Source organism: Leucopleurus acutus (genome assembly GCF_964270905.1).
Source record: "Leucopleurus acutus genome assembly, chromosome: 4".
NCBI classification, from domain to species: domain Eukaryota; kingdom Metazoa; phylum Chordata; class Mammalia; order Artiodactyla; family Delphinidae; genus Leucopleurus; species Leucopleurus acutus.
Window position 1 is genome coordinate 2,422,831 of NC_139146.1, and position 68,311 is coordinate 2,491,141.

Here is a 68,311-nt window from a genome sequence, read left to right on the forward strand (position 1 = left end):
ACATCAGCTCCCTTGGAGTGGGGCCTCGCGTAGGGTACACTGCTTCTCCTCGCTCTTCGAGGGAGCTGCCCCATCTCTGCCACTGGCCCCGCGCCTTGTTGGTTGCTCCTGAAGGGGTGACTGTCAGAGGTTGTCTTAGAGATAGATGGGGGCTGAAGTCTGAGATGTCGACCTGCCAGGTCCCCCAACCGCCTGGGTTCCCAAAGAACAGCGGGCAGCTGGGCTGGAGCTACAGGGTGGAGGAGGGGAAATCCGGGAGGTCAGCGCTCCCCCACTGCAAAGGGGACTCTCGGGGGCCTTTATAGAGCAGCAGAGAACCTCTGTGCCATCCTTGCCCGGAGGGATAGCTCTCAACCCCGGGGCCGGGGGAACCAGACATGGAGACCGCGGCACTGTGGTCCCACTCACTACTGGGCAGCAACCTGCCCTGGGATTCCTGCTGCCAGGGGACGTGAATGAACCCCCCTCCATCACCCTGCCTGGGGAGCGGGGGTGGTCTGGGGGGAGCAGAGAGGGGGCTTGGAGGGCTGGGGGGCGGGGCAATGTCTCGGCCAGGGTCGACCCACGGTCATTCTGTGGTCAGCGGTGTCTGGTGACAGCTCGGGGTGGTGGGAGGGACAGGTGCCGGAGGGCGAAGCCAGCTCGGTTGAGGCGCACTTTAAAATTGGGCCAAGCGCTTGGACGCGCGGACGCCCCCTTCCCGTCCGGCGTTTCCTTTGCTTTTGGAGGGGAGCCCGCTCCCCCCGCCCCCCGCCCCGGGGTGAGCAGTGCCGGAGCGCCAGCGGCCGAGCCCCGCAATGTGCCTGGCTCCGGAGGGCGCTCAGGTGGCCTCAGGTGCCGCGGGGCGCAGCGCCGGGGCGGGGCGCCGGTAGGGCAGGGCCGGCTGGGCGCGCACCTCGCCCCGCCCGCGCGCAGCCCCGCCCGCCCCGCCGGCCGGCGCAGGGCCCTCCCGGAGCTATTTTGAAAGTGACCCTGGGCTGGGCGGCCGCGGGGCGGCGGGCAGAGGCGCGGCGGGCGCGCGGGAACCATGACAGAAGATGACCGAGGCGGCGCTGGTGGAGGGCCACGTCAAGCTGCGGGACGGCAAGAAGGTCGGGGCGCGCGGCGGGCGCGGGACGCGGGGCGCGGGGCTCGGGGCGGGCGGCGGGCGCGGGGCGCGGGGCTGGCGCTCACGCTCCCTCTGTCCCCGCAGTGGAAGAGTAGGTGGCTGGTGCTGCGCAAGCCGTCGCCGGTGGCAGGTGAGCGGGCGCGGGGCGCGGGCACGGGGCGCGGGGCGCGGGGCGGGCGGCGGCGGCCTCCTGCGCCCGGCCGGCCCGGAGCGCGGCCAGCTCGCCCGAAATAGCCGGCGGCGCCGGGGCCGAGGGCTGTAACCGGAGAGCGCTCCGGCCTCGCCTCGGCCTGCGCCTGCCGTGGACGCCGGGACGCGGGACCCTTCCGCGACCGCACTGGGCCCGGGAGCCGTCATCTCAGACTCCAGGCCCGGGGCGGGGACCCCCTTGGCAGAAGGGCGGATTGAGGCTCGGAGGGGCCTGCGGGAGCCGATGGAGGCCCGAGGGGCGAAAGGGCAGGAGCCTGTCCTGGCCCCCTCCCCCATCACGCGGCAGGGAGCATCCCAGAAAGTTCTGCCCCAGTTGGGGATTGAGTCGTGTCTTTGAATCCAAACGCGGATGGGTGTTCCGGGCAGCGCTGACCCCAGGCGGCCCTTCCAGCCTCCCCAGGTGGAGCCGAGGCGGGGCCGCCAGGTAGGAACGGAGAAGAGTGAAATCTACCTTGTGTGTGGGATCCGTCCCGTGAGGAGAGGACGGCCCCCTCCCAGCCCCCTGAGCGGAGCCGGCACCCCAGCCGGGAGGAGCCGGCTGGGAGCCCCGGAGCCGGGCATCTCCAGCTCAGCGGCCGGAGGCTCTGAGCTGTGCAGCTGCAGCTGTTTCCGGAGACAGGTGCCTTGGAGCCGGCCCAGGCTCCCGGGGGTCTGTGTGGGATGCTGGGGGTGTGAGCGCACGCTGCCTCACACGTGCCAGGCTGCCCGAGAGTCTTCCGGGACGCCTGGGGTGTCTGCCATTTCCTAGGCAGGGTGTGGAGGGCCCCCTCCCTGTGCCCCTCCCGGGTCCTCTCCTCCATCCCTTCTGCTGAGCTGGCTCTGGGAGCCTCGTGGTTGTGATAGAAGGGTCTGCTTTCGGCCGCGGACACACTCACCTCCTGCCTGGGCCTCAGCTTCCCCTCCAAGGGGGCCTGGGCGCCGTGCACCCTTCGTTCAGCCGATCAGTCTTTCATGCCCAGGCCCTGCATCTGGAGCTGTGGGGTCCTAGTCCTGGGGAGCTCAGGGACGCCTGGCAGGGGTGGGGGAGGGTAAGAGCTGGGGAGGGGGTGCCCAGCCGGCAGGGAATGGGGGCACCGGCCAGCTGAGGGTGGCAGAGGCGGGGGTGAAGGCCGTGCTGATCCGGGAGGCTGTGGCCCGAGGCAGGGGGCTGGCTGTTGGGTGGGGGTTGCTTGCCGGGACGGTGGTGAGCCAGGGCCTGTGCGGCCTCTGGGACAGGTGGCCCACCCGAAGAGCAGTCCCGGGGTGGGCCTTGTCCCTCTTGGTAGGGGGGGTAGTGATCTGCAGCCCCTGGTGGTGGATTTTATGCCAGTATCCGAGAGCGCTAGTTGAGAGGTGAGCTCTGGCTGGCCCTGGAGGACACCTGTGGAGGGGGCCCTCGAGCACTGCCGGGGAGTCTGCAGTGGGTCCTCAACACCGTAGACTCTGAGCCTATAAGTGGGCTTGTGGTCATCGGGCCTTTCCTGGGTCTCACCACGTGCAGCCCAGCGGTAGAGAGCCGGGGGCGTCGGGGAACCAGGACTGGACTGGAGGGGAAATCGCGGAGAAGAGGGGGAAGGCGCTCGGGCAGGACTGGGCCGGGGACTGGGGGCAGGGAGGGGATTAGGGGTGGTGGACGCGGCCCCTCTGGGCTGCTGTCCACTCTGAGCCCTGCGTCTCACGTCCTGGTCCCCAGGGTCTCAGAACCCCCGCGGTCGCTGCCGGTTATCTTAGCAGCGCCCCCTTTATCCTCACGCTGCATGAGGGCCGCGGTCATCCTCTTGCGGGTGCTTGGCCTGAGGCGGAGTTGCCAAGCTGACCCACTGCCCGGCTCTCGCCAGCCCTCCCCCTCTCTCCCTCCCGGTCAGTGCCAGTGGCCATGGTTCCCCGACGGGTCAGAGGCTCCGGACCCTCCTCGCTCTCCCCTCCCTGGCCCCTAGCTGATGAGCTGGCCCCTCTCTAGTGTGTTGGGGGGCCTGGCTGGGAGAGGTGCAGCCGCCTGGCCCCCCTTATCCTGAAGACCAGCTCCCTCTGGTGGCCTTGGGTGTTGGGGGCAGGTCCTCGTACTTGGGGTCCCCACAGCTAAGACTCCCCAGATCCTGGCTGCAGCCAAGGGGGAGCCTGGGAAGGAGAGAGGAGGGGCCGCCCTGCCTTCTCGTCATGGAAACGCAGGACTCTTGTTTTTGAAAAGTATTTCCTTCCCAGGAGGGCCCACGAGGAGAGGTTAGGAGGGAATCGGGGGCTGCAGGCGGGCGGGGGTAGGAGGGCCCCTCTCCGCTTTGGGTCTTTTCTCCTGTTTTTGCTTTTCTTAACCAGGACCACTTGTTCTTCTTACAATAAAGTTTAGTTAGTGGAAGGAAGGAAAAGCTCTGATTTTTTTTTTTGGCAGTACGCGGGCCTGTCACTGCTGTGGCCTCTCCCGTTGCGGAGCACAGGCTCCGGACGCACAGGCTCAGCGGCCATGGCTCACGGGCGCAGCCGCTCCGTGGCATGTGGGATCCTCCCGGACCGGGGCACGAACCTGCGTCCCCTGCATCGGCAGGCGGACTCCCAACCACTGTGCCACCAGGGAAGCCCTGATTTTTTTTTTTAATAGATCTTTATTGGAGTATAATTGCTTCACAATACTGGGTTAGTTTCTGTTGTATAGCAAAGTGAATCAGCTATACCTATACGTATATCCCCATCTCCCCTCCCTCTTGCGTCTCCCTCCCACCCTCCCTATCCCACCCCTCTAGGTGGTCCCAAAGCACCGAGCTGATCTCCCTGTGCTGTGGGGCTGCGTCCCACTAGCTGTCTATTTTACATTCGGTAGTGTACATATGTCCATGCCGCTCTCACTTCGCCCCAGCCTCCCCCTCCCCGCCCCCGTGTCCTCACTTAAAGTGAAAGGGAAAACCTCTCACTGACAGAAGTAACAATCTTTATAAAAGGGAGCAATACTTCAGCGGGACTGTGCTCCTTGGGGCCTCGACCTCTGTCCTGGCCAGAGGATTCATGCCTGGATCCTTTCCCTTGAGAGGAGGGGGGTCTGGGCGCCCCCCTGGTGACCCTGGGCAGCCCCTCTCTTCCTCCCCGGGTTGAGGCTTAGGATGGTGGGAGAGGTGTCTCTCGCGTGGCTGCCCTGTGGAGGGGGCGGCCCACCCACAGGTGTGGCACCCAGAGGGTTCCTGCGCAGCCAGGGCAGCTCCCCTGCCGTCCGCTCTGAGGGCCCTCAGAGCTCCGAGGGCTTCACCAACTCCTGTGCAAGCTGCGGGGGCCTTATTCAGCCCGGAAAAGCCCCCGGGAGGGACCCTGACTCCTGGAGTTGGCAGGGCCTCTGGGGGGTCATTATAGGCACAGGGGCTGAGACTGGCTGGCCCACAAATGACTGGGTGCTGCCTCCTGCCCACAAGCCCTTGGCCGGCTGGGAGGTCAGCACCTGCTCCTGCCACTGAAGGTGAGGTATTAGTCCAGTACCCCCTTCCTATCCCTGCCCTGAGACAGGCGCTGAGTTCCTGGAGGGCAGGATCCCTGACTCAGCGTCACCCCTCACAGGCAGCCTGGCGGGGGCTGGGGCCTGCCAGGTGAGGTGCCGTGAGCCCAGCCACTCTCGGCAACATCTGGCCCTGCAAGCTTGCCCGGGAACCGCGGCCTCGGGACACCTGCCCCTTAAGCCGCCTGAGCTGTTCCACTTGCCTGTGCCCGTGCCTCTCCTGTGCAGTGGCAGCTCTGCTAACTGAGGTGGGCGCATTCCGAGAGGTTGGGCGTCCCAGGTGGTGATGGTGGGGAGGGTCCCTTCTCCGGTCCCCCCTTCTGGCCTTGGATCTGCCGTGTCCCCCAGGAATGGGCGTGACTCCTCAGTCCTGGGCTGGGCAGGCACTCAAGGACAGGGTGTGGGTGGTGGCCAGGCATTCCGTCCCCACGGAGACCTCGAGAAGGGGGCCAGGGCTTCCTGCAGCCCCTGGTTCCAGACCGGGAATCGGAGCACCTGGGCTCAGGTCTCGCCTCTGCTTGGACCAACTGTGTGCCCTGGACGAGTCCTAGCCGGTCCCTGCGGAGGGTGGACGGGTGGTGGGCGCGCATTGGGCCTGGGGCACCGTCCGTTCCCACTGCTGCCGGCGAGGTCGGGGTAGCCTGCCTGTGGGAGCCCGTGAAGCCCCCTTGCGCCCTGCGTACACGGTGAACGTGCTTCTCCCGGAACTGGATCGGGAACAGGCCTGGACCAGCGGGTCAGCGGGGGTCCCTCGGCTTCAGCCTCAGGCTCCGGCTGGCGGCCCGGTCAGCAGCCCCCATCCCCAGTGCTCGGCTGCCCCTAGCCCACTGCCCAGCTGCTCTGCTGAAGGTGCTGCCCAAGGTCACTGTGACCTCTGAGGGCTAAAGCCAACAGCCGCTCCTCCGCTGTGTCCCGTGGGTGGGCGTCAACCTCTGTCTCCTCTCCCAGCTCCCCCTGCCCCCCACAAGGCCCGGAGGTTTGCGTCTTCCCGGCCACCCGCCCTCCCCAGGCTCTCAGCCCCGGGCTGCAAACGCCTCTGAGTGCCCGTGCCTGACTCCATGGTTATTTTTACATCTTCAGACGCGTGTGTCCAGCTGCCTGTGTGCACGCCGCCTGGCGTCTGATGGGCCTCTCAGGCTCACGTGTCCGGGACTGAACCCCAACCCGCCCCCTGCCCCCGGCCCTGCACCCCCTCCCCAGGTGCCCCCCTCCCCAGTCCAGCATCGCCCTCCTCTTCCTTCCCCTCACCCCATCATCCACCCACCAAGAGGTCCCATGAGTTAGCGCTCCTCCGCAGAGGGAAGGCCCCTCCCGCTGTCACCACGGTTACTGCAGAGCCTAGCTTTGGGCCCCCTTTCCTCTGCTCCGCCTAGGCCAGCAGCTCCTCTGGCCTGGACAGCTGCAGGGGCCTGGAGCTTTGCTGTCGCCCTGTGTCCCTTCGCCACACGCAGCCAGGCTGGGCCCTCTTTGCTCACAGCTCTCGGGGCCCCTGGTGTGCTGGGATGCGGCCTTGGCCTGGCTCAGCAGGCCCACCTGGCTGGAGCCCGCCTACACCTTGGACCACTCTTCCCCTCCCTTCATGCCAGCCCTGCCCATGGGGTCCCTGCCTCTGGGCTTCTGCACTGGCTGTTCCCTCTAGCACAGTGCTGTTCCCTGAGGTGCTGCCGGGCTGGCGCGTTATATCCCTTGGGAGTCCGTTGTCCCTTTGGGAGAGGCTCTGACCCTCGTGCTCAGGCCCCATGATGGCTGCTGTCATCAAATGCCGCCCACCCCCACATGCCGTCCACCCCCAATGCCGTCCACCCCCACATGCCGTCCACCCCCACATGCCGTCCACCCCCACATGCCGTCCACCCCCACATGCCGTCCACTCCCACATGCCGTCCACCCCCGCCATCACATGCCGGTCCCCTGAACAGCTCTTCCTCAGAGTTTTCTTCGTTATCGACCTTTTTCAGCGTTTGACTGTCTCCCCTCTTGGGTTTCAGCTCCGCAGAAGCCGGGCTGTGTTCCCTGGGTCCCCGGGCTGCTCGTGAGCAGAATGAACTGGGCTGAAGGCTATGGGGGAGGCCGCCCCACTGAGGGACGGAAAAAGAGGTGGGGTGGGCTCCGAGGGGCCCCACTGGGGGTCTTTCAGTGGCCCTTGTGGTTAGCAGGGCCCACAGAGGGCAGGGGTGGGCTGACCCCAGAGGCGGGCACGCGCCCCTGGGTGTCGTGGTGATGGGGAAGGTCCCAGGCCCCAGGCTGCGGCCCCTGCTCATCCCGCTCTGTGCTTGCTGGCGTGTGGCGTTCACCGAGGGCCTCTGTGTGCCAGGCTGGGGCTGTGCTGTTGCCTTGACTCCGCAGGGTGAGTGGCGTCCGTTTCTCAGATGGAAAATAGAGGCTCTAAGAGCTGAGGGACGGGTTCCCAAACACGGATGTGGGACGTGAACCGGGTCAGCTGGTCCCCACTGTGGCGCCCATGCACAGTGGTGGAGTATGTGCGTGTGTATGTGCAAGCGTGCAGGTATGCACGTGTAAGCACACGTGTGTGAGCACGCACGCGCGATCAAGTGTGTGGCTGGGCACGTGCACAGGAGTGTGTGTGCGTGTGCCTCCGCGTGCACCCCCTTGGTTTACTCTTTGACACTTTCATCATCGCCCCATCCGTGCCTCCTTTCACTACGATGACCCCGGCCCCCTCCACCCCTGGCCGAGAGCTGCCCCGGCCGCGAGCCGCCCAGGCCCTGCGGCGGCTTCATCTCCTGCCCCTGGAGTCTGGGCGCCCAGGGCCGGGTTGCAGCCTGGCTGTGCCCCTGCGGCTCCGCGCTTCAGCTGGTGGGTGCTGCGTGAGCAGGGTCCTCAGGCCCTCGTGGCCCGGCGTGGAGATCAAGCGGCCACGGGAGTGGGTGGCCCGGGGCGCAGGGCGGGAAGGCCAGTGAGCTTCCTCGACACCTCGCCGAGTGACCAGCTCGCTGGGCTTCCTGCGAGGGGCGCAGCCCTGGGTGCTCCCAGCGAGGGTCCCCTGTGGAGCTGGCCAGTCGGTGCAGGCTCCCGTGGCCCTTTGTGCGGCGCGTCTGCGGGAAGGGCTGGTGGTGTCACTGCTCCCGGGGGCACTGGTGCTGTCTCTCCCGGGCACGACCTGCTTTGTCTCAGGCCCAGACCCGAGAATTTCTGTTTCTCTGGTGCCCGGTACTGAACAGCTTTCCACTAAACAGCGCTCCTCACAGAACAGGTTTTAAAAATAAGATCAATTCACGGCCCGAAGTGATGGGGAGGGAAGGGGGTGGGGCAGCTGCCCATCAAAGGGCCCCACCCACGCCCCTCCCAGGAGCGGAGCTCCGCCTCAGCTAGAGGAGCCCAGTGCGGGGGGGGGGGGGGGGGGGGGGGGGCTGGAGGGTGCCGGGGGGTGCCGGGGGGCTGGAGGGTGCCGGCTGAGCGGCTGGACGGCAGCTGCGGCAGCCGTGGCCCGGCTGTGACTCTGGGCGGCTTCCACCAGGCGGAAGGTGGGGCTGTCACACAGCCCTGACCCTCGCCCTGTTCTGTCCATATGTAAAATGAAATCAGTGACGCTGAGGGTGTGTTAGCTTCCTGGGGCTGCAGTAATGAATTGCCACAAACTGGGGGGCTTAAAACAACAGAAATGTGCTCTGGAGGCTGGAAGCCCAAAATCCAGCAGCGTTCTTCCGCTGAAGGCGCTGGGGAGCACCCTTCCCACCTCCTCCGGCTCGGGCGACTCCAGGCCTCCTGGGCTTGTGGGCACGTCACTCTGTGACTTGGCTTCTCGTGGCCTCTCCTCTGTGCATTCGTCTTTCCTTTTTTGTTTCTTATAAAGACACTCGTCTTTGGTTTTTTAAATTTTATTTATTTATTTATTTATTTTTGGCTGCGTTGGGTCTTCGTTGCTGCGTGCGGGCTTCTCTCTAGTGGCAGCGAGCGGGGCCTACTCTTCCTTGCGGTGCGTGGGCTTCTCACTGCGGTGGCTTCTCTTGTTGCGGAGCATGGGCTCTAGGTGCGTGGGCTTCAGTAGTTGTGGCACGTGGGCTCAGTAGTTGTGGCGCACGGGCTTCGTTGCTCCGCGGCATGTGGGATCTTCCCGGACCAGGGCTCGAACCCGTGTCCCCTGCATTGGCAGGCGGATTCTTAACCACTGCGCCACCAGGGAAGTCCCAAGACACTCGTCTTTAGATTTAGGGCCACGCGGATAATCCTGGGTGACTCATTTTGAGATCCTTACCTTGTTCACGTCTGCAAAGACCCTTTCTCCAAATAAGGTCATGTTTGCAGATTTGGGGGGGGTCAGGACGTGGAAATGTCTTTTGGGGGCCCCCATTCACCCCAGTGCAGGCGGGCGAGTGTACGCATTGATTCTCACATCTCTGTAAGGAGTAGGATGTGAGCTGCATTTCGGTTAGAGCCAGGGAAAAGGGTCTCGGGGACACATGCTGGCTCTCACATGTAGGTCCCCAAGCCAGCCTGGCAAGTGCAGGCATCCAGGACGGCAACACCTGCTTGGCAGCAGGAGGCGTCTGAGGAGCGTGACGTATGGGGCGACACAGGGGCTCGTAGCAGACGAGGCTCTAGACCACGAGTCGGCAAACCAGGGCCCTGAGCCACATGCGGCCCGCGGCTTGTTTCTGTTGTAAAGTTTTATTGGAACACAGCCATTCACTTATGCGTGGTCTGCGGCTACTCTTGCAGTTCAGTAGTTGTGACAGAGACTGCGTGGTCCACGTGGCCGCAAACAGGTACTGTGTGACTCTTCACAGAAAGGGTTATGGACTTTGCTCTCGGCTGTATCACTGGGAGCATAACTCCTGGAACAAAGGGGTGACAGTCTGGCCCTGCCTTGCTGTTAAGGCCACAACTAAAGCGAATGGTGTGTCCTGTGACAGAAGGCCCTCACCCTCACCTGTGCCAGGTGATGGGGCTGTCACTGCTCCAGCAGAAGAGGGCCTGCCTTCGAGAGCTCATCTTCCAGGGTGGGAGTGGGGAGACTGGAAATATGGGACAGACAGCTACCTAGAAAAGCCACCGAGAGAGATGCCGGCCTTCCCTGGGGAGAGGTGTGGCAGGAGGGGTCGGCGTGTCCGGGGATGGGGCGGCCCGTGTGGCTGGCAGGCTGTCATCACGCCCGTGGTCCCTTCCCTAGCTGCCTCGGTGGCTTCCCTTTGTCCACACACATTTTTACTGGGAGTCTTTCTGTGCTCACCGCCTCCCCAGGCTTTTGCGTCTTGGGCCTCTGGTGACACATCCGGGAGCACTTCCATGACAACATATGCCCTTCATGCCACGTGTGTGACTAATGCCTCTCCGGGCCGGGCCACGAGTTTCCTAAGGGAGCCGTGCTCGGGAGGGAACACGCTGGAACCCTTGGGTGGGCAGATGGGTTTTTGTGGGTTCTGGGGTTTTGTTTGTTTCCCTCAAAATGAGAACACCTTTACTTTCTTCTGACATAAGCATTTCAAACCCTACAAGCAGGGTGTCAGATAGGAAGTGGAGCTCCCCCATCACAATCCCCGGATTTTGAAATACAGGCGTGTTGGAGTCCAGTCACCGAGGCTGGTCTATGTACTGCCTGGGGCTGCCTTCACGGGTGGCCGGAACAGACTGTCCACCCTCCGCCTTCATAAGGAAGGGGCTGTGGCTGTGGTTCGATGGCAAACAGGCAGGAAGCACCACCCTTGTTCTCCGCTGGCGGCAAAGATGAGTCTTGAGTCCAGCTCGTCGGGATCTGGTTGTCACTTGGGTCTGTGGGGCTGCTTTTCCAGCGTTCGGGGGTTGGGCCGGGGGAAGCCGTTCATCGCTTCATCCCGCGCCCGCCCCTCCGTCCCCTCCCGCCCGGACGACGGGGCTTGATCGTCGAGCGTGCGGGGCTCAGGGCTGTCCGACACTTCAGTGTTCACGTTAGGCCCCGGACCCCTCACCTTCATCAGAGACCGGGCGGCGGCCGCGCTGGGTGCGCTTAGCGGGGTCGCTCGTGCTCTGAGCTAGGGCGGTTCTCCAGGGCCACACAGGCGGCCAGGAGCGGCGGGGATACCAGCACAGCGATGAGGGTGTTGAGGGAAATGGGAACTTGAGACAGACTCCGGCGCGTCCCCTGCAGGCTCTCGGGGGCGGCTCGTGTCGCGTCTGGCAGAGGGACCCAAGCCCAGTGGCCCTCCTGCCCTCCCCGGCGCTGGAGTCCGGCTCACACCCTGGAAACGGAGAAATCCAGGAGGTGAAGTGGCTCTGGGTGTGGCAGGAAGCCACCCTTGCAGGGCCGAGGCGGGAGGCCTGAGTCCCCGGGCAGGCTCCGTGCTGTCCTGCCAGCAGCCTGAGTGTGGCCCCCGTGGCCCCAGGGTCTGCGGCAGGCTGGAGGCCCTGGCTGGGGGCCAGGGTCAGGTGGGCGGGCCAGCCAGGGCTTGTTCTGAGCCCTCTTCCGCTGTGTGGCCGGGGCCGTGTGGGTGGGGAGGTGGAGGTGCAGGGTGGCCGGGGCCAGACTCTCGGGCGGGCGGGGGCCGGGCCGGGGTGGCAGCTGCACTGCACTGCGTGCTGACGGCCCCCGCGCCCTCCGCAGACTGCCTGCTGATGCTGGCCTACAAGGACAGGTCGGAGCGAGCCCGCGGGATGCGGGAGCGCAGCAGCGTCGCGCTGGAGGACATCTGTGGCCTGGAGCCCGGCCTGCCCTACGAGGGCCTGGCCCACACGCTGGCCATCGTCTGCCTGTCGCAGGCCGTCATGCTGGGCTTCGACAGCCGGGAGGCCATGTGCGCCTGGGACGCCCGGATCCGCCACGCGCTGGGTGAGGGTGAGTGACACCGGTGCGGGGCTCCGGGGGCCCAGCCTCTGTCCTGAAGCGTCCCGCGGGCCCCACCGACGGGCTGCAGAGGCCAGGACGCGACTGCAGGCCACGGAGCCCAGTGCTTGCGGAGCGCCCTCCACTCAGCTGCAATTGGGGCGGGGGGCTGGGGGGCCGGCCCCTCTTGAGCTCCCTAACTTTTGACCCCATTCATCTGAACTAGAGCTTTTAGCCCCAGCGGGCGGCTGGCTGAGCAGTGATCTGCAAGTGCTGCCCTTGGCTTCTCACGGGGCCGCCTGGGCCCAGAGCCGGGCGGCAGGAGCCGCGCGGTGTCGGGAGTGCCGTCCCCCACGTGTCCCTCAAGGGGAGTAGCGGGGTGCGGGGAGCGCTCTCGGGAGATGGGGGGACCCAGCCCACCTCTCAGCCCTGCTGCCCACCCGGCTGTGTGAGCAGAGGCGGGCGGGCCCCCAGCTGAGCCATCAGAACCCATGATATTTTTTAAAAAATTTTAAAAAATTGAAGTAGAGTTAATTTACAATGTTGTGTTAGTTTCAGGCGTCCAGCAAAGTGGTTCAGTTACACACATATATTCTTTTTCATGTTCTTTTCCATTATAATTTCTTACAGATAATGAGTTCCCTGTGCTATACAGGAGGTCCTTCTTGTTTCCCCATTCTATATAGAGTAGTGTGTATATTTTCATCCCCACGTCCTAATTTATCTCGAAACCCGTGATATTTTAACACCGTATTTTAAAAATTCAAAACTAAAGCCAAAAGCCCGTGACGAACAAAGTGTCAGAATTCAGAGCGAAGCTGGGCTCCGAGCCACCCTCAGACATTCCCGTCCTCAGCCGCCCCAGCGCCACGGCCAGCCTGGTCCCGACTCACACATTTGCTGTCTCGCTCACTGTGGGCTTTTTGCATTAAGTTTTGTTGTTTGAATAATCACTAAAGTGTCAGTGACCTTGGCCGCTGCCTTGTGCCCAGGTGAGGGCCTTGCTCACCTCACACCAGCCCAGCCCGGCTAGCGGGCTGCGGCCCCCCCCACCTCCGGGTGCCCCCAGAGCAGTCCCCTAGTCTGGGGACGTGTGGACGGCTCAGTGAGGGGATGCAGTGGAAGAAGGGAAGAGCCGCGCCTTTCCAGAAAGTTCTGCGGTTGGCGGTTCCCGCCAGTTCAGCCTGGCTCAGGGCACGGCTCCTTTTCTGCTACGGGGCAGGCAGGGCCCTTGCACAGAGGCAGCTGGTGCCCTGTCTCGGCACCTTGCCAGAAATCACCAGGACACTGATGGGGTCGCTGACCCCCAGCCTCCTTGGGCCGGGCACGGCAGGCCCTCAGGGCTTCCTTGCCTAGGAGCCCCCTCGACGCCCCACTGCAGGGGCTTGGGTGGGTCTCAGGGAGGAGGAGGTGGGGCTGGGACTGGGCCCCTCTGGGTTGGAGATGAGGCTGGTGGGCACGGGCGGGTAGGCCGCCGTCCACTCCTGGGCCCGGCTACTCCGGGGTGCACCCTCTTCCGAGGTGGGAGCCATCTGGGGAGAGAAGACCATCCTTCAGAGGGGCTTCAGGGCAGAGCGCCGAGCTGGGGTAGTGGATGAGATCTCGGGGAGCAAGTTGTCCTGCTCGGCTCCAGGGAGAACCCCTAACTGGAGAGGGCAGGGGTCCACGGTTTCCCGAGCATCCCTGCGGTCAGGCTGGGCTGTGAGGCAGACCTTAGACTCTCCACGGACCAACGGGAGGCTGGGCCTCCTGGGCCTCTGTTTCCCCATCTGTGAAATGGGACCACAGCAGCTACCCTGGGCGGGGGTTCTCAGAGGACGTGCTGTGAACGGGAGTCCTGAGGCCGTGGGCCTACCAGGAGGCACGTGTGAGCTTTCACTGGAGCTCGCCGCGGTCAAGTTAGGGTGGGGAGGGGGCCCCCTGAGGATGGGAGAGGTGAGTGTAGCCACCTCGGGGCTGGACGCTGCGCTGGGAGGCGGGGTGGGGCAGACCTGCCCTCTGAGCTGACCCTGGGAAGCTGCGCCCCCCTCCCCCGCCTCTGCCCCAGCGACGCCCTCTCGCCCCTGCCCCGCCCTTAGTGCACAGGTTCCACGTGACCGTGGCTCCAGGCACCAAGCTGGAGAGCGGACCTGCCACCCTGCACCTCTGCAATGACATCCTCGTCGTGGCCAGGGACGTCCCTCCGGCCGTCACGGGGCAGTGGAAGCTGTCGGACCTCCGGCGCTATGGGGCCGTGCCCAGCGGGTTCATCTTTGAAGGAGGGACCAGGTGTGGGTACTGTAAGTATGTGGGCCGTGGGGACCCTGGGCCGTGGGCAGCCCCAGACCTCCCGGCTTCCTGGCCCGACCGTGGTTCAGAGCCGACCCTCCTGCTTGCAGCTGGCCTCTCGGGGACACGGCAGGGTTATGTCTTTTAACGTCGAGCCCAGACCCTCAGCCGTCTCTGTTCTTGCTGTTGGAGGCTGAGAGGAGGGCCCCTCCCGCAGGAAGCCCGTGCAGGGGCCACCCGGAGGCAGCTCATGGGCCTACGTCCCAGGTCACAGAGCATCAGAGCGGCTCAGGCTGGCTTTAAAAAAAAAGGGGGAAGAAGAAGAATAGATGCATTTATTGAGGATGTGCTGAGAAACTCCGTAGTGGACCCGCCAGCTCCCTTGGCCCTCCCAGGCCGGACGTCACAGGTGGGGGCCGAACACGACGGCCTAGCGTGAGGCAGGGGTCCCGAGGGCCGAGGTGGTGTCCGAGCTCCAGCAAGCTGTCCTCCAGGCCGGGAGGGGCGTGGTGGGAGTGGGGGATGTTCCAGTGCCCCCAGCCTGCTGTTCTCCGAGTTGGGGGCCTCTGTGGACCTGCCGTCACCCCGGGGAGCGAGAAGTCCCTTCCCTCCTCTCCAGCGGGGCCGAGCCTATCTGCGTGGCCTCCCCGGGCTTGCGGCTGGCCGAGGGCCTCCTGCTGACCAGCTGGGCGGCCTCGAGGGCCACGGTCAGTGTGCTGGGCTGTGGGCTGTGCATCCCCACCTCCGTTCAGCCTGGGACCCTGGTCGGGGGATCATCGGCCTCTCCCTCGTGTGCAGGGTGGATGGAGGCTCTAAGCCGGGGGCGACCTCTCTCCACCTCTCCACCCCCGTAAAGGGGCATTAACCGCCCCCCTCTCTGCCACCCGCAGCCTCATGAGAGCATGCAGATGGCCAGGGCCTACCGCAGGGCCTGGCACACGCTCGGTATGGCCAGGATGGGGTCCACCTGGCTCTGGGGCCTTGGTCATGCCTGGATCTCTCTGGACAGAGGACACGGTTGTGCTGCGTGCTGGGCACCTGGCCCCCTCATTCTGCAAGGGGTGTGTGAGGCGGGACAGGCTGATCCGGCCCAGCCGGGCAGCCCGCAGGGCCCTGCCTTTGAGGGGACAAGATGTAGGCTTCAAAGGCGCTTAGCAAACAGGTGAACAAGCAGGTGAGGGCCAGGTTCCTGCTCAAGGCAGCAAGATGTCTGTAGCCACTGAACTGTACGATGCTCCCTGGTCCTGGGCTTGGGGGAGGTTAAAAGCTTGGGGAGGCAGAGAGGCAGGGAGGGGTGATGTAGCGGAGGCGTAGGTGGACCTCTGGGGCGGGCAGTTTGGCGCAGTGGCCCTGGAGCTGGTGGGGCGGCCGCAGACGGCGCCCAAAGGGCCTTGACCGCGGCTGCGCCTGTGCGTTTCCCCTCTGGAGTTTTTGAGCATGAGTGAGGGGTGAGCGCAGCTATCGGCCTGCCTGCCTGGGCTGTTGTGGAAGGGCGCATGGGACATTGGCCAGAGTCCCTTCTGCTGGACAAGCCGTGGGCCACCTCGTCTTTGGTACATCAGAGGTGACAGCAGCGGGTGGTGCAGGGGACCCTGGCCCAGCTTTGTTTCCCTCCCTCGCGTGGCTGGCCGGGAGCCGCAGGTCACAGCGTACTTGGCACGTGGCGGCCCTTCCCTTCCGAGATCTCCTCCATGTGGGGCCCTGGAGCTCCCGGGGGCACCCCGGGCAGGGTCGGGGGGAGAGACCAGCGTCCTGGCTGGAACTGTGGAATCCCTGCGCGCTGAGCCTCAGACAGGATGGCTTGTGGCTGCTTTGAGGACTGGGGTTCAGACCTGGGGTTGGTGCTGGCTTGTGCCCTCGAGCGGGGGCAGGCCAGGAGGACCGGCTCCTTGGAGACCGTTTTATTTGCCCGGACGTAATGTAATAGAGCCCTCTAGATATTCTTCCCCTGAGGCCTCGGGGTTGAAAATTCTGACTCTTGGTGTGGGTGGGCTCCTCCTGCGCTCGTCAGCAATTCCAGGCATCGGAGCAGCGCTTCCTGCGAGCGCAGAAGCTGAACCTCGAGCCGCTGTGCCTTCCCTGGGTCCCCAGCGTGAACTGTGACAGGGCCGCCCTGGTTCTGCCTGAGGCCTCGAGTTAGCTCCGTCCACAAACCCGGGCTGGCCCAGCGGATCCGCCTTGACCTGCAGGCTGCAGGCCGGACATTCTCCCTCCCGCTGAGGGACCCTGGACCGAGAGAGACTCCCTGTTGGGCATCCTCATCTCCCCTCCAGGCTGTCTGGAGGCCCCTGGCCAAACCCACCCGGTCAATGGTGGCCGAACACGGTGGTGGGCGGCTAGGCCAGCCTGTCCCGACCCTCTGCCCCCGGCAGGTCCCACTGGGCTCCGTTCTCTTCCAGGGACAAGCTTGCCGCTGCTCTGCTGGTTTAAGCCAGTTTTTAGGCTGTTACCAGACTCGATGCAGGGCTGGGTGGGAAGGGACGGTGCACCCCTGTGCGTGTGGTCAGAGCACCAGGCCACTCAGGACCTGGGCCGTCCTGGGAGGAGGGCGGCTAGTTCAGGTCCAGGAAGGGGTGTGAGTTAGGGTCCTGGGGCCACGTAGCAAATGACCACAACCCGGGGCCTTAGAACAACACAAATTTGTTCCTTCACCGTTTTGTTCAAAGTCAAAGCTGGGGAAGGGCCGGGCTCCCTCGGGGGTCCGGGGGAGGGTCTTCCCTGCCTGTTCCAGCTCCCGGGGGCGCCAGGTGTGCCTGGGCTTGTGGCCGCGTCACTCCCGTCTCTGCTCCGGCATCACGGGGCGTCTCTGTAGGACACCAGTCGTTGGATTCAAGGCCGCCCCACCCTCGGGGATGGTCTGTCTGCGAGCCTTCACTTGAGCACCTGCAGAGACCCTTTTCCAGATAAGGCCACAGTCATCGGCTCCAGGATGTGAACCTATCGTTTGGGGCCACCGTTCACCCCATGACAGGGGTCACCTGAACGGTGACGGTACCAGCGTTGAGATCTCGATGAGTCTGTGGGCACCGGGACAGAGAGTGGGTCAGAGTCCCCAGAAGGCCCTGGAGGGTTTTGGATGTAAGGAATCAACATCTTCTCCCCTGGGGCAGGTTCCAGCCTCAGACCACTCCAGAGAGCAGTAACTCGACCCTGGCCCCCTTCACCCGTCCTGAGGCGTGGATGACTGGATGTCAGGAGAGGGCCCTGGAGCGTGTGGGGGAGGGGTCGGGCAGGTGTGCGGGGGGGCTCTGTGGGGCTCCGGGTCCTCTCTGTGGCCTCCACGTGGACGACAGCCTGTGCAGATGATTCGGATGGGGGTTGGGCTTGGTGGCCGGGAGCTTGAGGTCCCCCAGCGTGGCCCGATTCTCTCTCTCTGGGGTGGTCACGGCCCGCTGTGTGTGTTTAGGGCTGCAGGGCGGGGGCAGGGCATGCTGGTGAGGGTGGCACAGAGGCTTGGGGGCCCTTCCCCAGCAAGAGGCTCAGCCGGCAGGGAGAAGGGTGGGCCCGGGAGAGTGGGGTCTGTCCGCGGTCTGGAGCCCGGGGAGGGCTTTGGAGAGGGCCGGGGGGCATTTGAACGGAAGTTTCTAGGAGGAGGGGCCCCAGAGGAAGTCCCCGTCCTTTACATTGGCAGGTCCTGTCAAGGGCACTTCAAGGGCATTTCCACGTCCGTGTGAGCCGGCTGCGGACAGGAGCGGGGTCCTGGGACGCTGAGGAGTTCTGCAGGTGGTGGAGGGCGGGGGTCCCAGGCTGGCTCCTGAGTCTGTGCAGGCCGCTTCCCCTCCTTCTCCCTAGCTCCTTGGGGTCCAGGCCATCCTGTCAGCCCCTTGGGGTGCAGTGAGCATTTTAAAACGATTTTTATATGTGCGTAAAGGAGAAGCTCTGAACTAGGGAGAGACCGTCTTGCCACGCCTGTCCAGCTCTGAGAAGCCCTTAAGTGCCTCTTTTGTGGTCCAAATGCTGGTCTCGCTGGAACTGCTGGAGCCCTGGTCTTGAAGCCCAGGAATCTTGGGGAGGAGGGAATGCATTCAGGGGCTTCTCTGTGGCCTGCACTGGGTGAGGGGTTGGAGCTGGGAGCACACGGCTGGGGAGACTCAGCCTGTGTGGGAGGACACAAGGCGTTTAGAATCCTCGGGGCCACAAGGGGAGCCGGGGAGGGCCACAGACCCCAGCCCAGGAGCATTGGGGAGGCCCTCTGGAGGTGAACCTGAGTGGGGCCTCTGCGGGGTGAATAGGAGTTGGCCCAGCCGCCGAAGGTAGGGAGGGCTGGGGGGAAGAGAGAAGGTGCTCCAGCCGTACATTAAGCGCGGCTGGGTGACGGGAACAGTGTGTGCCGGGTGGCAGAGGTGAGGTAAGAGGAGGAATCTGGACCAGAGCTTGCACTGTGTTCCCAGGGTAGCAGGGAACCATCAAAGGAGCTAGAGCAGGACAGTGCCACCCACAGATCTGTGTTGAGGGCGATAACTGTGGCCCCAGGGTGCAGACGGGATGGAGGCAGGGGCCGTGAGTGGGCGTGAGATGTGGACCCGCTGAGGCAGGGTCCTGCTGTGGGTGGCAGCTGGGTGGGTGGGCAGGGCCTGTGGGTTCAGGAATGTTAAGGCGGTGAGTGAGAGGGGGAGGGAGGGAGGACCAGCCTGGGGTGGACGGGGAGGAGGGCGAGGCCAGGCGAGGGTCCCAGCAGCGTGGGCCTGGGCTGAGCGGTCCAGTGCTTTGCCGGGAGCATTGGGGAGGCCCTCTGGAGGTGAACCTGAGTGGTGGGGCAGGCGTCCCAGGCTGGGTTGCAGCCTGTGCAGAGGCCCCGTCAAGAACATGTTCAGGTTTATACTTGGAGGTTGAGTCTCCCCTTGGGGTCTAGGGCCCCTGTCACATTTCTGACAGGTTTGTGGTTGATTTCAGCCCTCTGCCCTGAAGTCTCTGCTCCGGGGGTGGGAGTTGGGCCCGGAATCTGTCACCCTTTTGTAGTCCACTATGGCATTTGCATACGGGATGGTTCTGGGCGCTCTGCGTGTCCAGGGAGGTGACACTCTGGGTGTCCAGGGAGGCCTCCATTGCACAGGGCCAGGGAGAGATGGGGCTGGGGTGATAGTCACCCCAAGAGACCCCCTTGCAGGGCCCCATACTTCGTGGGGTTCTAGGTCCTCACACCAACCCTACGTGGTGTGTGCACATCCCCATTTTACAGGCAGGGAAACTGAGGCACGGAGCTGTCCGTGAGTTGCCCTGGCCTGTCCCTCTGAGCGTGCTGGAGCCGAGGTCTGGCCCTGGGGGGACCTGACCCCACACTGCGTGCCCTGCTGTGCTGCCAGCCAGCCCAGCGCCCGCCTGGCCCTGGGGTTAAGTGGGGCAGGACCAGATACTTTTCAGCTCTCAGCAGACTCGGGGATTCCTTTTTGGGGTGTTTTGCTTCAGTCTGTTTCCTCCTAGGCAGAAAAGCAGGCCCCGTGTCCTCCTGACCTTGGGGACCTGCAGGGTGGCCTCTTGGGACCATCTGGATGTGATGGCACGCGAGCCTCATCCCACATCTCCAAGTGGGAGATGCCCGCTGTGTGCAGGCGGTGTTGTCAGGGCAGGCGGCTGGCATCTAGCAGCGGCCGTGAGGATGTGAGGTGCCTGCATTGCGTGGCTGCCTCCTGCCCGGATGGGGATGGGATGGGCTGAAGAGGGTGGGGAGACGGCTCGCTCGAGGACGGGACAGAGCCTGCTTCCCGGAGGAGTTGTTTGTTTTTTTGGTCTTGTTCGTTTTTGTTTTACTGTGGCAAAATGCACATAACACAAAATGCACTATTTAAAGCACTTCTAGCACGTAGTTCAGTGGCAGTGAGCACATTCATGCAATGATTCTGCCCCCATCACCACCCCCATCCCAGAATCTTTTCGTCTTCCCGAACCCTGTCCCCATTAAACACTCTCTCCCCATCCCCTCTCCCCGCCCAGCCCTGCACCCTTTATTCTACTTTCCATCTCTGAGTTTGATGACTCTAGAGACCTCATATAAACGGCATCGTGCAGGATTTGTCCTTTTGTGGCGGGCTTGTTTCACTCAGCGCAGTGTCCTGGGGGTCCGTCCACGTTGTAGCAGGTGTCACCATTCCCTTCCTTTCTAAGGCTGAATCAGATTCCACCGTATGGATGGACCACATTTTGCTTCTCCATCCATCTGTCGATGGACACCTGGATCGCTTCCGCATTTTAGCTATTGTGTGTGATGCTGCTATGAACGTGGGTATGCAAATATCTCATCAGGACCTCACTTCTAATTGTTTTGGGTGTGTGCCCGGAAGTAGAATTGCTGGATCACACGGAGGTTCTCTGTTGAATGTTTTGAGGATCTGCCACACTGTTTTCCACACGACTGCCCCGGTTTACATTCCCACCAACAGTGTGCGGGGGCCCGGTTCCTTGCAGCCTCACCGGCACTTCTTTTCGGTCTCATTTTAGTTTTCTTTTTCTTGCTGTTTAAATAGTAGTCCTCCTAGTGGGTATGAAATGATCAGGTGACATTTAAAACTTCATTTCGAGTGAACTTATTTCATTGAACTGTGCTTCTTTCTTCCCCAATAAGGGCAGAGACACACGAAACATTAATTACCAGATGTTTTACTCTATTAGGAAACTCTGCAAAATAATATCCCAAGGGGCTCAGTTAGCTGTGCCAACTTCCTGACTGATAATCGGTGCTGTCTGGACTTGAGCTTTCTAGAACCTTCTCGGCAGGAAAGTCCTCCAACGCCTTCAGACTCTGTCCTCGACTGGACTTCACCGTGGGGTCTTTGTCAGCAAAGGGTGGGATGCTTGTTCTCTGAGGAGCGGGGGACTGAGCTCTTAATGGGGTCCAGTGACAGAGGTCTGCAGGCTGCAGATTAAAGACTAGCTCCAGCTGGGCCTCGGCCGGGATCCAGCTGGGCTCATTGAACGTTTGAAGGAAGGCCTTGCTTTCTCGTGGCTGGAGATATTTCTAACGCGGGCGAGTTTTGCTGCACCCCTGAGGACCCGCAGCGTCTGTGTCCGTGGACCCGCAGGACTCTCTCCTCCGTCTATTAATTTCCCATGTTATTTATTGCTGGGGGACAGACACCCCAAACTTAGTGCTGTTTCCTGGCTTGCGGTTCTGTGGGTCAGTGGTCTGCTCTGCATGGGGTACTGGGGTCACTCGGGCAGTGGCGTTTGGTGGGTGGCCTCAGGCACGGCCTGGGGCCCTGGTGCTGGCTGTTGGCTGGGACGCCTCAGTTCTCCTCCGGGGCCTCGCCCTCCAGCAGAACAGCCGGCTTCCTCACAGGGTGGCTGGTTCCAGGAGAGCAAACGTGGGGGTCTCCAGCCCCTAAGGCCTCGGCCCCAAACCCTAAGGAGCGTCCCTCGGTTACTTCCTGTGGCGCAGACCCCGGGAGAGAGCCCGCCTCGGGGTGGAGCCTTCATGGACGTGGTTGAGAGGAGGCACGGGGGGCGTCGTGACAGTGACCACACCAGTACAACGTGGCAAAACGGGTCCAGGCCCTAGCTTGCCTCCCCTCCCCCAAACAGATAAGCAAACAAGAAATGCGGGGAGCCCTTCCCTGGGGAGGGGAGGGGCCCGGCTGCCTCCACGCCCCCCTTTCCATCTACACTGAGCGCGGGGGTCTCCTGGGTGCCTGACCCTGGGTTAGACGCAGGGGACTATGGACGACTCAGAAGTGGTCCTGCCTCAAGGTGCTGGGCCTGGTGGCCGGGACAGCGTCAGACCCGGGAGGTAAAAGGTCGGGGGGTCTGCCCCAGAGGAGGTGTCCCCTGAAAGCATCACCGGGTGAACCGTCAGGGGTCAGGGGTCAGGAAAGGCCATGTCACCCGAGCAGAGTCTCAGCAGGCGAAGGGGTGTCACGGGCGGCTGCGGGGAGTCGTGGGGGGGGACGGCCGTGCCGGGGGAGGTGTGTCAGGCGGGCCGGGCACACCTGGGGAGCTTGTTGTCCCCACAGCCTGGGGTGGGGAGGGGAGCCACGGGGCAGCGGGAGGTCGCTGCTGGTCCGGGAGGCCTCGTCCCTTGGTCGTGAGGCTCAGGCTCGGGAGCTCGCAGACTCCCGTGGAATGCCGCCGGCCCCGCTCCCCGTCATGTGGTTTTTTATAGTCGGGGGACTGACTGTGCCAAGGCCTCTGCCAGCTGACCGTAAGCTCCGGATTAGAGGCCTGGCCCCGGGGAGCGGGGGTGGCCGGGACGGGGCCTCCTCCCCGCCCGCCCGCCGTCGGCCAAGGTCCCGGGACCATCCCCCAACCCAGCCCCTCTGGGCAGCGAGCCTCGTGGGGCCCCCGGGGGCCCCCAGGGTGGGCCTGGCTCTGCGTCTGCTCAGACGCTCCGTGGTGCCAGGACGTGGCCCCTCTCTGGGCGTCTGCTTTCTCACCTCTCGAGCGGGCGTGTCACCGGTTTGGGCCCTGGTGGCCGCCCAGGGGCACGGCGGCCTCACCACGTGTGGGACTGGCCTGGGTCCCTGGGATTCGGTGCCAGTGAGCGTGACCGGGACAGTTTCAGTGCGCCGCTTCCCCGTCTGCCCCGGGCACCCTCCTTCCAGAGGGTGCAGGCCTTTCTTTGGGCAGAGGGAGGAGGACGAGGCAGCGAGGGATTCTTGTGTGGTGACGCCACGCCGGGCGTCCAGCCCCGGTGACCCGGTGCCCCATTCACTCGGCCGCGGGACTTCATTCACGCTGGCGGGGCTCCGGCACAGCGCAGGGCCCTGCGGCCGCTCTGCGCCCTGGCGTCTTGCAGGTCCACGTGCCCCCTCCAGCCGAGCCCCCTGGGCTGGGATCCCAGCCGGGCCTCCCCTCTGTCAACGAAAGTAATCAATAAACCATCAATAATAAGAATAGAAAAGAGTTTTATTGGAGCCAAACTGAGGACGAGCCCGGAAACCTGCTTCCCAGAAGACTCCGGAAAAGCAGGGTTTTCAGCACAGCTTTATATCTTGTCAGAACAAAGACCATCAAAGAAGTCAGGGTGACGTTTCTTCAAGGTTTCAAAATATAATAAAAATAAAAGAACAGGGCTTCCCTGGTGGCGCAGTGGTTGAGAGTCCGCCTGCCGATGCAGGGGACGCAGGTTCGTGCCCCGGTCCGGGAAGATCCCACATGCCGCGGAGCAGCTGGGCCCGTGAGCCATGGCCGCTGAGCCTGCGCGTCCGGAGCCTGTGTTCCGCAACGGGAGAGGCCACAACAGTGAGAGGCCCGTGTACCGCAAAAAAAAAAAATAAATAAAAAAAAAATAAAAGAACAGACCAGCGCGTACACAGAGAGTCAGCGTGGCCTTGGCACCTGGGAGGGGGGCTTAGCATCGAAGGAGGAGGGGCATTTATTTAATCTTTATGTTTAACGTGGACAGTCTTTACTGCTGGTCGACGTGCCCTTTCCTCTAATAATTAAAGCAGATGTACAATTTGATAGACCACGAGTAGGCTCTTCTAGTTAGCATCAAATTCAAGTGAACTCGTGTATGAGCCACGATGACTTTCCCGTATCTCAGTATGTAAACGTGTCTTTTAAAATCACCTCTGTGGGTGGGAGCCCCGAGGCTGGATCTCAGCCCTGCAGCTGCGCACCAGGGGCTCCAGTGCCCCCCACCCGGAAGACGAGCCCGGGAAGAGGGGAGGGGCTTTGAGGTGGGCCGGGCTGCTTCGTCTGCAGGGCAGGAGCCACCGCCTGTATTTTGCCAGCCTCCCCTCACCACAGCCCGGGTGAGGAAACCAGGTCTCGCAGCCGCCCTCCTGGAAGTGCACCCGCCGCCCACCCCTCAAAGGAGCGTGGGCCAGAGGGAGGGGCTGCTGGGCTCTCCACGCAGCTGGGACGCCCTCCTCGGCCCACTCTGTGACCCCCATCCTCCAGAAGTCGCCCCAGCTCCTCTTACCAGCCTGGGAGACGAGAGATGACTGATGGCTTGGGGCCAGCAGGCAGGACGCCCTCTCCCACCTTGCTGAGGCCTTGCAGCCCTGACTCAGGCCGGGATGGTGTCCTCAGGCCTGGGAGAGCCGGCGTGTGGCCTGAGCCGCCTGAATGGCTCACGTCACCACAGTGCCGTGGGGACATCGCCGCGGTGCTCGGGGCGGGGCGGGGGGGTCTCACGGGTTGGCTCAGGCCTCTGTGGGCAGTCCCCGCGCAGCGGCCCTGAGCCCGCCCTGCAGGGGCCCCACCGACCTGAGCTCTGGCCAGGCTGACACCGGGGTCTGTCCTCCCTCTGCAGGGGCTGGGGTCTTCTTCCTGTCCTCGGCCGAGGGAGAGCAGATCAGTTTCCTGTTCGACTGCATTGTCCGCGGCATCTCCCCGACCAAGGGCCCCTTTGGGCTGCGGCCTGTTCTCCCAGGTGGGTGCCGGAGTTGGGGAGCCCGGCCTGGCGGGAGGGTCAGGTGGGCTGCTTGATCTCGGGCTCCCGGGGGCGTTCGCACTGGCACAGCCCCTCCTCCACGGGGTCTGAGCTGCTGGGACGCTCCGAGGCGGAGGCTTTCTGTTGGGACAATTACTGCAGCTGCACCAGGTGGGCCAGCAAGAGGCCCGAGCCCGGAGCCCCGAAGACCTTCCGAGCCGGCCCGCCTCCCAGACCTGGGCTGGGACCTCGCCTGCGGGCGCTGGGGTCAAGGCTGGCTCCGTGGGAGCCAGAGCTCGGGCTGGAAGTCGTCTTGTGAGCTGGGGTCTCAGCGCATCGGGTTGGCAGGTGCCAGGGCTGCATGAGCTGGCCTGGCCTTCTCTCCCCCTTCCCTGGCTGTGGCTGGGACACTGCTCTTCAAGAGTCCTGGACCAGGGATGGCGCTGGCCCGCGGAGGGCCACGCTAGCTGGGCGTTTCTTCCCTCGGGGAGGCCGGGGAGGCCCAAGCCCATGGCAGGGACAAAGGCTGACCTTGTCATCGCAGCTTCCTTTGACCGAGGCCCTCCGGGTGGGTGGTACCCAGGGTCACCGATACTCCCCTCGCCCCAGTCAAGCAGCGCTTGTCCCCTTGTCCAGGTGGGAGACCAAGGCCTGTGGCCGGGCAGCAGGTGGTCAGTGAGCTCACATCCGTGGCCTCCTTGCATGGACACCATAGCCAGGTCGGGGGCAGGGGGACCTCCTAGGGAGACAGGGGCTGGCGACGTGCCAGGTCCCCTTTCTCCCAGCGTGGGCCCCTCAGCCCCGCAACCCCCCAAGCGGCCCCGGGGGGCGGGGTGGGGGGGGCGGGCTGGGGAGGAAGGAGGCAGTTCCTGTGACCGGAGCCTCGCCGCCCGGGCTCTGCTGGGTGGTGCGGCAGCGCCCTCTGCTGGCGGCTTACCGCATTGCAGCCGCAGGTAGTGGTGTGGGTGGCCGGGATCAGAAGGGGGCTGGCGTGGATGGGGCAGGGGTGGACAGCTGGGGTGTGGACGGGGCTGGTGGGTCCCTGCTCGCTGAGCCTGGCCGGTGTCGTGTTGGAAGGCTGTGATCTTTGGGGACTCTTGAGATGTGGCCTCCATTGGGTCAGCAGCCTTAACACTGAGATTCGGGGGTGTCTTCTCAAGCTGACCGCTGCTCGGTCAGACGCACTTGGGCACCAAGGCCCAGAGGCAGGACCTGCCTCACATACAGTGGGGAGGGGGAAGGGGAGAAGATAGAGTTCCGGGGTCCACCCTGCCCCAAGCATGTCCTGTGCGTTCCCACCTTGGTCCCATTGCGCGTGGCGTGCACTGTCTCTGCTCCCACGTTTTGCAGTCATGGCTGTGAGGTTCAGGGAGGGCAAGTGGTGGGGCTGTGAGTTCGTCCAGTGCCAGCGTCCTGCTGCCTCACCAGCAGCAGGAGGGTGTGCCAGTGTCCTGATCCACTGCAGGGACTGTCCACTTTGGGGCACGGGACATCTGCTGGTGGTCAGGGGGGCTGTCCTTGGGCCCAGGACACAGGATGATGGCCGGGGACCTGGACGGGGGTGGTTTGGGTACCCTGAGCTTGGTGTCTGGCAGCTGGGGTGCTGGCGTGGGGAGGAGCTGGGGCTCCCAGGGGCTCTGTCGTGGTGCTGCGACTGGACCGAGGTCCACACCGCCCTGTCAATGCTGGGGTAACTGTGATGTCCTGAGCAGTGGGTGGGCCGCGGGGACAGGGCTGGGGACGCCTCCTCGCTGACCATCCCCTCTGCTGCAGACCTGAGCGCCGGGGGCCCTGCCGTGGAGGAGCGCGTGGCCCAGGAGGCCCTGGAAGCCCTGCGGCTGGAGAAGCGGCTCAGCCTTCTCTCCCACTCCGGCTGGCCGGGCAGCGCAGGTAGGGCCATGGCCTGGGCCGTGAGGGGGGGCCAGTGGCCCTGGGGCCGCAGCTGTCCCTTTAAGGCAACCTCCCAGCTCCTGTTCGTTCATTCATGCCCCTCCCTCTGTTCCATTCCTTCTCTCACTCGTGATGCCACACTCTCTAAGCTCCCGCCTGGATGCTGACCGTAAGCACGGTGCCCCGTGGGTGCCGGCTGGGGGGTTGGGTTCGAATTCCTTCCCAGCCACCGGGGTGTGGCCTGGTGAGGCTGTGGCTTCACCGTCTGTGCCCACACAGAAGGCTCAGGGGTGCTGGCTGCCGGGAGCGAGGCCCCTCAGCTGCTGTGCTCCGCGGGGAGAGGGACAGAAAGGGCCGGCGGGCCCTCGAGGGGACGCTGCAGCTCCCGGGGGTGGTGGGTGGGGGGCTGCACCGGGGTCTCCTGGGCCAGAGGCGGGGGAGCTCTGCGGGCCCTTTGTCCTGTGTGATTGTCGCCAGTCCCACGGGTGCAGAGTGGGGACGGCGGCCTCTCCATCCAGGCCCCTAGAGCCGGGGGCTCAGGTGCGCAAGGGCCGCCACCTTCCCGGAGGAAGGGCTCACGTCTGGTTCCCAGGGGGGCGGCAGGGAGGGGACTGGTGTGGGCGAAGGGGCCGTCCTGGGTGACGCTGGGCGTGGAGGTCCAGGCAGGGTGTGGGTCAGCCGTCCCAGGGTGGCGACTGGAGACCGGAGAGCGCAGGCCCTCAGCAGGGCAGGGGCGTGGGGGGGCTAGACGTCAGCTCCCACCGAGGCTCCCCAGCCCACCCCGGGGCAGCCCAAGCCCCACAGGAGTCTCAGCCCCCGACTCTCCGTTCAGGGGACGACCGCAGCCTGTCCAGCTCGTCGTCAGAGGCCAGCCACTCAGACGTCAGCGCCAGCAGCCGGCTCGTGCCGTGGCCAGAGCCGTCCCCGTCCTCGGCGTGCGCGTCGCCGGAGGGTCTCGGGCTGGCGGCCGCCCAGGCCCCCGGGGAAGCCGCAGCAGGTGCCTCGAGGCCACCCCCTAGGCCGCTGCGGCCACGGCAGCTGCAGGAGGTCGGCCGCCAGAGCTCCTCGGACAGCGGCATCGCCACGGGCAGCCACTCCTCCTACTCGGGCAGCTTCTCGTCCTTCGCAGGCAGCAGCCTGGACGTGTGGCGCGGGGCCGAGGAGCTAGGCTCTCTGCTCAGCCTGCCGGGAGGCGTGGTGCCCGAGCCCGGCCTGTGCGCCTGCGCCCCCGGGGCGGCCGAGTACCAGGTACCCTCCGCGCCGCGGCCCCACTACGACACGCCCCGCAGCCTGCGCCAGGTGGCCCGGGACCAGCCCCCCGCCACACAGGGCAGCGCCAGCGACGGAGCCGCCGGGGACTCGGGCGGCCGGCTGGCGGCGGGGTGTCCCTCCGGCTGGCTGGGCGAGCGACGGCGGGGACAGGCGACAGAGGCCCCGTCGGGGCCGGGCGAGCCCTGGGAAGCGGGCGCCCCCCACGCGGGGCCCCCTCCGGCTCTCTTTTCCGCGTGTCCCGTCTGCGGAGGACTGAAGGTAAATGCGCCTCCCTGAGGGCGGCGGCTGCGGGGTGGGCGGTGCCCTCGTGGGGCTGCCCTCGTGCCGTGGGGCGGCCTGGGGGCCTGGGGGTCCAGCCTGCAGGGAGGGCCGCAGCTGGAAGTGCGTTCTGGAAGGTGGGAGGCTGGTGGGGGGCCGGGTCCGGGGCAGAGCCCAGGGACCAGGTGCCCAAATCAAACAGGAGCCTGAGACTAACCTCCCTGCGCGTTGCGCTGTGTCCGAGGGGCTTCACCTGCTTGCGCGCACAGGTGGTCTCCCCTTTGGGGGGTTTGCTGAGGCCCAGGAGGCCCCGGGGACTGCTGGGGGTCTGGCTCTCGGGACCCCGGGACCCCGACGGCTCACTCCCAGCCGCCATTTTCTGAACCAGCGCGCTCCAGGGGGAGGGGCGGGCGGGGAAGGGCAGGGTCGGGGTCACTTGCCAGGAGCCCCGGGACAGCGCGGGCAGCGGGCGCCCCCCTCCGCCCTGCTGGCTGAGCCAGGGGCTGGTGGTCAGGACCGGAGGACGCAGGGCTCGGGCTGGCGTTCGCATTCAGGGGCCCCAGGCGCTGCCGGTGGGCCGCCTGCGGGCGTCGCGCTTCCCCCACGCCCTCCGCGGTCGGCTCGGCCTGCTCTCCTGCATGGATTTTGGCTGCGTGGCCTGGTTTGTCCATTCGCGCTACGATTCCAGACGCCCGCGTGGAAGGCGAGGCCCGTGTCCGTCCGCTCTGGGCTCCGGCCGGCTGCGCCCCGCACACAGCTCAGCTGTAACCGTTCCGCTTTGTACCTTCACTGCTGGCTGAAGCCGTCTGTTGCTCTTCACACCTGACACTGTTTGTAATACGTTCTCAGACTGGAAATAAAATTGTTTTTTCTTATCGTCTTGTTCCTTTCCATGTGGCCAGCTGTGTCCACCTCCCACCCCGGCCCTCCCAGTGGGGCCTTTAACTGTCTCTGAAATCCAGGGGCTCGGCCTCCCTTGGCCCGGGGGTCGCAGAGCAGGGAGAGGCCTCGCCTGCCTGTTCAGCCTTAAGCCTGAACACGCCGGAGGCGTGAACGAGGAGAGCGGCCTCGTGCACGTGTGCACGTGTGTGTGGTGCGTGTGCCAGCGTGCGATGTGTGCATGTGAGTGCTTTCATTTGCATGCATGTGTACAGTGCGTGAGACGTGCACACGCGTGTGACATGCAACGTGCATGTGTGTGTCATGGCGTGCATGTGCGTGTGTGCATTTGCATGCACTTGTGTGTGGCGTGTGCACGTGTTACATGTGTGGTGTGATCTGTGCTTGGGTGCCAGGTGTATGCGTGTGCCCACGCACGTGTGTGGCCTGTGTGATGTGTGTGCACACGTTCACTGGAGACCACAATGTGGTCCTCAGTGGTCCCTTAGGCTCAGGCAGGTGGCTCCGTGTGTCCAGTGAGGGTGGACACCCTACCTCCTGGGCCAGTGAGAGTCCTGGCTCTGAGCCTGGAGCACCCTCCCCACCCCTAGTCTCCCCTACGTGGGCAGCAGAGCTCCAGGGACCCCATCAGGGTCCCCCTGCACATCCCGGGAAGCCACATCCCACCGTCACACCCACTTCACCCTGTTTACCGCCCTGTTAGAGAGCCGGGGGGCCCAGGTCCCTGTGGACGCTGAGGGCCGGGGTTCTGGCCCGGTTCCTGCGACACTGCAGTGCAGGGAAGGGCAAGCTGGGGCCCTGCCCGCCGGCTGGGCGGCCCCCAGCAACTCATTGCCCGTCTGGGCCTCCTCTGTAGAGAGGACAGCAGTCCCGCCTGCCTGGGCCCCGAGGGGCCTGCTGAGACGTTGTATGGAAGTGCTCGGTGGCTGCCTGCCAAAGGGGCTCGACTCACTGCTACTGTCGCCTCCCCAGAGGGACCCACCAGCCTTGTTGCAAAAGAAAGAGGCTGGGAGGTGCTGGTGCTGCAGGCTATGGGGAGCGGCCCTGGAGGCCTGGGCAGCCCGCTCCCGCCAGAGCCCTCATCTTCCAGGCCCAGCCCCGCTGCGCTCCCACGTGCCCTGCAGACGGCCCTCCCTCCACCAGAGCAGGTGGTGGCCCCGGCGGCCGAGGGACTTGCCCTCCACGTGAAGCCAGGGAGGGCTGGAGCTGGGCTTTCGGCCTTCCCCTGGCCCGTGCGGGAACCCTGGCTGTGACCTCTGGTCTCCTGGGCCGAGGTCGATGGCCGGGACTTCAGGGAAGAGCCATCTGAGGGGCGCGGCGGGAGGGGTGGACCGAGGGCCGCCAGGTGAGGGCTCGGGCGGGTCGGAGCAAGTTTCCGGAGGGGCCAGGCTCTGGGCTGGAGGGGCGTGGCCAGGGCCTGGGCCCGGAGGAGGGAGGGGCCCTCCATGGGAGTGGCCACTGACCGCCACAGCCCTTTGGGGAGGCGATGGGGCGGCTCAGGAGGAGGGCCTAGCCCCCAGGAGGGTGTGCCTCAGTTTCCCCTGCAGCCCAGGGCAGCCCAGAGGCACGGAGCCTCTCATCGGGTGCGGCCAGGTGCGCCGCCAGGGTAGCCCCGCGGGAAGCTTTTGGCCTCGTCCCCTATCTTTCCGGAGCTCACGGGGTGGGCCTCGCGCCCCTGGCTGGGAACACCTGCTTCTGCACTCCTGGGGCCACCAGCTTCACTCATCCTCCCTGGGGTGGGGTGGGCTTCTCAGGTGCCAGGAATGGCAGGGCTGGGGGCAACCAGAGAGTCGTCCTCGCCTCCCCAGGCCCCATGCACCCACCTGCCCCCACCTGGCCCTGGCGCCCAGGGGGAGGGGACAGGAGGCGCCGCGTTTGCTCATCTCCCGCGGCACGTGGTTTCGTCCTTTGGGTCTGACGCTGTGCCCGCAGGACTCGCCGCCGGCACAGCAGGTGCCGTCTGTGGGTGGGGCTCTGAGCAGCTAGTGATGGGGCTCCTGAGGGCGGTCGGCTCTTGTCCCAGGTGTTGGAGGTCAGACACACCCTCCCCAAGTCCCCAAGCCTGCCCGGGCGCCTTTACACAAGGTGATGGGTTAGGCCAGCCCAGGTGCCCAGCAGCCTGGCCGGGACCGGGGTCGAGGTGCTGTGTCCTGAGTTTGGGCAGCCCCTTTGACCTCCCAGAGAGCGGGTCAGGCTTCTGCACCCCGATGCCAGCCCGCAGCCCCCCATGAGACCCCACTGCCGGGCTGTCCTCCTCAGAAGCGCCGGGGATGCCGGGCCCTTTCCCGTCAGGTGCCCCTGGCCCCGGCTGGCCCAGCTCCTGCTGGTTTGGGGCATGGAGGCTCAGGCAGCAGTGAACGTACCGGCAGTGGCCCCCGTCCCTCCCTCCCAATCTGCCGGCAGACACTGCCCCCAGCTCTGAAGTCCCCGAACCCCTTTCCTTCTTGGAGTCTTTCTGCGCCTCCCATCAGGCACCTCAAAGTGGCCACCCTGCGGTCTGGGGGCCTTGACCCATCTCACGGGGCCCCCAGGAGTGGCTCAGCTGGGGTGCCCTGCTCAGAGCAGGCCGGCAGTGCCCGGGGCCAGGGGTGACGTGACAGCCCTCGTGCATCTCACGGCTACAAACCCTGCCGCACAGCTCGCAGCGTGACACACGGCCACCAACACTGACGAGAGCAGCCAGGCCAGATGTGTTCTGGAGGCCCGAGCTGCCGACGCCTCACCCCAGATGGGTTTGTGGGTGTCAGGGTGGGCAGGGACCCCTGGAGAGGAGTCGGGCTCCTGGCTGGTCTCCCTGGCGGGTGGCCCTTTGGGACTCCTGGGTAGCATCCTGGCTCTTGGGCTGGGTGCCGGGTGAGCGGGAGCCGGATGGACAGACTGACATGTGTTCTCCTTGGTCTAGGGAGCTGCTGCCTCACCCGCTGGGCTCCCGGGGATGCACTCAGGTAGGCCTTGGCTTTGGTACAGCCTCGGGACGAGGGACGTGGGGTCACAGTGGCCGCAGTCACAGCCCAGCCAGAAAGTCTGTGCCAGACAAGACAGCGGGGGGTCAGCGGGAGAAGGGTGCAGCGGGGAGGGGGTGACAGTGGACGGCAGGGCGGCATTGTGCAGCTGGGGTGAGCCCCGGCTGGGGTGCGATGGTGCCAGGCAGCGAGTTGAGGACAAGGTGGCCAGCCTGCCCGGGACGGTGCGTGGTCAGAGCGGGCGGGGTCAGCTCTGGCCTGGAGCTGCAGCCTTTAAGAGGGAGGCTCGTCCTCCAGGTGACAGAGAACAGAGGTGACGATGCTCTGGGGACCCAGGAGTGGGCAGGGGCGTTGGTGACCTTGGTGGGAGGAAGCCCAGGCAGGGAGCCAGGGGGAGACGCGGGGTCCCCTTGGAGAAGCCCCGTTAAGAGGTGACGGCTGGGCAGATGCTGGCTCTGACCCAGGGGAAGGCCTGGGAATCTGGGAGAGGCTGCAAGTCGGGCGCGGTTGGCCTCGGGTGGCGTGGCTGGAGGTCGGGGCTGTGCTCTGTGCCTCATTTTCTCAGTGGAGTAGAGGCCACCTCCAGCCTGGGGCGGGATCTTTTTATTTCCTCTTCAGAGGAGCATGGTGCCTGTTTGGGGCTAGACCCTGTGGGCCAAGCAAGGCCCAGGCCCGTCCAGAGTGGAGGGCGCAGGAGGGGAAGGGCAAGGCCACGGGCATGCAGGGTCAGACAGTGGCCACAGGAAAGCCCCATGCCGGCCAGCCTAGGGTTCCCTGGGTCAGGATGGGGCCCTGAGGACCACTCCCTGATGACGCTGGGCAGTGGGCAGCCTTCCCAGATGGTCCTTGATGCTTTCTGCCTGCTGTCCACCCCCCCACTCCCCCTTTTACCCAGACAGAGTGCGTGTTCCAGGGAACAGACAGGGGACAGGCGTCAGGATCTACTGGAGGACAAGGAACCTTTCCTCTGGGGTGGGGGGCCTGGGGGAGGCGGGGGCCCTGGGTCTGGTGGAAGCAGAGATGAATCAGACCCAAGACAGCGTGGCCAGAGAGCGGTGATGGGTGAGACACCCAGTGTGGTCGGGCCGGGTCTGCTGTGTGGCCAGGGAGAGGTCAGGACAGACCCACGCGATCTCTGCTTGGCCCAGAGAGTGTTCAAGACAGCTCCCGAGATGCTGGCTCAGTCTGAAGGGTCAGGGAGGGAGATGGGAGGTAAAGGGGAGCCTGGGGGAGCCAGGGCTGGGGAGCAGCCACCAGAGGGGCGCCCCCGCCCCCGCAGACGCTGCTAGAGACCAAGGCGGGATGGCAGCCTTCCTGTGCTGCCTGGTGTGACCCTGGAGATGCTGGGCTGCCCCAAACCCTCCACCCACTCTCCTGCTTCCACTGTGGAAAATGCGGATCCAGCCCTAAAACTAGCTGCTGAGCCACGGGGAGCTTGTCCACGTGACCTCAGGTCAAGCCACAGCCCTCCTTTCAGCTTTCAGGAGGCTGGGCCTCCTTCCTAGCCTCCCCTCAGACCCCGTCTCAGCCCCTGATGGGCTCTCCCAGCTTCAATCAGGCCTTCCCGCTCCCCGCTCCCCAGCTTCACCCCTCAGCGTGTGCCCCCTTCTCCAGGCAGCCTGCCCAGATTTCCCCTGGACCCCCGGTCTAGGTGCCTCCCTGGGCACCTCTGCCTGTCATCTCGGGTTACACGGGAGAGGGTCTGTGTCCAACAGAAGCCTTCCTCCTTCCCTCCCTGTCGCCGCAGGTCAGCCCCGGGTACGGCCCGCTCTGGCTGCCGTCCCCACCCCCAGCTTTGGCCGTTCCCACCAGGCTGGCTGACTTGGGAACACAGGGTCTCTCTGGCCTCAGTCTCCCTGCTGAGCAAGGAGGACGCCCTCTGGCCTTGCTGGGGCGGTAAGGGATGAGGCGGCAGGCTTCTGTGCAGGTGCGGGCCTCCAGACGGTGGCGCCCGCAGTGGTGCCCGGTGCCAGTACGTGGCAGCGAGCGGGGTAGCGTCTGCCCACTGAAGCCCCTTGGGCTGGTTGGCGCTCCAGTGCCCGGTGCCGGCAGAGCCAGGACCCTCCTGGGCTCAGCTCCCCCGGACCTGTGGGCAGGTGGCCAGAGACAGGCTGTCCTGTGGGAGCTTCAACCCCCCACCTGATCCCACCCCCCTCCTGACTCCCCCCTCCTGGAATCCCACTCGCCCCAGATCCCACCCCCACCAGAATCCCAGCCCCTGAATCCCTTGGGGCTGGGAGCTGGCCAGGTGGATTTGTGCGAGTCCCTAGGCCTGGCTGTGTCGCGAGACGGGGCCCTCAGGGAGGAGGGAGGACCTGGGCTCCTGCCCTCTGGTATGGCTCTGGCTCACCCCCCCCTGTGGTTCGGCTGCCGGTGAGTGGCCAGGCAGGGTCGTGAGCCTGGTCTCCTGCAGCCACCCCGGGGCCCAACAGGCAGAGCTCTTGGGCAGGTGGGGGAAAGGTGGATCGGGTGTGCAGCCAGGCACTCTGGGTCCCCCACCCGCGCTCCTGTCGGACCTGCCCGGAGCCCCGTTGGCGTTTGCTGAGTGAAACCATCGACTTCTAGGAAATGGGGGAGGCAGGGGGCAGTTTCTTGGATGGGGGAGGGGACTTGAAGTGCCTGGGGCCACCCTGGAGGAGGTGTCACAGTGGATGGAAGTGTGGGCCTGCGCTCAGGGAACGATGCTCTGTGGGGACTCACCGGTCCAAAGAGGGTCCCTGAAGCAGATGGGGTGAGCCGGGAGGACAGCCGAGGGGGAGGGGCATCCTGCCTGGGAGGGGCAGGGCACCTGGAAGCCAAGGAGGAAGTGGCCGGGAGGGATGTTGGAGGGTGGGCGGCCAGGGGCTGAAGATGGACGTGTGTCCAGCGGGCCATAGGGGGCATCCCTGGTCAGCCCGTTGGTGGGGGGCAGGGGCACCCCGGTCAGGGAGGGACGTGGGTGGGGTGGGAAAAGATGGCCAGGAAAACGGGGGAGTCGGGGAGGCTCCCCAGGCCCTGGAGAGGAGGAGAGCGGGACACTTGAGGGGTGGGCAGTGGGGAGCTCTTTCCCGAACAGTCTAGGGGGTCAGCTCAGCCTCGGCCACCGCCTGGGGACTCACAGCCCCTCTCCCCGCAGGACCCGAGAGGCCGTGCAGTGAGGTGCCCACATATGTGAACGTCCCCGCCAGCCCTTCCCCCCCAAGGCAGCTGCACTACTTGGGCCTGCAGCTCCAGGAGGGCGGCGCGGGCATCCGAGGTGGGTCCGCAGGGGCCTTGAGCCCCGGGCGCATCGGCCCTGGGCCAGGGGCTCGCGGGCACCCCCTCACAGCCCCGAAGCCGGCGCTCAGGCCCTGGCCGGAGCGCGGGGTGGGTGCGCCCCCGCCGGCTCACCTGGGGCTGCTCGCAGGGGCCGGTGCTTCCCGCTACGCGCAGATCGACATCTTGGCCACAGAGGCAGCGCACAGGGCGGGGGCCCGGCACGCGCAGGCCCGGGAGGAGCGGCTGCCGGCGCTGGAGCAGAGGCGGAAGGGGACCCCGCGGTGAGGCGGCCGGACTGCGACGCGACCCGTCGGCTCGAGGGAGCGGCCCCGCGGCACCTCTGCTGCGTCCCGTTGCTCAGGCTCCGAGCCGAGGGTGGGCGCGCTGCCCGGGCCCGGGGCGGGGGTGGGGGCGGGTGGACGGCTCCGGGGCGCTCCTCTGACGCCTGCTCTGGTCCCCAGGCCGGCGGGAGGTGCCGCCTGGACAGGTGTCGGGCGGCTCCAGGTGGACCTGAGGCGGCGTCTGGCGAGCAGTCTCCGGTTCTGGGATGCGACCTGCCCGCGCCTTCCCTGGAGGCGGCGGCCCAGTGACGACGATGTGTCCCAGCCAAACGCATGTCCGCAACCACGGGGGACCCGGCCAGGCCCCACCACGTGGCGCCCTCTGCAGGGCCCCCGCTGTCCCCTCTGGGTCACTGCTGCCCTGCGCCTGGATGGCATGGCCCTCGCGCGCTCAGCTGACTGCCCGCTTCTCGGGACCCATTTAGTTAGTTCTGTAAATGGTTTAAAATCACTCGTGTTCCACTGTCGACCGGCCAGTTATTTCCTGAGGGTGCGGGCTCGTGCCACGTGCCTCTGGACACACGGAGGGACTCCTGGTGGCTGGGTGGGGCTCTCCTTGTGGCCTTGGTGGGTCCAGGGCTCAGCGGGCCGGTGGGCTGGTTCCCCCTCCACTGGCCAATGGGAGTCCGGATGGTGGGAAGTTCCTGGAGTTGGCGGTGGGCTTCCTGTCCTCCTCGCCAAGCCGGGCTGTCCCACCCGGGCCTCAGAGATGAGACGGGGCCCTGCTCTGCCTGGTGGGGATCCCGAGCAGGGCCCACGCAGACCCATCCCTCCCTGCCTCCTACCGCGATCCCAGCCCGGACCCAGCGAGCCGTGGTTAGCCTGCCCGTGGGGAGCCCAAGCGGCTGCACCCCACACCTCCTCCTCCTGGCGGCGGGTCCCTCAGGCCAGTGGGGCCAGAACTTCAGTCCCCCTCCCCTGCCGAGCCTGTGGCGGCAAAGTGCCTCGTGGGCTGCAAAGGCCCCGGAGCTGCTCAACAAACAGGTCCGGTTTTCACACACCCTGGATGGGACTCCAGGGTAGCAGGCTTCACTTTTAAGGCACAAGTGGGGGCAAAGCGTGGCCAGTGCACCCCAGTCCGGGGCTTCAGCTGTGTCAGGGTTCCCTCGGGTGGGAGGGGGGCCGACCTCCATGCCCTGGGCAGGCTGCACGCGCCTGCTCGGGGACAGGCAACTGGGGGTCCGGGCCTTACCAGCGACCTTGAGTGGCTGGCGTCTGGGGTCTCCCGTTTTCCAAATGAGATGAGCCTGCTGAGCTTCCGTGAGGCTAACACAGGGCCATGGATGTGTGGGGCATCGAGGAAGGGTCTCCGCGCCCCCCTCCGGCGCTGTGGGTGGCCGAGGGGTCTCCTGGGCAGCGCGCACCTGCAGCAACACGGTCACGGGAAGCAGAGCAGTTCCCTGCGGGGTCAGCCAGGCCTGGCCAAGGGCGCCACGAGAGTCTGTGCAGGGGCCACGGAGCACGAATGCCAAGGGCAGGGGTTTGTCCTGACGTACGACGGCTGCCCTCCGGCCAGCGAGGCTCAGGGGTGCTAGGGCTAAGCCAGGTAGGGCGGCCACACAGGGCCAAGTGGGGACCAGACAACTGCCTGCCCTTCCTCCAGAGCTGCGAGGGGCGGCTAGCCAGCACTTGGTGGCCAAGTCCAGCAGGGTCACCTCGGCAAAGCTGTCACAGCCACCAGGGCTGAGGCCCACGGGCCACCGTGTGGTCGTGGGAGGAGGTCTCAGGGACCCTGGACCCCAACTCAAGTCTGGGAGGGGCTCCCCACCTTTGCTGAGAGGGAAGGGGCATGCCTGGCCCAGCACCCCTGCAGTGACACCCCCATCGCTGCCCTTCCCACTCCCCTCATGTCCTGTCATGCCCTGTGCCCTCACGTCCCCAGGCTGGACCCTCCTCAGGCCAGACTGTGCAGGGCGCTGGACACAGATCCGGCAGAAACGTGCCCTGGAGGCTGGGGGGCCTCCAGTGCTGTGCTGGGTTTAGCGTCTTAATTCTGGAATATCGGTGTCAGACACAACACCTTATTATTGTTTTGTTGAGGTTTAATTGACAAATTATATTAGTTTTAGGTGGACAGCGTAACGATTCTATATTTGTATATATTGTGAAACGATCGCCACAGTAAGTCTACTTAACATCCAGCACCTCACAGAGTTACGGAATGTGATGAGAACTCTGAAGACCAACTTTCCATCAGCTGTCAGTACGCACCACAGTATTGTTAACTAGAGTTGCCGTGTTGTACATTACATCCTGTGACTTCGTTTATAATCGGAAGTTTGTGCCTTTTGACCCCCTTTGTCGCGTCATCCACTCCCTACCTTCCGCCTCTGGCCACCACACATCTGTTCTCTGTATCAGTTCAGTTTTTTTTTTTTTTTTTAAGATTCCACATACATGTGAGATCATATATTCATCTTTCTGTCTGTCTTCACTTAGCACAATGCCCTCTAGGGGCATCCATGTTGTCACAAATGGCAGGGTTCCGTTTTTTTAATGGCTGAGTAACATTCCGTTGTACGTTTGTACCACATCTTCTATCCATTCATCCATGGATGGGCGCTTCAGTTGCTTCTACATCTTGGCAGTGGTAGATAACGCTGGGATGAACACAGGGGTGCAGATATCTTTTTGAGTTAGTGTTTTCATTTCCTTCAGATAAATACCCAGAAGTGGAACTGCTGGATCATATGGTAGTTTTATTTTTAATTTTTTGAGGAATCTCCACAGTTTTCCACAGAGGCTGCACCCATTTACATTCCCACCAACAGTGCACAAGGGTTCCCTTTCTCCACATCCTAGTCAACATTCGTTATCTGTTGTCTTGATAATAGTCATTCTAATATGTGTGAGGTGATGTCTCTCTGTGATCTTGATTTGCATTTCCCTAATGATTAGTGACGATGGAATTCCCTGGTGGTCCAGTGGTTAGGACTCTGCGCTTCCACTGCAGGGGGCACGGGTTCAATCCCTGGTCAGGGAACTAAGATCCCGCATGCCTCAAGGCGTGACCAAAAATAGGAAAACCAACAAAAAACAAAACTTAATGATTAGTGATGTTGAGCACCTTTTCATGTATCTGTGGGCCATTTGTATGTCTTTTTTGGGAAAATGTCTATTCAGGTCTTCTGCCCACTTGTAACTGGATTGTTTGCTTTTTTGCTACTGAGTTATATGCGTTCTTTATATATTTTAGATATTAACTCCTTATCGGATATGTGGTTCACAGATATTCTCTCCCATTCCGTAGGTTCCCTTTTCATTTTGTTGATGGTCTCCTTTGCTGTGCAGAAGCTTTTTAGTTTGATGTAGTCCCACTTATTTATTTTTGCTTTTGTTGCCTTTGCTTTTGGTGTCAGATCCAAAAAATCATCGCCGAGACCAATGTCAGGGAGCTTACTGTTTTCTTTTAGGAGTTTTATGGTTTCAAGTCTTAACGTTTTTTAATCCATTTTGAGCTAAATTTTGTACATGGTGTAAGATAGTGGTCCAGTTTTCCCAACGCCATTTATTGAGGACACTGTCCTTTCCCCATTGTATATTCTTGACTCCTCTGTTGTAAATTAACTGACCACATAAGTGTGGATTTATTTCCGGTCTATTCTGTTCCATTGATCTGTGTGTCTGTTTTATGCCCATACCATATTGTTTTGATTACTATAGGCTTGTAATATAGTTTGAAATCACAGAGCATGAAGCCTTCAGCTTTGTCTTTCTCAAGATTGACTTGGCAATTTGGGGTCTTTTGTGGTTCCATAAAGAGTTTAGGATTGTTTGTTCTGTTTCTGTGAAAAATGTCATTGGAATTTTTAGAGGACTGCACTGAATCTATAGATTGCTTTGGGTAGTATGGGCATTTAAACAATATTAATTCTTCCAATCCATGAGCATGGAATATCTTTCCATTTATTTGTGTCTTCCTCAGTTTCTTTCATCAATGTCTTACAGTTTTCAGTGTACAGGACTTTCACCTCCTTGGTTAAACTTATTCCTAGGTATTTTATTCTCTTTGAATTATTTCAATTATAAATGGGACCGTTTTCTTCATTTCTCTTTCTGGTAGTTTACTTTCACTGTATATAGAAACACAACAGATTTCTGTATATTAATTTTGTACCCTGCAACTTTACTGAATTAGTTTATCAGTTCTAACAGTTTTTGGATGTAGTCTTTAGTTTTTTCTATGTATAATTTCATGTCATCTGCAAGAAGTGAGTTTTACTTCTTCCTTTCCAATTTGGATGCCTTTTCTTTCTTTTTGTTGCCGAATTGCTGTGGCTAGGACTGCCAATACTATGTTGAACAGAAGTGGTGAGAGCGGGTATCCTTGTCTTGTTCCTGATTTTAGAGCAAAAGCTTTCAGCTTTTGATGTTAGCTGTGGGCTTTATTATGTTGAGGACACCTAACTGCCCATCAACAGGGACCTCGTTAAAGCACCTGAGGGAAACCCAGGGGAGGAAAGCGAGGTGCTTGGGAGGCAGCAGCTCCACCCCCCCACGAATGTTCACCACAGTCATTTCTAACGGATGTTACGTACAAAACTGAAAGCGACTCAAGTGTTCAGCAGCGGAACGGAGTAAAATCAAAGTGTGATGCGCCCCCACAAGGGGGTACTACGGAGCAACGAGAAGGGACAAGGGCCTGCTCGACACCGTTGCATCTCACCAGCACGTCTACTGGCAGCCAGACAACACACGCGCGCGCGCACACCCCCACCCCCGACAGACACAGACACACACACACCCCACTATAACTGCATGTTTATGAAGTTTGAACAGGGAAGTCCAACCTTGCTAAGAGTGGTTTCTTAGTCCACTGGACCACTGCAACACAAAACCATAGCCTGGGCGTAAACAGCGTCCGGTTACTTTCAGTTCTGGAGTTCAGAAGCCCAGGGTCATGCCGTGGAGGCTTGGTGTCTGGCAGGGCCAGCTTCTTGGTTCTCTGTGTCCTCACAGTGGAAGGGGGCGAGGGAGCTCTGGGGTCTCTCTTATAAGGGCACTGATCCTGTTCACGAGGACCCCAATCTCATGACCTAATCACCTCCCAAAGGTCCCACCTCCTGGTACCATCACCTTGGGGATTAGGTTCCAATATACAGATTTGGGAACATGCGCAAGTGGTTAGCTCTAGGAAAGAGGAGTGCTGGGGAAGGGGTCCTGGGGAGCCCGGGGCCCTGCACTTCTTGAGCAGGGGTGGGGCCCCAGCACTTGTGGGAGAGCTCACTGAGCCACAGGCATACGTCTGTGCCCTCAAACACCCCTTTACTTCAAAGTGATCGTCTAGAAGCTACGACTGAACAGTGCAGCCACTGCCCCTGAATCGGGGGGCTTCCGCCTCACCCGTCTCCTCCAGGGCCAGAGCGAGGACAAACCACAGTGAAGGCCCCTCCGTTTCCCTTGCACACGTCTGAAGCCAGGAGTTGCCTCTAGGCTGTCAGCTCCACCCCATTCGACTCCACGTCCTGGGCCAACTTTGCACTGCCCCCCAGCATGAGCCTGGCTGGGCCATGCGTGCACATGGGGGACCCAGTGCCCGAGCACGTGGCTGTGAGCTCTGAGCTCCCAGGAGCAGCCTGGAAGCCCGGCACCGAGTCCTCCCTTGGGCCCGACAGATGTCTCAGTGCATTTGCCCCAGCCCTGCCCGAAGCCTGGCCAGGGCTGAGGGACACAACAGCCAGTTGGGCCGGTGGCAGACATGACATGAAGGCCCAGGTTAAGGTTACCTCCTGTGCTGGACAGGCCTGGCGCCGGGCCAAGCGACCCATGGAGGAACGAGGCTGCACCCGAGCTGCCTGTCACGGGGCCACCTCCCCACTCGTGTTCATGGTGCCCTGACAGGCCGGGCGGGCTACCCTGGGCTTTTCTTGTAAGCACAGCTAACGGGTGTCTGCACGTGGCAGGTCCCAGTGCTGAAGCCGAGATCAGACGTGGCCAAGACGGGAACCCAGCACCCGGGGGACCCTCTTGGAAACATGCGTGCTGTGGACCTGACCCTGAGCTCGTCCCTCTCGCCGCACCTGGAGCCCCGTGGGCTGTCGGGCTCTTGCCAACCCTGACCTGCAGGGCCAGGAGCTCAGGCAGAGGCCAGGGCACCATCCCCTCTGCCCTGCCGTCTGTACCCCATAACTCAGTGCCAGACCAGGGAGAGCCCAGTCAGCCCACCAGCCCCTCCTCCATCTCATGCCACAGAGGTGAGGGGGGAAGGGGTGGGAGAAGGGCCTTGGAGCTGGCATGGCGGCCTGGAGCCGCTCAGCTCACCTGAGGCTGACATCCCCCGGCCCAGCAGACACAGCGAGATGGGACCCAGTGACGCCTCAGTGACCTCAAGGTTTAATTAAATACTGTAATGTATTTGTAAGGACTTCTGTACATAGTATTTCCAGTGGCAGATTTTTAAGATTTTGATGCAAACTGTGACCTTGTAGCATAGGGGACCACCACTCCACGGGCAGCTGGGAACTGCATTCTCAACAGAGGTGACGGCTGGCTGTGCTGAGGGCACAGGGCCACCAGCCAGGGGTGGGCGGGGCGGGATCGTGGGGTTCCTCTTCCCGGCCGGCGGCATTATCCCTCCTGCTCAGGCCCCTCGTGGCCCGTCCCCCTCGCGCCCGCCCTGAGGCTCTGCTGGTGACACGCCACCCCTGAGCACCCAGGCCCGTCTTCAGGAGCCCCAGGCAGCTGGCGCCTCCTCTGTGCCGCCGCTGGCCAGGCTCCGGGGCCTCAGAGCTCGTTGTGGCGAGCCCTGGAGATGCGGCTGGACAGGTCCTGCAAATGCTTCTTTACCTGCGGGGACAGCACAGGTGAACCAGTTAGCAGATCTGCTCATGACCTGAGACATGCAGCCTGTCGCCGAAAACTCTCAGCTGGGTGATCCTGCTGTCCAAGTACCCTCCCATCTAGAGCTGATCATAAATAAATCATAAAGGCAGCTCGTTAGCCACAAACAGCCCCCAAGGCACATCAGGAACAGCGGAGCGAGGAACAGCGCTGCTTCCGCTCTCCACCCCCTCGTCCGCGTTTCCACTTTCGTTGATTTGGGCCCATTCTCGTTTGCTTCTTGATGAGTCCGGATAAAGGTTTATCAGTTTTGCTTATCTTTCCAAAGAACCAGCTCCTAATTTCATTGATTTTTTCTATTTTTTTTGGTCTTTATTTCTGTTCTGATCCTCCTGATTCCTTTCCTTCTACTAACTTTGAGTTTTGTCTGTTCTTTTTCTAATTCAACTGTAAGGTTACTTCCTGAGGTAGATCTGCATTGCAATACACTTCCCTCTTTTTCTGCTGTGTCCTCTAGGTTTGGGAAAGTTGTCTTTTTGCTTGTCTTCAGGTATTTTTAAATTTCTTTCATTTCTTCAGAGACCCACTGATTGTTGAGTAGCATACCGTTTAGCCTCTATGTGCTTGTGTTTTCTGGAGTTTTTTTTTTCTTGTAGTTTATTTCTAGTCTCAATCTCGTGTGTTGGAAAAAATGCTTGATATGATTTTCTTATATTTACTGAGGCTTGTTCTGTGGCCCAGCAAGTGATCTGTCCTGGAGAATGTCCTGTGTGCACTTGAGAAGGACGTGTATTCTGCTTTTCGCTGGAATGCTCTATAGGTATCTACAGCGTTCATCTGGTCTGACGCGTCGCTTAAGGCCTGTGTTTCCTTACTGATCTTCTGTCCGGATCATCTGTCCACTGAGGTAAGGGGTGGCGAAGTCCCCCACTATTAGTGTTACTGTCAATGTCTCCCTTTATGCCTGTTCGTAGTTGCTCCTATGTTGGGTGCATTTACATTTAAACAATTGTTACGTCGTCTTCTTGGATTGATCCCATCATGTAATGTCTACCTTTGTCTCCTGTTACAGTCTTTGTTTTCAAGTCTATTTTGTCTGGTGTGAGTACTGCTGTCCTGGCTTTGATTTCCATTTGTGTGGAATACCTTTTTCCACCCGCTCACTTTCAGTCTGCACACCTCTAGGTCTGAGGTGAGGCTCCTGCCGGCAGCACATGTACGGGGCTCACATAGGAGACGTCCTACAGGGCCCAGCACCACGGTCCCCTCTGGTCACCAGAGCTTCATGCTCTGGGGGTGAACCCGTGGGCTGAGGGGCCTGTCGTGGTGGGCTGCCTACGGTACGTCATTTCAAAAGCAGCAAATGAAGACGCCGACTCGTCCGCGGCTCCTGCCAGCCTGTCCTCGTCACATGATGGCGGGTGCCGCCGCGGCAGCCCGAGGGCCTGGGCTCTGCTCTTTCTGTTCCTAGTTCACAGAGCCCCGTGGGCTGGTGCTGCCGGCCTCCCGCGCAGGAGCCCAGGCTGGGCGGGGACCTGGGGAGGTCTCCTCCAGCAGCCCCGGTGCTCACAGCGCGTCAGAGCCCCTTCTCCACGGTCGGGGGAGCCAGGAGTCCCAGTTCCCTCTTCATCCCCGCTGTGCAGTCCGCCACGGTGTGATCTGCAGGTGGACGCCCTGCAGGGGTGCCTGGCTTTGCCCTGCTCGGCTCTGCCAAACACAGGAAAGAATCCACATGCTCCCTTCCTTCTCGGTACTTTGGTCTTCTTTCACTTTTTAAGTTTCGTTTATTTTATTTATTTTTTGTGGTACGCGGGCCTCTCAGTGTTGTGGCCTCTCCCGTTGCAGAGCACAGGCTCTGGACGCGCAGGCTCAGCCACTCCACAGCATGTGGGATCTTCCCGGACTGGGGCACTAACCCATGTCCCCTGCATTGGCAGGTGAACTCTCAACCACTGCGCCACCAGGGAAGCCCAGTTTCACTTATTTTTGAATAGATAACACATCCCTGCGCAAAAGGCACAAAGGAGGCTCCCTCCAGGGCCCAGCTCCTCTGTTTTGAATTTCCTGGGCGTCTGTGGCGACGTACCCTGCTCGTGCTGCTGGCTCTGCAGAGGGCCCACACCACCCGCCCCTCCTTTTCTCTTAACCTGAACCAGAGGCTCTGCTGCAGACGGGCCCTCACGTCTTAGTGGCTGGCAAGTGCCTGGACTTGTGGGTTCACCACGAATGGCCAGGGGAGGGCGGGCAGCGGCCCTGCTGGTGCTTCAGTCTCCATGTCCTGCACACCTGAGCACTGTCTGGCGTTCACACGTCACCCCATAACGGAGCCAGCACCCCCATTTAGGGTATCTGCAAGCCCCACTGAGCCGCACGTGAGGGGCGCCCTGCATGGGACCCCTGCCGCTACTCTGGAGCCAAGTATGGTCTCCTTGCGCCCCAGGCCGAACGCCTGGGAAACCGCTGGCTCCCGCGTCCACTCAGGAGCCTCCAAAGCCACGTGGGCAGCTCGCAGGAGCGCAGGACCTTCAGAGCCAGTGCCAGGCCACATGTTTGGGGGCCAGGATGCCAGTGGTGCGGCTGGAAGGGCCCGGCTCCAGCCCTGGCTGCCCGCCCACCCGCCTCGCGCGTGTGCGCCTCTTCCCTGCTCACCTGGTTCAGAGCCCGGCCCTCAACAGACCCAGAGGCAGGTGGGGGTGGGGAGGCCTGGGCAGTCCCTGTCCCCCCACCCCCTGCAGCTGACCCCCTTCAGGGCTGCGCAGTCCCCCAGCAAGAGCAGCTGCGTGGTTGCTCCCACCAAGCTCCGCGAGGGCAAGACAATCCCGTCCCCTCTGCAGAGGGGGGGCCGAGGCCCAGGGAGGGGCGGCCGGGGGGCCAGGGGGCCGGCGCGCTGGCGCTGACGGAACTGTCACGTGCCCGCTCCCGCGGAGGCCTGGTCGGCGGCCGCACACCCACCTTGTAGCCCAGCTCCTTGGTCTTCTCCTCCAACACGGCGTACCGTTCCCTATTCCGGCTGACGTGCTCCTGGTCTCCTAAGCTCTCCACGTGTTTCAGTTTTTGATGAGAAATTTCCAGCTGCTTCTGGTAGTGGTTATGCTTTTCAATTTTGGCTTCGAAGTGCTTAAGCTCTTCCTAGAATAATGTTGAAACAACTGAATTACCCCAACACGCTCTTACTACCACCCTAGGGTCCCTGATGGAATTTCAGGGCTGCTTCAGGAGACCACCCAGGGCAGGTGGCTGCACGCTTAAGTTTTGTTTATTTTTGAATAGATAACACATCCTTGTGCAAAAGGCACAAAGGAGGCAGGCCAGGGCCGGGGCTTCCCCGCTCTGAAGGCTGCAACCCTGCGCCCATTCCCCGTGCAGCCCGCCCAGGGCAGCTCTGGGGGCCGAGCGGGACGGCAGGCTCGGGTGGAGGGTGTCCTGGCTGCCATGCCATCACGAAGCAGCACACGTGGAAGTCAGGTGAGCAGCCCTTCCCTCTAAAGGGCCCCAGCAGGACCTGACGGCCTTCAGGGGCCAAGGGTCGCACCCTATGCGCCCCCTCCCCACTCCCAGTGACCCCTCACCCTCCAGGTAAATGGCGCCTGCCAAGCACCTGGTCCCCTCCGGCCCTGCCCCCACATCCAGCCTGAGCTGAGCCCTGCACTGGCCCCGTCCTCTCCACTCCCCAGGCCTCCAGGCTCCCCGCACCCCAGCGCAGGTGGGCCTCCAGGCCCGACCCCTACACTCCCCCAGCGCCCCCAGGCCCATGTCAAGATGCCTGCGGAATGTGTCGGGGATCCTAACTCCCCAGGCCCCGGGCAGGCTCCCCTCCCCCTGCACTCCTGTCCAAGGAGATGGAAGCTTCACACCCACGGGCCCGTGCCCTTCCTCGATCCCTGACCCCTGCCCTGTGGCAGCTTTGCCACAGCAGAACCCACCTGGAGGCCCAGGTGACCCAAAGACCCTTCCTCCCTCCGGGCCGAGCACTGCGGCCCTGCAGGGTCCTACTGGCTCCCCCTCCAAACCCCTGTCAATCCGCTCATCCCACAAGCCCCAGCTCGTGCCCAGTGCACCCAGAGCTAAGCAGATGCCCTGAAGCCACACTGTGTTCACTGGAGGCCAGCTTCGTCCCACACGGGCCGCCACCCAGGGCAGCGGAGGGACACAGACGGCAAGGAGAGAACGTTCCCGTGAAAACGCTGATCTGCTAGGACTAAAGAAGAGGACCTTGCCCACGTTCTCAGAAAGTCCGCTGGGAGAGACGCCGTCCCTACCCGGAAGGCCTCCAGCTCCTTCTCGGTGAAGTTGGCTGACTGCGCCATGTCCCACAGGTCCAGCACCCGAGGCTCCTCGAACCCTGTGAAGGAGCAAAGGCAGGCTCGGTGACCCGCACGGCGGCAGCCCGGGACGCGCAGGGCCACGCAGGCCACCTGCACAGTGCACGGTGCTTGTGCACAGTGCAAGCGTCCTCTGGAAGCCGACCGAGCACACCTTCCACACACGTTCAGTCTGCGGTTCCCGGGACCCGCGGGGTGGGGCCTCGGCGATGCCCTCAGCAGCCCCTGGTCGAGCCGCTGCTGCCCGGGCGCAGAAGCCCTGCGCGAGCAAGCGGGAGTGCTCGGGGGTGGGGGGTGAGGCTCAGGCTGCGGGTCCCCCTGCCCACAGTTCCGCGCTGAGGCTCAGGCGCTGCCTGTCCCTGTAGCTCTGAAGCGAAGTAAACCCAACGTAAGGGACCCTGTGACTTCAGCCACCGCTCCCGAGAGCACGTGGCGACGGTGCAGGCTCGTCACCCACCTCCCTCCCACGGCTGGAGGCGGCCCGCCCAGCGGTCATCTCACCAGCTGCCCCACCTCCCCACCGGCGGACCCTCCCTGCTGCCCGGGGCCCTGGGGCGCTGCTGGCAGGACTCGGCAGGCCGGCAGCAGGGTCCGGCTGGATGCAGCCCCGGGAGCGGAGGGGCCGAGGCACAGCCTCAGCTGCCCCGCTCCTCTGCACGGCCAGGCCCTTGGGGTCCCTGCTCCATGGCAGTTGAGCAGATCAGCACAGCGGGTCCACACAGTGGTCTGGTCCCCTCTCCATGGCAGACGGGCGAGCCCAGCAGGGCAGAGTCGTGCCCCGGGGCACCCGGGCCATGCGGAGGAGCAGGGAGCCCACCTCACATGCCCACTGCACGCACCCCGCGTCGACAGCAGCACCCGCCATGTGGCCAGTGCTCAGGGAACAGGCCGGAGAAGGAACGGACAGGTGACAGAAGACGGTACAAAGAGCACCTGGCCGACTCCCGGCAAGCCCGCACCAGGCACGAGCCGCGGGCTCCCGCGGGAGACGCGCGCAGAGGCCCAGGCCATCCTCCAGGGGGCGGCACCCAGCGAGGAGCTCCGGCCTCGGCCCCTGAGCAGCGAGCTGTCTGCACAGGAGCAGAGCAGCCATCCCAATGCGCGGGGCGGGGGCCACCGTGAGGGTTAAAGGACGCCGTGAGGCTAGAATAAAGGTGCGTGCACCTTCCAGGAGAGAGAAAGCAGCCCAGGTGTGGCCCTGGGAGCGGAGGGGCTGCAGGGCCTCTGCTGCCGTCTCCCGGGCGCCGGGCAGCGGGGCGCAGCGCAGGGGCTCACCGGCCTGGTCGCCGTAGCCCTGGTGGCTGACTCTCCGCAGGCGGTCAAAGCCCTGGCTGATGTCCCGCAGCTTGTCCTTCAGCTCGGCGTGGCCCACCTGCAGCACGTCCTCCTTGACGCGGCTCACGTCAACGGGGCTGATGACGTTTTCGTGGATTTCTGCGGGAGCCAGAGGCAGGAGGCCGTGAGGGCCCGGCCCTGAGCCGCCCGCGGCCCTGAGCCGCCCGCGGAGCTCCGTCTAAGCTCGTCTAGATGTCGTGGAGCCACCGCAGCCCCACCCCCACTGACTCTCTCAGGGCAGGTCCCGAGCCCCCCACAAGTGCCCCTGAAGTCAGGCCGGCGGTGACAGGAGAGGTGGCCCGTGTCACCGCAGAATGGGTTCATCTGAACCCACGCTCACAGACGTGCATGGGCACCCCAACGGGCTCCTAAACGCCCAGATTCCTGCTCGGAAAGCAGGGAGGCCTGACAGCACGGCACTGCCCCCAACCCCCCAGCAGCTCTGTTCTGGAACGTTCTGGAGCCAGGGCCGCCTGCGGGGGCACCTTCGGTCCTGCTCAGGGTCTCCAGCAGGACGTTGTACTCGTGGACCTTCTCTTTGTGATGCTGGAGCTCCCGCCACAGCTTGTCCAGTTCTTCACTGGAGAACTTCCCAGAGGTCTTCGCCTGGAAGGAAAGCCACCCCCAGTGAACACCCCCATGGGCTGTGCTCACCCGTCCACGCCTCGGGGTGCACCCTGCCCGCCTGGGGTTAGCTACACGGGTGCCCCTGTGGATCACTCCCGCAGGCCAGGCAGGACCCTTGCTCCCGGGTGGAGTACTCAGGCCCAGCTCTCGGCCTTCACCCCCCTTCGCTAGGGGCCGCAGGGGCAGAAAACCAAAAACCAGGGCAGACGGCAGCGCGAGGGTACCTTGTGCCACAGCTTCTCCAGCCGGGGGTCCTCCAGGCTGTGGTCGGCGGGGCCGTGGCTGATGGAGTTGCTGCTCACGGCCCGGGCGTCCTTCCTCCCGTCCAGACCGTACTTGGCCAGGATGACTAGGAGGGCACAGGAGGGGCTCGAGGCCGTGGTCTGGGGGCCGCCCCTCTGCCGCCCGCCCAGCTCTCCTGCCCACTCGGGACCCAGCGGAAGGAGCGCGAACAAACCCGGGGATCCTCCTCCAGCAACGCCCCCGCGCACACTGGCGGCCTCGGGGCCGCGCGCTTCCGGCCGATCCCTCTGTCCCGACCCGCGGGGGAGAGCGCGGTGCGGCAGGACGGGCTCAGCATCCCGGGACTGCCTTTAGGACCAGCTTCACAGGTTTGCAAAAGCAAAACCTGCAGCCCGTTTGTGTCGTGGGGCGAACTCCAGAGGGCGGGAGAGGACGACGGTCCACAGAATGGACGGGGCGGTGGCCAGGGGAAGCTCTGCCACGGCCTAAGTCATATTTTTATTTGCAGAAAAGATTTTCTACAAGGAGAAACCTCAGCGTCGGCAGCTTCCGGTGAAAAGTTAACAGCAGTAGCCAGGAGGGGACACTGGCTCCAGCCTGCTGCTGGCCGGTCACCGTGGGACAGCGACCAGGTGTCATCTGTCAGTAGCGCCCAGGACACAGTGCCGCCCATAGCCCCTGCGCCAGACGGGGGCCTGCATCTCAGCACCATCGTCACCAACGTGATGCGGCGGATGCCTAGTGGACCCGGAAGGAGCGCTCCTCAGCGGGGCCGGGCTGCTGGGTCTGCCCTGGAGGACGCCCCTCCCAGCATCTCCTCGCGCTCCACACCTACCTCCTGAGTTGGGAGTGGGCCTGCCCCACCCTCCCTGCTCTGAAGGACCGGGCGTCCTTCCTCCCATCTGCAGACAGTCCCCACTGTCCCCTCCAGGCCTCACCCGGGCCTCTCTGGATCCGGGCTCCCCTTTCCCCTGTGCTCCATCCCTGAGGTCCTCATCCGAGCAGTGGCCCACCTGACCCCTGACCCCCAGCACCTCCTCTGACAAGCGCTGGACACAAGTGGTCCCCACGGGGGCCCACCCTCAGCTGAGCCAGCCCAGGGAGCGCCCCGCTCAGCCTGACCTCACCTCCTGGGGCTTCACTTCCCTGTCTACACTGCCTGTGCCTCAGAACTCACCCTGCCCAGCAGCTCAGCCCACTGGAAGCCTTGAGAGTAAGCTGTGAAGAGTGTGTGTTCCTGGTGTCCAGCCTGCGGTGCGGGCATCACGGGCAGGGGGCTCTCCCTGCCCCCCACCCTCCTCCATCTCCCAGCCCCGGGCCACCTGGACGCACTGGGAGCCCTAGATGCAGGGTGGGCCACAGGGGCCACAAGGCTCGGACTGGCGGGGGCAGTGCTCTTCACACGGCCAGACCCTGGGAACATCCCTGCTTCCTTGTGCAGGTGACCGTGGGCATCTGGCCATCCCAGCCGCCTCCCTGGACCAAGCAGCCCTGATTGCTTGTGCGCTAACGCGGCCAGACGTCCTCGCCCTGGCCCTCCCTCCCACATGCCAAGAGCCCGCACAGGACAGCCTGGCAGCTGTGCCTGCCCACGGCTGAGGGTCACCTTGCCAGGGCCAGGCTCACGAGGACAGCCCTGGCTCTTAATCAAACCAAGTCAGAGTAAGAAGCTGGGGCCCGAGCCTGGGCGACCGCCGCCCCTGGGCTGAGAAGAGACGTACCGCTGAGCCCGCGGGCGAGCTTCGCCTCTTTCTCTCCGTCTTCATCCAGGCCTTCAGCCTTCAATTTCTTCCACTTGAACTCGTCCCGTTCTTGTATCTTCAGGTCAGCATGGAGCTCGGACAACTTCAGAGGAGGTAGATCAAGCTACGGGGGGAGAAGAGAGGACATGTGACCCCCAGCTGCACGAGGACCAGCGACAGCCCGGGAGACGCTGACCTCGGAGAGCAGATGCCAGCGACGGGGAGACCGTGCCGGGGTCCCAGGCGGCCAAAGTCCCGCATGTGCCCCCGCACGAGAGCCTCAAAGGGACCTCTGCCCGCAGCCTGAAAACCACCGGCCCTTACACCCCGAGGCCGCTCTCCAGCCTCGTCAGATCCCAGGTCCCCGGGGAGCCGCCCGCCTCTAGCGGCCTGAGTGTGCAGGTGCTGGTGGCCCAGGGGCTCCTGTCGCAGGACGCCTCACGTTCCCAGCCGGGGCCCTGGGGAGCCTGTGAGTGCGGGGCTCCCCCCAGGTAGCCCTTGGGCGCATCGGCTCCCCGGATGGCTGTGCTACCCCAGGCAGGCGCTCCCCACAGATGACAGGACAGGGGGCGAGGCCGCTGGGACCTGACCCCTGCACACCTTCCTGGCTGTCCACCTCCCCGGGCGCCAATGTCCGGGCCGGAGCCCCGAGCTGCAGACTGGTGCCCAGCAGCGTCCGAGGCTCTGCGTCTCACAAGGGTAAGTCGTGATCTGGTGCCAGCCTTCCTCTGAAGCGTGGAGGCCCGCGGGCTCAGGGCTGGAGATGCCCCGGGTGACAGTGCTGCCCCCAACAGCAGGCACGGAGCCCAGGCAAAAAAGGCCACTCTCCGGACCCTTCTAACCTCCTTAACTTGAAGTTAACTGTTAATGGCTCACGCGAGAAGAACTGGTTAATAGACTCCAAATGCAAAGCAGCCTCTGTCAAATATTAAAGCGGAGTAAATCACCTACAACCAGGAGACAAGCAGCTGGGCAGGAGGAAGCCGCTCGTCAGCGGCGGTGGCCGCTGGGCCCGCATCCCGGACACCCTCGGCCCAAGGCTCAGGGTGCGCACGGCGCCCTCCACGGAGCTGCTCTCAGCCAGGGGCCTCACGAGCCCGGCACCTTCTCCTCTGCCTCTGCAACTTTCACCATCACCCTGCAGGCTGCTCGGGTAAACTGAGGCCCAGGGAGGCTAAGAACTGGCCCAGGACACATGGCGAAATGTCACTGGGTACTTTATCCCTTCTGCTGCTACGGTAAATGGGACTGTTTCGCTAATTTCCTTTTCAGAGAGCTTGACGTTGGCGTACAGAAATGCAGCCGAGGCTGTTGTGTTGCTTCCGTGTCCTGCAGCCGCGTGACTGTTAGCTAGCTCTGAGTGCGCTCCTGGCGTCTTTAGGGCTTTCCGCGTAAGGTCACGTCACCTGCAGACGCACACCTTTGCCTCTTCCTTTCTGATGTGGATGACTTTTATTTCTATTTTCTTCCCTAGCTGTTCTGACTAGAACTTCCACAACTACGTTGAATAGAAGTAATGACCTGATTTTTTAAAACACAGGTGAAGACCTTGAATAAATATTGCTCCAAACACAACATACAAATGGCTGACAGGCACTTGGAAGGATGCTCCACATCTCGACTCATCGGGGAAACGCAAATCCAAGCCCAGTGAGGTACCGCCTCACACCCATTAGGACGGTTACTATGGGAAACAAACGGAAAACAACAACTGTTGGTGAGGATGAGAAAAGGGAACCCTCGTGCACTGCTGCTGGGAATGCAAAATTGGCGCGGCCACTGTGGAGAACAGTACAGAGGTTCCTCAAAAATGAAGACGAGAACCATCAATACACTGTGATCCAGCAAAGCTCACTTCTGGGTATTTATCTGAAGGAACTGAAATCAGGACGTTGAAGGAAGATCTGGGGTCCCATGCCCACCGCAGCACTATTCACAACAGCCAGGAGGGGATGCGAGGTGCGGGTCAAAGGGCACAAAGGCAGTTATGCAAGTCCCGGGGCTCACTGCACAGCGCAACACCCTCCACTATTTACACTGCATGCTTATTATTTAAAAGTTCGCTAAGAGGGTAGATCTACCTTAAGTTCTTATCACTCACGCACGCGCGCGCGGCAACCCCGGGAGGGAGACGCCAACCAGACGTCTCCACAGGGGCACCCCTCGGGACGACTTCCCACGGCTTCACCCACCCCCCCAAAGCTCCAAGGACAGCTCCGGCCCCTCCCTGCTCAGGAGCCTTGCAACACCCCGGAGAGGTCACAAGGCTCGCGAGGCTCTGGAAGGAACCCTGTGCCTGCCGCCTGGCCCACAGCTCTCCTGAAGCGCCTGCATCAAAAGGCACTGCACAGTTTCACAGCAAGTCAAGACTGGAGGTGCTGGGCTGTGATGAAGCAACACCAGCAGTTCCCTGGTCTGCTCTCACGGTGGGGAGGCATCTGTGGACCAAGGCGGGACTTGCCCCCACCCCCGCAGAAGGTGGGCTGGAAAGAGAGGGCGAGGCGGGCGCCTTCATCAGACTCCTCTCCCTCACCCTGGGTACACGCTAGGCATGACATGCTATGAGATCGTTTCATGTTTAGAAAACAAAGAAACACTTGATGTTTCCAGAGAGCAAATTATCCAAGGCTGAGAACCCTGGCACAGGTGTGCCGGGTGCCCCACACCGCCCTGGGCACCGGCTCTGAGCAGCGGCAGTGCCCACCCCAGCCCGGCACCGGGAGGACTGCACAGCTCGCCACCCGGGACCAGCTCCGCTGCCGCCCTTGAAGTTTCTCAGCGTAGAGAGCCCGGGACAGGCCAGCTTGTATTCTGTGGGTCTGCCTACCCACGCGAGGCGTCCGGATGTGAGGAGGGACCTGGAAAATGCCAACAGGCATGGACCCCACCCTGGAAGGTCTGCACATTTCGTTCAGCAGAAGAGACTTGTACGTGCAATTGTAGAATTCAGGGCCAAGGGGCCCGGAAAGGTCATCCAGTCCAAGGCCCGTCCGTCCAAGGCTGGGGCAGGGTTGGGGTTCCTGCAGAACCGATTCAGACTCTCTCGGAAGATGTGACCTGAGGCTGCCCAGGTCAGCAGTGAACTGAGCATGGGGGCGGGGGGGCGGTTCAGGCGGGTGCAGCTCGAGGGCAGGTGACAGCCAGGAGGTGTGAAGAGGCTGCCCAGGCTGGGCAGGTGCAAAGCAGCATCTGGACGGACAAGGCGGGGCTGACCAGGACAGCCCTGCAAGCAGAAGGGCTCAGGGCAGGTTCCTGGACACAAGGTCCCCTTCCTCCAGGAAGCACCCCCCTGCTTCTCCAGCCCAGAGTGCTCTCTCTTACCCGGGAAGGCTGCACACACACAGTGCGCCCTGACAGCTGGGCCCCCAGCAGGATCCTCAGGGCCACTGGTCTGGGAACAGCCCTGGGCCTGGGGGCATCCACCCGCCCCTGCCTGCCCTGCAGTCCCCCTGCCACACCCCTTCCCCAGCCCTACCCTCCCTCCGCCTTTCCTTCCCGTCGTTTTCCCCTCTCTTCCAAAACTCAGTCCTTACTTTGTTTCACTCTCCTTCTCAAGGACTCAGGAACGCTTAAAAGTGGAAGCCTGGATCTCATGAAGACGCTGCGGCCCAGAGGGTTGGGGGAAGTTTGTAAATACCCATTTCACTAAAAACAAACCCCACCCAACAAACGAGGGGCCGCTATGTTAACGAGGAGGCGGCGGGGTCCAGGTCACACCCCAAGCAGCAAGCGGTAGTCCCAATTCTACCCCCAGGCAGAGTGACCTTGGAGGCGTCCTTTGCCCTCTGGGCTTTCTTGCTTTCTTCTCTAAAATGAGCACAGTTGGATTTAGATTTAGTTCACTAGCCTCTTAAGTTTCGGGTGTTCTCCTCTCACCTCACCACATCCCCTCACCCGATTTAACAAGAACTGGCTTTTGCTTCTAGGATTTCCGCTGTCCTCGGGCTTGTCTCCGTGCTCAGCGTCACCTGTTTTTCTTGTTTCTCCATACAGAGAAATACAACGTAGGAGAAAAGGCAAAAACGTGCAAGGCAGGAGACCTGGGTCTGCCTGCAGGGAGGGATCTCGGCCTCAGCTGCAAAGCTGCCAGTTCAAACTGGCGGGGCGGCCCTTCTGCCCAGGCACCAAGGCCTCCCAAGTCTTCGCCTGTCATCACCAGGCCAGGGTCCCTCTTCCCGGAGGCGCAAGGCAGGGGGTACCCACACCTACCTCTGCGGGCCGGTGTTAGGCTGTCAAAGACTCAAGGCCCCGGCCCCGTAGACTCCCAAAGTTAGAGGAGACCCGGGCCCCGGGGACCCCAGGATTAGAAGAGACCCCGGCCCGGGCTCCGCCGATCCCAGGATTAAAGGAAGCCCCTGCCTCACGGACCCCCGAAACTAGAGAAAGCCCCGGCCCCGCGGACCCCCGAGGTAGAGGAAGCCCCGGCCCCGCGGACCCCCGAGGTAGAGGGGCCCGGCCGCCGCTCACCCGCTGGGCCTTCTCCCACAGCTGGTTCAGCTTCTCCATGCGGAACTCCCCCCCGGGCTCGCGCTTCGAAGAAGGCTCGGGCTCGTTCTTCTCCCGCGAGTACTTGCCGCCGTGGCCCGCCGCCGGCCACGGCCCAAGGAGCAGCAGCAACAGGAGCAGCGGCGGCGGCCGGAGCTCCCGCAGCCAGGTTCGAGCCCTCCCAGACGCCATCTTCCTCCTCCAGACGCGGAGACCCTAGGAGCGGCGGGAGGGAAAAGGCCCTAGGCCGGACCCGCCCACCAGGACCCGCCCCGCCCCCAGGACCCGCCGCGCTGCCTCCTGGGAGTTGTAGTCTCTCCCCGTGTGGCCGGTCCAAGAGAGGCGGCCGGCGGACTACAGGGCCCGGGGAGCCCTGCGGAGGCACGCGGGCGTTTCCTAGGCAACCGCGCCGCGGCCTCGTGACGACGGGAGCCACCAACTGCGGCTAGGGCTGCCCTAGCTGGGATTGCGGGGTTGCTAGAGACTTGGTGGAGAAAAGAGCCCCGACCCCGCAGCCCGGATTGACCGGAGCGCCCTTTCCCTTCGACTCCGTAGAAAGAGTAAACAGTTCAGAAATCGGGAGCGTGTCTGCCGCACCTTAGATTGTTTCTGTGTCATCTGCCTTGGTCTTGAGCCTTCCTTGTCATTATGGTCTCTGGAAGGTGGCCTCTGCTCGGCACTCCAGCGTCAGTGTCTCTGTTGGGAACCCTAGACCCACCCAGCCCACTCCTTCACTTGTCAGAGGAAAACAGCCTTCTCGCTCCCGTCCCCCTGAAGCTTTCCCCGTGACCCAGGGAGCGCTGGCACCCCAACACTTGTCTTTGAACTGCATCCCGCTTATCTTCCATGCACTTGTTCTGTATTAGAGATACTTGTGTACCTGTTTCCTTTCTTCCCACCTGCTGTTTCATAAATCGAGCAAAACTGAACGCGGCCAATTTGATGGGACCAGAACTGAGCCGGTCAGTTCCCTGGGGGAAGAGCAGGAAACGGGGAAAGAGTGAGAAGCAGATTGCGGCCCTCAAGTAGCTTATAGGGTCGGGTAGAGGCACCCCCTAGGTGCTTGGATGGTTTGAGAAGGGACAGGGTGAATCCATCTGGTAAGGACGCTGGACTGTGCCTGGGAGGGAGTGCAGGCAGATGGGGGACGAGGGAGACCCCAAAGAAAGAGAACCAGGCATGGCTTCTTGACATAAGAGAAGCCACTTTAGGTGTAGGCCGTGTTGTAATCTAAGCCTGGCCACAATGCTCGCCTTTGCGGAAGAACACGTCTCAGGAGTTAATGATTTTAAGGAAACAAAAGAATGTAAGAGCAAACAACTATTTCCAGGCCAGGAAAATCATTTAACCGTGTCGGAGATACTAAATCAGTCATAAAGACTCCCAGTTCTGTTTCAAAGGTAAAGATTATTCTGATACATATTCTCGAGCTGTTTTTACAGGGTCCGAACCTCCTCGGACAATTGGCCACCAGACTAACTGGAGCCAGAGAATGGACGATATTGATCTTTGCTGGCTTCAGTCAACTAAGACCTGGACTGTCAACCCAGGATGACTCTTGCCCCAGTTCTATGCTAAATTCCTCCTGCGCAAGCCCCCTCATGAATATGCATGTTCCCTTAGCTTAAAGCTTCCCCAGTTTTGCTGTTCAGGGCGACACTGCTTTGGGAAGTAGCCTCGATGATCTCCTTACTTACTGCAAGTAATAAATCCTTCTCCCACTACTTGACTTGGTTGTGTGTTTTGGCTTGACACCCACTAAGAGGCAAACCCAGTTTTCAGGTAACAGGAGAGCATTCCAAGTGGAGGGTCGATGAAGGACGTCGGCTTGCGGGATCTTAGATCTTAGTTTCCTGACCCAGGATTGAACCTGTACCCGCTACGGTGGAAGTGTGGAGTCTTAACTGTTGGACAGCCAGGGAAGTCCCAGGAATTGATATTTAGTTACTTTTTTTTAATTGAAGTATAGTTGATTTATAACGTTGTGTTAGTTTCAGGTGTACAGCGAAGTGTTTTAGTTTTATATACATATATATATATATATATATTATTTTTCAGATTCTTTTCCATGATAGGTTATTACAAGATATTGATTATAGTTCCCTGTGCTATACAGTAGATCTTTGTTGTTTATGTATGTTATATATAGTAGTGTATAGCTGTTAATCCCAAACTCCCAATTTATCGCTCCCCCCTCTTTCCCCTTCGGTAACCATAAGTTCATTTTCCATGTCTGTGAGTCTATTTCTGTTTTGTAAATAAGTTCATTTAAATTTTTAAAAATTTTTATTATTTAAAAAAAAATTATTTATTTGGTTGCGCTGGGTCTTAGTTGCGGCAGGCGGGCTCCTTAGTTGTGGTGTGCAAACTCTTAGTTGCCCTGTGGCATGTGGGATCTAGTTCCCTAACCAGGGATTGAACCCGGGCCCACGTGCATTGGGAGCTTGGAGTCTTAACCACTGCGCCACCAGGGAAGTCCCTGTATCTTTTTTTTTTAGATTCCACATATAAGTAATATCATATGATAGTTGTCTTTCTCTGTCTTATTTCATTTAGTTTGATAATCTCTAGGCCCACCCATGTTGCTGCAAATGGCATTATTTCAGTCTTTTTCTCAGCTGAGTATGATATTTAGTTAGTTAGTTTTAAATCGTAGCCTGTGTTATTCCAGAAAAGGGTTTAAGGTGCCTGGAATTAAGGTGATCTGCTGTCCTTCCTGCCTCATGTCCAGTATCTCGAGAACCATTGTTTCCTATATTTTATCCAGTTGTTTAGTTGTTTCAGGCAAAAGGGCAAATTCAGTGCCTGTTACTCCCTCTTAGTCAGAAGCACCAGTTCCCAGCTGCTTGGCTATTAACAGTTAATGCGCTTATCCTGTTCATTAGTTACATTAGGCTAACTCCTATAACAAAATACGTATAGCAAAGTGCATAAAGGCCCCCAGAGGAGAGATGTTTCTTCCTCCTCCTGTTCAGATCTGAAAGGCAGATGCTCCTGGTCAGCAGGCAGTGGTCCAGGTGGTGATGCAGGGACCCAGCCTGCCCCACCTGCGGTGCAGGACTTCCAAGATGGCTTCCCTCTGCAGAAGCGGGCAGAGCACCGGGGTGCGTCTTGTCTCCGTTCTCCCAGTCGGGTGCCCACACTTTAAACACTCCTCGGTGCGCATTCTACGTGTCAGAATAGGAAGTCTTCCTTTCAGTGAGTGAATTGCGCTCAGAGCAGGCCAGGCACGGAGCAGGCGCTCCGGGTGAGGCCCGTCTCCGCCCCTCGGCTTATCCCCCAAGGGTGGACGTCGGTTTTCAGCAGCTGCCGACTCGACTTCTTCCGCCTCGGTTCAGGGCACCCACCCTGCCCGGCCCGGGGTTGGGTGCTGAGGACTCCCCTCCCTGCCCGCTGTGAGGGCGGAGGTGTGTCCATCCGCAGACAGACACAGTGCTGGGGGAGCCCTCGACCTGTGTCGCAGGAGCTGGCTGCATCTGTTGCCTGCTGAGGCAAAGGGAGGCTGTGCTTGGGGGGCGCCTCCCTGAGCAAAGTAAAGTGCTCACCCTGGGGGCCGTGGCGTCCGGGCTGGCTCAGCTTCCAGGAGCAAGTGTGTTTAAGGGCCGGCTGACTTAGCTGTTGGAGACGTGCCTCGTTCTCCCTCTGTACGTCATGTTCAAGTCTCCCAGGCCATGCTTGCCTGTGCGGCTCTGTACATCCCTTCTCTGACCCTTCCCCCATGGCCCCCTGACCCCCAAACGCTCCAGCTGTGCCCTTCTGAGCCACGACACTGCCACATCCTACACCTTTTGTCTGAACCTTGACCTCGCTCTAAATGAAAATGGGGCTCCCCTGTCCTTCAAAGACAGCATCCCTCTTTAACCCTCTCCCCTTATCATCCTCAGGGATTTCAACTTCCAGGTGGGTGATCCATCCACCTGCTCTGCTCTGATGAACTTGACCTCCAACCTACCCCAGCCACCTACTCCTATGGCCAGACCACTTTGTGACCCATTACGTGAACTCTACCTGCCTCCTGAACACAGTTCCAAGCACCCATGCAGTAATCACACCACCTGTCTTTCCAGTAGACCCTCCAGGGCCCAGCCCCAAGCATCCTTCAGCCGCTGGGATTTATACTCTGCTGACCTGGTAACATTTTTACTGCTCATCACCGTCTCTTTTTCTCCTTCTCCTCTGCCAGCTATTGTGGTGGGTACCCAACAGGTTGCCAATTCCCTCACATCTTCTCTTCATAACGCCAGTAACTCCAGTTGTCCCCACGGGACGTGGAGCACGAGCCACAGCCTTGCTTCTGTGTCCTTTTCTTGTGCTTCTGTCCACGTCTTCTTCCCTCCTGGACCATATGTCCTCTGAGAGCAGTGACTGTGTTTCCTGCATCCTTGTCTCCAGCACAGGGCTGGGCTCAGAGTTGGTGCTCAATGAAGGTGTGTGGAACGGATGGGTAGATGGATAGATGATGGATGTATGAATAGATGGATGGGTAGATGTGTAAGTGGATGGAGGGATGGAAGGACAGATGATGAATGGATGGATGGATGGGTGGATGGATGGATGGATGGATGGATGGATGGATGGAGGGATGGAGGGATGGGTGGATGGATGGATGGATGGATGGGTGGGTGGATGGGTGGAGGGATGGGTGGATGGATGGATGGATGGATGGATGGGTGGATGGATGGGTGGAGGGATGGGTGGATGGATGGATGGGTGGATGGATGGATGGATGGATGGAGGGATGGAGGGATGGGTGGATGGATGGATGGATGGATGGATGGGTGGATGGATGGGTGGAGGGATGGGTGGATGGATGGAAGGAGGGATGGAAGGAAGGAGGGAGGCATGATGAATTCTTCCCTTGTTCCCAGACTGGCCCTAGAATATGCTGCCTTTTCTTCAAAACAAGGTGTTACAAAGCCCTTGGTGATGATGGGCAAAGGAATAGATGATGAAGATCTCGTACCCACTTCAGATCCAGAACATTCCTGGGGGAGACCTTAGCCATCAGGATCTGCGGGCTGGTGAAGGGGGCTGAGGCTGGGGGTTGGGGGAGAGAAGGTAGCTCAAAGCTCTTTCCAGGCTCCAGACAGCTCCCCACTCCCCTCTGCTCCCCAGTGTTTCTTTTTTTTAATTTCTTAATTTTTTATTTATTTTATTTTGGGCCTGTGTTGGGTCTTTGTTGCTGTGTGCGGGCTTTCTCTAGTTGCGACGAGAGGAGGGGCTACTCTTCCTTGCGGTGCATGGGCTTCTCATCGTGGTGGCTTCGCTTGTTGCAGAGCACGGGCTCTAGCACGCGGGCTTCAGCACTTGCAGTGCACGGGCTCAGTAGTTGCGGCCCCCCGGCACGCGGGCTTCAGTAGTTGTGGATCGTGGGCTTAGTTGCTCCGCGGCATGTAGGATCTTCCCGGACCAGGGCTCGAACCCGTGTCCCCTGCATTGGCAGGCGCATTCTTAACCACTGCGCCACCAGGGAAGTCCCCCCACCCCCAGTGTTTCTGTAGACTCTGGCATCCTGGTCCCAAGGGCATGGGGGCTGGCCTGAAGCCTCTCCCACCCAGGTGTGTACTGTGGTGGGGACATGGGGACCCCTCCCCTGCTTTCTCCCAGCCCCTGCTCCCGTGCCCTTTGCTCTCCCTGGGGTCTCCCGCGCTGGCAGCCCCTGGAAGCACCTCACCTGGGTGCCTGGATCATCGCTTAGCACTGCACCCCTGCATGAGAATGATTAACCTGTCCGTTATCAACTCCTACTTAGTGGTTCCGACACGAAACTCCCACCAGGCTGAAACTTGGCAAAGAAAAGCATTTTAAAAAGTTGACGTTTTTGTAAGAGTTCATCCTCCTCCGCGCTCCAGCCTCCCCCAAAGAGACGTGCACTCAGGTACTTTTTGTGTGAATCCAACTTTGCAGCACCCGCTGAGGTGCAGTTAAATTGACGCTGGGCCCAGCCCCTCGCCGTGGCCAGAACTCTGCCTCGAGACTCCTGCTTAGTGCCCCTGGCACTGCCCCCCCCCGCCTCCCCCCGGCCACCTGAGCGCTTCCCTAAGTGGCCCAGTTCCCAGGGTCCCATCTCAATGGGTGGTTGCACTTGGAGGGGGGGAAAGGACACCTTTTCTGATGACAAGAGTGACAGGTGCGTGACTCGAGAAGGTCACACGCGTCTTCTGGGACCGCAGTAGCCATCTGATGGGGACAGCACAGCTGCGCTTCCTGCTCTCCAGAGATGGAGTGAGGACCTCTTTGCCTAATGAGTGTTGTGTGGGTGCCTGGCTTTCTGCTAGGAAGTGTCCCGTAAACACCACCATTTACAGAGGAGAAAATTATGGTTTGGAGTGGTGAGGTCACTTGTCCCAGGTCAGACAGCTAGAAAGTGGCAGAGCCAGGATTCGAACTCATGGCGGCTGATCTAGCCCAGGACACGATGATCCCCCTTCCTCTCATCCTGCCCTCTGACCCCTAAGGTCAATTGCTGTGGTATTTGTCATAAAGCCAGAGGTTCACTCGGCCACTAAGCAAGTACTGCCGAGCCCTCACAGTGGGTCAGGGGCTGTTTTGGGGGCCGGGGACACAGTGGCAAACAAACAACTAGAATCTCTGCCTTTGGGAGGTGTGAGGGCGTGCCCCTTCTAAGGCAGTACTCTGCTGGGGGGTCACCAGGCGGAGCTGACAATGAGCTGTCCCATCGCCGAGTGACCCGGCCTCCCTAAGCATGCATCCTAGACCAGGCGTTAGGAGAGTGCGTTTTCCACTCACGACTTGCTTCCTGCCTCCCAGGAGGCACTGCGTGGCATGTGGGACCTTAGCTCCCCACCAGGGATGGAACCCATGCCCCAGGCAGGGGAAGCGCGGAAGCGCCAGGGAAGTCCTACGAAACCGCTGTGGTGACGTGCCCTGGAGCCCTTCCTGCCCAGGCAGGTGCGATGCTGGCTCCTGCCGGGTTAAGCCACCCAGCAGAAGTGAGCCCGGGGACCCCTCCCTCCCCAGACCTCCTCCTCTTCGGTGGTAAGGTAATTGCTCTCCTATGTTTACTGTCATCAGTCCCTTGCATTTCTTTACAACATTGATTGCGTCCCTAAACAATAGGGTTTGGTTTGCACTTTGTACACGTGGACTCACACTGTGTGTATCCCTTGCACCTTTTCCCCTCCACCGATGTCACGATGTATCGCGTTGGCGAGACGCGTCCCTGCCCCGAGGAGCTCTGGTTCCTGCATGCTCAGGACTGCACGGCAGACGTCTCAGGAGTGCGCCTCACCTCCTTCATCCAGTCTAGTGATGACGGCCACCCGGCTGGTTCCTGCTGTCTGGCGACTGTCAACAAGGCTGCTAAGAGCAGATGCGCAAGCTTGCATTTCATGGAGTATTTGCCCAGGAGTGGAATTGCTGGGTCCCCTGGCTTGCATGTCCACAGCTTGAACAGCCAAGCCCACCCTGTTCCCTCCGTGGCCACAGGCACCTGTGTGCCCACGGGCAGTGCGTAGCTGTGACAGGCCCCCTGCCCGGGTTCTCTAACAGCATTTTCCTGACTGTTAAGACACTTCTCCGTCTGTATCAGCCATTCTGAGTGCCTCCTTTGTGAAGTCCCCAAGCTCTTTATATAACCTAGACACCGCGCTGCACCACTTTGTGTGTTGCAAATGCCTCCTCCCATCCTGCGGCTCGGTTTCATTCCTTTACAGGCATCTTTTGATGCACAGACAGTTTAATATACCTGAAATTATCAGCATCTTCCTTTGATTGTGACTGCTTTTTGTGTCTTTCTTAAGGGAGCTCTTCCAACTTCAAGGTCATGAATACATTCCGTATTATCTTCCAAAGGCTTTGCAGCTTCGCCTTTCACCTTGGAGTCTTTACTCCACCTGGGATTGATTTCTGAGGGTGGCTTTAGGTAGGAGCACACCGCTCCCCAACCCCTACCGGCTTTGTCTTAAATCAAATGTCCGCATAGACAAGGGTCTGTTTTGGGGGTCTTTATTCTGTCCCACTTGTTTCTGAGTCTTCCCTGTGCCAACCCCACACCATCTTGATGATGAAGGTCCGTCGTGTGCCCTGAGGTCTGGTACAGCAAGACCCCACCTCTTATCACTTGGTGTTTCAGCCATGCTTGTGTCTTGCAAACATCACCTTTGGCCACCATCTGCTGGCTGCCCTCCCTGCCTCCCGCCCGCCCACAGCATCCTAACCTGCTCTGCTCTTCGTGTCCCCAAAGCAAACATCTACTATCTGGTCACACTGGGAAATTCGCTGACGTGCTGTGTTGAATGACAGTTCCGTTGGAACGCAAGCTGCATGAGGCTGGGTCTTTGTTGATTTGATTCTGTTGTGTCCCAAGTGGCAGGAGCAGTATGTACTTGTTGAATTGAATCTGTGTTTCCATGTTAATCTTGGAATCAGTATTTTAAGTTCCGCAAAACTTGGTTGGGATTTGGATAGACATTTCTTTGATTCTATAAATCAATATGGTAAGAATGAATGAATTTGGGGAGGATCTATATTGAGCCGTCCAATCCATGAACACGCTCATCTCCATTTAGTTAGACCTTTTTTTTTTTTTTTCTTTTTGCGGTCCACGGGCCTCTCACTGTTGTGGCCTCTCCCGTTGCGGAGCACAGGATCCGGATGTGCAGCCTCAGCGGCCATGGCTCATGGGCCCAGCCGCTCCGTGGCATGTGGGATCCTCCAGGACCGGGGCACGAACCCGCGTCCCCTGCAACGGCAGGCGGACTCTCAACCACTGCACCACCAGGGAAGCCCTAGACCTTTTTTTTTAATGTGTCTGACAGTGTCTTAGACTCTCCTTTATAGTGACCCGCTACCTTATTCCTAGACTTTAGATATTTTTGATGCTGTTATAAATAATGTCTAATTATGAAATTTTATTTTTCCAACATTGCTGCTAGTACAGAGAACTTGCATATAGCACGTAGATTTTGGGTCCGACAACTTTGCTGAACTCTCTATTCATTATCCTAATTCCTCTGAAGATTTTTCAGATTCTCTTGCACGTGCGACCGTGTCACCTGTGAATAAAGACAGCTTTGTTTCTTTCTTTACAAACCTGACCCGACTCGCCGTGCTGCCTGCCACGTCCAGGCTGACATTGAACGGCGGTACCAATGGGAACCTTTGTTTCCTTGCTGATCTCAAAGGGACAGCTTTCCACATTTCCCCATTAACTCGAGGTTTTAGGTAGACAGCCTTTATCAGATTAACAGGGTTCCCTTCTCTGAAGCAGCTAACATGCTTTCTTAAGGACAGAAATGGAATTTTATTGAATTCTTCTGCATCTGTTGAGATGCTCACCTGCATTGTGTCTTTAGCGTGTTAATGTGTGAACTGTCTTTGGGGGCCTGAGGGTACGTGTGGTTTTGGGAAGCGGAGCACAGTTTATTCAGAGGAAGTGGGGGAGCCAGAGGAATAAGCACCCCCAGCTCACCCTCCTCCCACTGTCGGTCCCCCTGCCAGCTCCTCCCTTTCTTAAAAAATTATTTATTTATTTATTTATTTTTGGCTGCGTTGGGTCTTTGTTGCTGTGCGCAGGATTTCTCTGGTTGCGGCGAGCGGGGTTTACTCTTCGTTGCGGTGCACGGGCTTCTCATTGCGGTGGCTTCTCTAGTTGCAGAGCACAGGCTCTAGGTGTGCGGGCTTCAGTAGTTGTGGCACGCGGGCTCAGTAGTTGCAGCACACAGGCTCTAGAGCACAGGCTCAGTAGTTGTGGCACACGGGCTCAGTAGTTGTGGCTTGTGGACTCTAGAGCACAGGCTCAGTAGTTGTGGCGCACAGGCTTAGTTGCTCCGCGGCACGTGGGATCTTCCTGGACCAGGGCTCGAACCATGTCCCCTGCACTGGCAGGTGGATTCTTAACCACCGTGCCTCCAGGGAAATCCCAGCTCCTCCCCTGATTGGTGTTTTCCTAGCATCTGCGTTTATCTGCTTGGCATCCATTAGCCATAAGGACAGACTAACAGATAAAGTTGTCTGCATCTCTCCTGTGACCTGGAGCCCATTCTCAGCACCACCTCTTTCCTTATCTCTCACTCACCAAGCAAGTGTTCCCCTGCCCTGATCAGCCAGGTCCCCAGGGCCAGGTACCAGACGACTAGGAACAGCCCCTGTGCCCCAGAGCCTGCTGGAATTACTTAAACTAACCAGTCCCAAGCGGTTCCCCTGCACTGCCTTGCCTTTCCTGCGAGAATCCCAGTTAGGGCTGTGGTCCAGGCCTTCCCCCTGCTCCTCCTGGGTCCCTGCCAGGTGTGCTGGCCCTCTCATTTCTAGGCATCTATGAGTAACATCAAATTTTTGTTTCAGCGTCCTTACCTCTGTATGTCATCACTCAGCCTCTTGTATAACTTAAGACCCGGGCACAAAACATCCCTTTGGCAGGGTGACGGGAAGGTGCAGGGCAAGGGCTATATGGGATGTGAACGTGTCCTGAGCGTCCAGCGCTGCAAGCACGCGGGTGGCGGAGGGGACACGACTCGAGGGGTACAGACCGGAGCCAGCTGTGGGCCCTGCTAGTCGTCCAGACGCACACCACTGTGCAGATGATGCAATGCTCATCAACGCCTCGTCAGAACGGAAATGCGGTCTATCGTCCGTTGTATGCAACGATAAACGTGCGCCATGCCTTGTTTCCTTTTCAGAAACGGGAATCTTAGGAAATGGAATTGACCAGAATTGTTGTTTAGGGCACAAGAAACTTAGGCTGTCCTGCAAACAGTGCGTGTGTGGGCGGGGGCCACATTCTACGTGTCCTAACTCTGAATAAGACAGAATGAATTTCAATCAGCCCTGCTGGAAGAAAGACAACTATACATATATTCCTTCTTTCAAACGTGACGTCGCATTGTCATACGCTGAGATGACTGAAAAGGATGCGGCCAAAATGTGCCAGGAGAAGCACCACGGAGCTGGAGCAGGCGGCTAATGAAGAAACAGATGTTGTTGTTTGTCCAGATTTTGTACGTTTTCTCCGAACTTAAATTTGTCTTCATTTTGTTCTCTCTCTAAATAAATGTTCCCTTTCACACCTAATTTTGTGTCTGTAAGTTTGTGTTCTTTTCTGTAAAGAGAGCCCCAAACTGTATGAGCTTCAGGGCCCACAAAACCTGGATCCACGGGCTTCCCTGGTGGCGCAGTGGTTGGGAGTCCGCCTGCCGATGCGGGGGACGCGGGTTCGTGCCCCGGTCCGGGAGGATCCCACATGCCGCGGAGCGGCTGCGCCCGTGAGCCATGGCCGCTGAGCCTGCGCGTCCGGAGCCTGTGCTCCGCAACGGGAGAGGCTACAACAGTGAGAGGCCCGGGTACCACAAAAAAAAAAAAACACAAAAAAAACCCCTGGATCCAACTTGCTCCCGGCCTCCTGTCCGCTCAGCGGGGGTGGAGGGAGGACCCGGAAGAGGTGGAGGGGGTGATGGGGCGCAGCGCCGGCTCTCAGAGGCCCCGGGTCACTCATGCTCACGTCTCTCCCTCCATCCCTCTCCCCTCCCCCGCCCTCCCCGCCTTCCTTCCTTCCTCCCCTGCTTCCTTCCCTCCCAAATGTGGCGCCCCATGACGTGGGCTTGCTTTATAAAGACCTGAGCAGGGCGAGGGCTGGGCCTGAGCCGTCCCAGTCTGGGGTAGGAGTCAGAGAGGGGAAAAAGGACAGTCTGGGCTCTGATCGTTGGTTCTCAGCTGGGGGCAGTTTGCCCCCGGGGACAGTTGGCAAGGCCTGGGTGGAAGCTGGTTGTCACAACTGGGTGGAGGCATGGCTACCAACCTCTAGGGAAGAGAGGCCAGGGATGCTGTTGAGGGGAGCCCCGCCTCACAGACCCAGTGCGGGGTGGGGGGAGGGGGGCCCTGGTAAGAGTAGAGACGCTGGCCAGGGCTGGGTGCAGTCCGGCCGTCAGAGGAGCAGTCAGGAGGGGGTGGTGGCTGGTGGGGCGGGTGGCGGTGCCACGGCAGAACAAGGATTCTCGCTCCCATTTCATACGAGGACAGAGTCCTGGGGGGTTGTGTGCCCCCTGGCAGCCGGGCCAAAGCCACAGCTCTGGGTTTGAATCCCAGTTACTTTGCCAAAGAATGCTTTTCTTTTTTGAAAGTATTTATTTATTTGGCTGTACCGGGTCTCAGTGGCGGCTCGCTGGCTCCTTAGTTGTGGCATGCGAACTCTTAGTTGCGGCATGTGGGATCTAGTTCCCTGACCAGGGATCGAACCCCGGACCCCTGCACTGGGAGCGTGGAGTCTAAACCACTGGACCACCAGGGACGTTCCCGTCAAAGAATACTTTCTGTGTGCAGAGAAATTCGACCTTCCCAAATCATGTTCTTACTCTGTCCTCCCAGCGTTTCCAAGAATTAAGAGGGAAAGGTCCTTTCTCCCCATTTTGCAGATAAAGACAATGAGGCCGGGACAGGAACAAAGCCCAGAACCACCGCCCCCCGCCCAGGGCTTGGCACTCGAGAGCCCCCCACCTCCTGCCACCTCCTACCACAGGACCTGTACCTCCAGACCCGGGGCCCACCTGAACTTACCTGGAGGCTGTAATTCCGGATCCTGGAGGCCTTCTAAGCTTGTCTGGTGAGATTCCAACAGTGGGATCTCTGAGACTATTGGGGAAGAAAATTACCTTATCGAGGTCTCGCGGGCTTCTTTGCATCTTCGAGGGGTGGTATAACTGAGCTGCCGCTGTGTGTGTGGGCGGGGAGTACGATTCGGGGTGCAGCCGGGCTCGCCCAGCGCCCCCCGCATCTCCTGGGCTCAGCACACTCGAGTGTGGATACGCCTTGCGTGGATAAAGGAGCTGCAGCTCAGAAAGGCGCCCCCGGCCCCTGGCCGCCCCCCACGGCCAGTCAGCCAGAGGCAGGGCTGAGATATGAGCCTGGCTGCCCCCAGGCCTGGCGGCCCCCTGGGCTTGGCTGGCCTGGGCACTCCTTGGGCGAAGGGCTGGGTGTTTGCGAGAAGGGGGAAGGGCGGCTGCTCTGCAAGCTGGCTGTGCAGGCTGGGTCCTGACCTAACCTCTCTGAACCTCAGTTTGCTCATCTGTGAAGGGGGCTGGGCTCTATTCCTGTCCTCCCCACAGTGGAGAGTGTTCCAGTGAGAATGGTGCATGGGGTCCTGAGGGGGAGGGGGGTGGGTGTGTGTCTGGGCCAGCCTGTGGGCCCAGCCAGGGTCCCTCCAGGGCAGGGAGGGCCTGGAGACAGGAATGTGCAGCTCCCAGGTGGGGCAGGGGCCCCTAGGGGTGGGTGGGGACCCAGCCTCCCCCAGGCTGTGCCCTTCCAGTGACCTGTGAGTCAGAACTGGCCGGGGAGGGAGGGCAGGGTCCAGGGCCGAGGGAGTGGTTTGGGCAGGTTGGGGGTGGGGACCGCGGTGTCCTGTGCTCACTGGCCGCGCGCTCTCCCTGCGGAGGATGCTTCTGAGTGGAGGGGCCGGGCGGCCGCATCTGAATTGTGGTGTCAGGGGCCGGACGAGGTTGGCACGTGTGGGTACATGAAACAGGGACACACAGTGTAGTGGGGATTCTTTGCTTCCAACTTTTTCCATGAAAGTCTCAGACTGAAATTCAAGGCTGATTCTGCAGCGAGAGCCGATGAGGTGCGGTGTTGCCTTGTAGCTTGAGGTCAGCCATGGTGGGCATCTGTGCAAACACTGCGCCCCAGCCTTTCCCCAGAGTTGGGTGTGCAGTCGGCAGCACACACCCTGAGACCTGGGGACCCCCGCACCCCGCCCGCAGCCTCCCTGACAGGGAAGCTCAGCAAAGGCATCTGGGTGGGTCTCAAACCACGAGGCGGGAACGGGAGCCCCCATCCAGGATCTCCCCTCCGCAGCCTCTGCTCA

The 68,311-nt window shown here is 61.4% G+C and overlaps 2 protein-coding genes across 5 annotated transcripts; one reads left to right on the forward strand and one right to left on the reverse strand.

The window, feature by feature from the left end:
• Positions 1-1,037: 1,037 nt before the first annotated feature.
• Positions 1,038-27,541, forward strand: DOK7 (docking protein 7; the record flags this gene model as incomplete). Of its 4 annotated transcripts, none has more annotated exons than XM_082837529.1 (7): positions 1,038-1,091; positions 1,193-1,238; positions 11,308-11,538; positions 13,605-13,805; positions 23,984-24,103; positions 25,877-25,993; positions 26,826-27,541. In XM_082837529.1, 7 exons carry the CDS (start codon positions 1,038-1,040, stop codon positions 27,539-27,541), a joined length of 1,485 nt encoding a protein of 494 aa, XP_082693655.1. The 4 variants fall into 4 exon arrangements, with proteins under 4 accessions (XP_082693655.1, XP_082693654.1, XP_082693656.1 ...); XM_082837528.1 differs by having other exon boundaries at positions 13,699-13,805; positions 23,878-24,103; XM_082837530.1 differs by having other exon boundaries at positions 1,038-1,067.
• A 13,754-nt stretch (positions 27,542-41,295) lies between these two features.
• Positions 41,296-54,750, reverse strand: LRPAP1 (LDL receptor related protein associated protein 1). Its single transcript, XM_082838012.1, has 8 exons — positions 54,481-54,750; positions 49,993-50,137; positions 48,253-48,377; positions 47,887-48,007; positions 47,342-47,500; positions 46,004-46,086; positions 44,697-44,873; positions 41,296-41,750 (listed from the first exon to the last, which is right to left on the reverse strand). The coding sequence occupies exons 1-8, from the start codon at positions 54,688-54,690 to the stop codon at positions 41,688-41,690; spliced, it is 1,083 nt and encodes a 360-aa protein (XP_082694138.1). The 5' UTR covers positions 54,691-54,750; the 3' UTR covers positions 41,296-41,687.
• Between the last annotated feature and the right edge of the window lie 13,561 nt (positions 54,751-68,311).

Excerpts from the sequence above, each read along its gene's own strand:
- LRPAP1 (XM_082838012.1), bottom strand. The coding sequence starts at position 54,690 with ATGGCGTCTGGGAGGGCTCGAACCTGGCTGCGGGAGCTCCGGCCGCCG. Across the intron at positions 50,138-54,480 it reads TGTGGGAGAAGGCCCAGCGG|CTTGATCTACCTCCTCTGAA; the intron begins GTGAGCGGCGGC and ends CTCCCCCCGTAG. Across the intron at positions 44,874-46,003 it reads AGGAGCTGGAGGCCTTCCGG|GAAGAGCTTAAGCACTTCGA; the intron begins GTAGGGACGGCG and ends ACATTATTCTAG.